Source organism: Capricornis sumatraensis, chromosome 9 (genome assembly GCF_032405125.1).
Source record: "Capricornis sumatraensis isolate serow.1 chromosome 9, serow.2, whole genome shotgun sequence".
Taxonomy (NCBI): domain Eukaryota; kingdom Metazoa; phylum Chordata; class Mammalia; order Artiodactyla; family Bovidae; genus Capricornis; species Capricornis sumatraensis.
The window spans coordinates 22,393,170-22,464,483 of record NC_091077.1 but is presented as its reverse complement, the minus strand read 5'-3'; the positions used below and the strand labels follow the sequence as shown (position 1 = coordinate 22,464,483).

Genomic DNA, 71,314 nt, shown 5'->3' with positions numbered 1-71,314 from the left:
GAACTTGTACTTTCTGTTATTTGCTAACTGAAGCAGCATGAACATATAAGAGAAAACAGAACTCTCATGTTCCTACCACTCTTCAACCCACTTTTTTGCCCATTTCAGTTCATGGCACCCCAAGCCATTCAATGGTTCAGTCAAAATCTTCCAGCTCACCCCTGACTCCTTTCATACTCCTCTCACACCCTTTGTCTGTCAGCAGCTCTTTCAGTTCTGTTTTCAAAATAATAGAGAGTTCATCCTCTCCTATTCTTGGCCCACTACTGTCTACTTTCTCTCAGCAGCCAGATGAATCTTTGATAAACCTAAATTAGATTACATCATGATCCTGCTTTAAAATCCTGCAACTTGGCCAGGCCGACGGGCTGTTTGGGCTCTAGCCCAGCCTACCTTTCTGACACATCCCCTTCCACTGCCCCCTCCCAGCTGCACTGGCTCCCCCTTCCTCACAGTCTCCCCGTGCTCCCATGGAAGGCCTTGGCACTGCCCTTCTGTACCCTCACTTCTTGGTATAGGGGCTTCTCTATTTGTCCCTCAGGTCTGAACTCAGATGTTCCCCGCCTCAGGAGGACTTATCTGAGGACCTCGTCTCATGGTGCTTACCCAGTCAAACCCTATCATAGTGCCTTATTTTATTAACAGCACTTATCCCTGTAGGAAATTGTCTTGTTTGTGCGTGTGTTCACTTCCTTATTGTCTGTCTCTCTCCCTCTCCTGGTTGCTCCTTGATGGCAGGCCCAGTCTTAGTAACTGTTACATCCCAAGAGCTAACCTTCACAGAGTGTGAATCTCTGCAGTGCTTCTGGCCATGATAGAAGCAGGAGATGGCTGAGGCCCACTGCAATGGAAGACCTGAGTCCTTGACGAGGCTTCTGGACAGAGTGCGGGTGTGGAGGCAGATGACGGGGAGCAGGGGAGAATCCGTGAGGCTTTCAGAGACCTGGGCTCCAGATAGCGGTTCACATTAGTTCCTAGCTGTTCTATGGAAAAAGCGTCAGAGGAAAAGGGCCTGAGAAACATCTGTGGCTACAGTCATGGGAAGCCCCAACTCGGAGAGGCCTTGGGGCGGGGTGTGTGTGGGGAGGTCTCCAGTCACCCTGAGGCCTTTGGTCACAGATTCCACTACTGCTGGGGCCCAGAGGCTTTGGCGTCACCAACCACCTTGACCACTGTCACCCGGAAAGCAGGCATTCTGTTGCGGAGGGAGGGAGTGAGTGGGCAGTACTGCCATCACAAGGCCTCTGGTCAGATCCAGGAACTGGCCAGACTGAGGCCACTCAGGCCCAGGCCAGGGAGGGGCTGCTGTACACATTTCCTGGCACACACTTCCTTTCTCCTTTTAGAGGAGCAAATGTCGCTGGGGCCTTGGCCACAGCTTCCTGTCTCCTTCTGAGATCAGAAGCCACAGCTACAGTCTCAGTGGCTACCGTGCCACACTAGCTTCAGAGACTGAGGGCCAGGCACCCTGTCCCCACCCCCACCTTTCCCAAGGTGTGTGCTCTATGAGCAGGGCATGACTAGTGACAGTTACCTTGGTATCTTGGGGAGGGGAAGCTCTGGCTCTGAGGGACCAGATAGCTCTGGCAGAACTGCACTCAACACAGGCCAGGCAGAGCTCTCCACTAATAACTCCTGGCTCTGGGAAAAAAAAAAAATCACTGATCTGCTAAGCAATGAGCACAGATGCAATTACTCTGATGAGGGCCCGTGTGTAGTCTGACATTCCTGGGCCGTGAGCTTCACTCAGGTTGTCTCTGGTTCCAGGAAGGACACTGCTCCCCCACCTGCCCCTGCCCTCCAGCCGTAGTGAGCCATCTGTGGTGCTCTATGGAGCCGCTCTCTGTCATGGTTGCTACGCTGCTTTCTCTGCCTAGAACAACCTTCCCTGTCGTCTTCTTTCCCGTCAGCTGACTTCCCATCATATCCTTCAGGAGTCGCTGGAACCCTCCATCACCCCTCACCAGCTGGGTGGGGACACTTCTCTTGGCTCCCACTGTCCTGGCACTACAGTGTGTTCTCAAGGTGGCTGCCACCAAGATCCTCAAGGGTCCACGTTGGCCACCATATTTTAATTCATTGTCCCTCCCTCCTCACCATTCCAAGATCCCTTATCTGCTCTACTTTTTCCAAAGCATTTATCACCTTCTAACATACCATATGTATACTTTTTATTAGGATCTCATCACTGTATTGTCTTTCTCCCTGCCAAGCTGCACAAGGGCAGGGATCTTTGGCTATTTTGTTCACTTATGCATCCTAAGCCCTCAGAAGAGCATTTGGCATTTAGTGAGTGGTCGAATATTAGGGCTTCCTAGGTGGTGGTAGTGGTAAAGAATCTGCCTGCCAATGCAAGAGATGCAAGAGACACAGGTTCTATCCCTGGGTCAGGAAGATCCCCTGGAGAAGGAAATGGCAACCCATTTTAGTATTCTTGTCTGGAAAATTCCACAGACAGAGGAGCCTGATAGGCTATACTCATGGGTATCAAAGAGTCAGACATGACTGAGCGTGCTTGTGCGCACACACACACTACATATAAATGGAATGAATGAATGAACCACAGTTGCCTATTTACTTGTTGGTGAGCTCCTTGAGTGCAGAGCTTAAAGATAAGGAATCTCTATATCCTCAGTACCCAGTGAAGGATTGTGCGCAGAGCAGGACATTCAGCCCGGCATGCAAGACTCTCATCATCTCTCACCAAGATTCTTGCCAGCCTCATCCTGCAAAGTAAAGCGAAAAGGAAGTGGTTATGGCTAAAACAGTGGCCTCATGAGTTGGCTTTGCCATCCTCACCATGGGTCACTCTTGTCTGCCCGCTCTGACAATGTCTGGATCACTTCACAAATGGGACAGATGCCCAAATCTCTTCCCAATTAGTGGAGAGTTGAACTTGGGCATGAATGACTCTAATATCTGAGCAAGTGTGTGAACTTTATCAGCATGAGTTGTGTGACCACAAGATATGCCATGGATACACTCAGAATTAATTGAGGGATATTGCAGGGGACTGGATGTGTGTGGGAAGGGAATTTCCTACAATTGTCCCAATTACTAGAACAACAGTAGGGAGGGGAACTACATATTATAAATCATGGAGGAAGAAAACAATTCTTTATTAAATGGTGATAGAGAAAATGGCTATTTTTTTGGGGGAAAGACTGTTAAAATCCCTACCTCACACTACCCAACAAAATTAACTCCAGCTGATCAAAATGAAATATATAAAAAAAAAAATAGAAGATAAAACATATCCTCTCATTTCGGGAGAGGATTTTCTAAGAATAAAAATCAGTGAAAGAATTTATCCAAGAGAAATCAAAGTATATATCCACATTTGGACTTGCACTTGAATTGTAGCAGTTTTATGTGTAGTAGCCCCCAAACTGGAAACAACCCACATTTTCACTACTAGATAAATGGTTAAACAAATTACACGAAGCGCTACTCAGCAATATAAGGGAAGGCTCAGTTGGTAAAGAATCTGCCTGCGACACAGGAGACCTGGGTTCGATTCCTGGGTCGGGAAGATCCCCTGGAGAAGGAAATGGCAACCCACTCTAGTATCCTTGCCTGGAAAATCCCATGGACAGAGGAGCCTGGCGGGCTACAGTCCACGGGGTTGCAAGAGTCGGACACGACTTAGCAACTAAACCACCATACAATTGTAGCAACATGGATGGATCTAGAGACTGTCATACTGAGGGAATTAAGTCATAATCGTATGATATCACTTACATGTAGAATCTTAAAAAATGATACAAATGAACTTCTTTACAAAGCAGAAATAGACTCACAGACATAGAAAACAAACATGGTTACCAAAGGAGAGACCGGGCTGGAGGGGCAGAGACAAATTAGGAGTTTGAGATTAAGATATACACACTACTATATATAAAATAGGTAAACAGCAAAGACCTGCTGTACAGCATAGGGAACTATAGTCAATATTTTGTAATAATCTATAATGGAAAAGAATCTGAAAAAGAAGAGGAACAAAAGAGCATCTTAAAGAAGGTGAAATAGAGAGAGAAAAAGTTGGCTTAAAACTCAACATTCAAAAAACTAAGATCATGGCATCTGGTCCCATTCAGTACAGTTCAGTTCAGTCGCTCAGTCGTGTCCTTCTCTTTGCGACCCCGTGAATCGCAGCATGCCAGGCCTCCCTGTCCATCACCAACTCCCGGAGTTCACTCAGACTCACGGCCATCAAGTCAGTGATGCCATCCAGCCATCTCATCCTCTGTCGTCCCCTTCTCCTCCTGTCCCCAATCCCTCCCAGCATCAGGGTCTTTTCCAATGAGTCAACTCTTCACATGAGGTGGCCAAAGTACTGGAGTTTCAGCTTTAGCATCATTCCTTCCAAAGAAATCCCAGGGCTGATCTCCTTCAGAATGGACTGGTTGGATCTCCTTGCAATCCAAGGGACTCTCACTTCATGGCAAATAGATGGGGGGAAAATGTAAACAATGACAGACTATTTTCTTGGGCTCCAAAATCACTACAGACAGTGACTACAGCCATGAAATTAAAAGACGCATGCTCCTTTGAAGAAAAGCTATGACAAACCTAGACAGTGTATTAAAAAGCAGAGACATCACTTTGCTGACAAAGGTCTGTCTAGTCAAAGCTATGGTTTTTCCAGTAGTCATATACAGATGTGAGAGTTGGACCATAAAGAAGGCTGAGCACTGAAGAATTGATGCTTTCAAACTGTAGTATTAGAGAAGACTTTTGAGAGTCCCTTGGACAGCAAGGAGATCAAATTAGTCAATCCTAAAGGAAATCAACCCTGAATATCCATTGGAAGGACTGATGCTGAAGCTGAAGCTCCAATACTTTCGCTACCTGATGTGAAGAGCCAAAACTCACTGAAAAAAACCCTGATGCTGGGAAAGATTGAAGGCAGGAGGAGAAGAGGGTGACAGAGAACAAGATGGTTGGATGGCATCACCGATTCAACGGACATGAGTTTGAGCAAACTCCAGGAGAATATGAAGGAGAGGGAAGCCTAGTGTGCCACAAAGAGGCAGACACGACTGAGTGACTGAACACAACAAAACATTGTGTGTGTGTGTGTGTGTGTGTGTGTGTGTGTATATATATACATATAAACAATCACTTTGCTGTGTACTTTTTTTTTTTACTTTATTTTAATTTACAATACTGTATTGGTTTTGCCATACATTGACATGAATCCACCACGGGTGTACATGTGTTCCCAAACATGAACCCCCCTCCCACCTCCCTCCCCATAATGTCTCTCTGGGTCATCACCGTGCACCAGCCCCAAGCATGCTGTATCCTGCGTCGGACATAGACTGGCGATTCGATTCTTACATGATAGTATACATGTTACAATGCCATTCTCCCAAATCATCCCACCCTCTCCCTCTCCCTCTGAGTCCAAAAGTCCGTTATACACATCTGTGTCTTTTTTGCTGTCTTGCATACAGGGTCGTCATTGCCATCTTTCTAAATTCCATATATATGTGTTAGTATACTGTATTGGTGTTTTTCTTTCTGGCTTACTTCACTCTGTATAATCGGCTCCAGTTTCATCCATCTCATCAGAACTGATTCAAATGTATTCTTTTTAATGGCTGAGTAATACTCCATTGTGTATATGTACCACAGCTTTCTTATCCATTCCTCTGCTGATGGACATCTAGGTTGTTTCCATGTCCTGGCTATTATAAACAGTGCTGCGATGAACATTGGGGTACATGTGTCTCTTTCAATTCTGGTTTCCTTGGTGTGTATGCCCAGCAGTGGGATTGCTGGGTCATAAGGTAGTTCTATTTGCAATTTTTTAAGGAATCTCCACACTGTTCTCCAAAGTGGCTGTACTAGATTGCATTCCCACCAACAGTGTAGGAGGGTTCCCTTTTCTCCACACCCTCTCCAGCATTTATTGCTTGTAGATTTTTGGATCGCAGACATTCTGACTGGTGTGAAGTGGTACCTCATTGTGGTTTTGATTTGCATTTCTCCAATAATGAGTGATGTTGAGCATCTTTTCATGTGTTTGTTAGCCATCTGTATGTCTTCTTTGAAGAAATGTCTATTTAGTTCTTTGGCCCATTTTTTGATTGGGTCGTTTATTTTTTTGGAATTGAGCTGCATAAGTTGCTGTGTACTTTAAAACAATCTTATAAATTAACTATACTTCAATTAAAAAAATCATTAAAAAAAGGACGGCACTATTGATATGTACAACAGCACAGCTAAATCTCAAAATACTTATGCTGACTAAAAGAAGCCAGACAAAGAAGACTACATACTGTTTGAGTCTATTTACGTAAAATTCTAGAAAACGTAAATAGTGATGAATGGGTAGGAGGAAGAGATTATAAATGAGTATGAGGAAACTTCTTGGGGTGATGCATATGTTCACAATCTTGATTATGGTTGTGTGCCGTGCTCAGTCGTTCAGTCATGTCTGACTCTTTGCAACCCCATGGACTGTAGCCCTAGAGCCCAAGAGACGCAACTGCTGATGCCCACACTCCCTGTAGCCAGTGCTCTTCAGTAAGAGGAGCCAACTCAATGAGAAGCCTGTGCGCCACAACTCGAGAGAAGCCCCCACTTACTGCAACTAGAAGAAGCTCACACACGGCAATGGAGATTCAGTGCAGACAAAAATAACAAACTTTTAAAAATTATTTTTTAAAAATGTGTGTCAGTAGTATCTAAATAAAACTGCTTTTAAAAAAATCAGTGAACAAAAATCACAAGTAAAAAGGGAAACGGATTTTTAAACTTCTTTTCAAGTTATACCTTATATATAATAATATGTACAGGTATTACGTGTGCAATTCAATGATGTTTTTATATATGTATACACTTCTGTAAGCGACACTCAGGTCAGCATCAGGATATTTCCAGTACTCCAGAAGGCTTCCTTATGGTCCCCCATTGCCTAATATCTCTCTGAAAGTAACCCAGAAAGGCCAGTATACATTCTAGCATACAAATTTAAAACATATGCATCACCCCAAGAAGTTTCCTCATACTCATGTATGAAATATCAATCACCATGAATTACATTAATAAGTAATTAACATGCTGTATAAAATGATTTGTACAAATATCACATACAAAGTCCTGCTAACCTTAATATATGGAAAGTTCTTACAAGGAAAACACTTGACCTGCCAGTGAAAAAATGGACAAAAGACACGAATGAACAAGACAGGAGGGAAGAAAGGAAGGAGAGAGAGGGGAGAAAAAGAACAGAGAGAAAGGAAAGAAGACATTCAACTACTCAATTAATCAACAAGAATTTATGATGTGACTGTTGTCACCTAGACATTGAGTTAAGATTATACAAGCAAAGAAGACACAACCCTAACAGTGTAGTGAGAAGGGTGGACAAATGACCATTAGAAGTGGCAGTCCAGTGGTTAGACTCCACGCTTTCACTACTGAAGGTGAAGGTTCAATCCCTGGTCGAGGAACTAAGATCCCACAAGCTGCGTGGAGTAGGGGAAAAAGGGAGAACAAAGTCTTCAATCTGCTGAGGAAAAGCACAGGGGCTTTTCTGAGCCCAGAACAGGGATCTGACCCAGCTGTCGAGGTTTCCTGGAGGAAGAAGTATCTCAGCTAAAGCCTGAGAGAGCAGGAGGAGGGAGATGTGGGACGGCGGGGGTGGGGGGAGAGGAGGACACCAGCATTCATCCTGGAGTGCAAGAACAAGAGAAGAAAGGCCCGGATAGGAGAGAAAGGAGCGTGAGCTGCAGGGGCCATGAGGTTGGAGGAATAAAGAACCGTGGCCTGGAGCACCAGTAACAGAGAAACCCTGGAGCATTTGAGGAGCAGGAGTGTGAAATCTCTAGACTTGAATGCCCACATGCTTCAGCTGGAGCAAAGCCTCCAGCAGTGCCCTCTTTGAGGGCAGCCTTCTTGGGTAGTGGGCTCACAGCACACACTGGCACAGAAAAAATGGGAGAGATGAGACTGGGCGGAAGAACGAAACTGCGACCCAGACCTCACTCCCCTCCTTTGTCACTCGAGGTCCCTGAGCTCCTGGCTTTCCTTATTAACTTCCTTTATTTCCCAAGAAACCAAAGAAAGAAGACCAGATGACAATTACATAAAAGGAGAAAGTTTGAAAATACTAAGCTAGCTGTGTTTGCCAGGTAAATTCTTCTGCCCCACAAGGCTTCCCCAATTCCAGCAGCTGGAATATGAAGTACATAGGACTTTCAAGGAGAGCTCAGAAACATAGAAAAAGCTTTAGACTTTCAAAAGCTCAGACTCTTAATGTATTCAGGACACAGGGAACAAATGCAAGAAGATTTAGGGCCAGGTCTCTTGCCCAAATTGATAAAGGTCTCCGGGGCTGGTGGGAAGGAGTGTTTGGGGTAGATGGAGCCAGAGTCCTGTGCCTTCCTTAAGTTTGGCCAGAGGGATTTAAGGGATCTCAGTGTATGAGGGTATTTCTCTTTGGTTTGGCTAGAGGTCTTCCAAACTAGTAGAGGAGAAAACTTGATTCTTTTTTTTAAAAAAGAACTAACCCAAAAGAACAAAAATAAATAAATAAGGCAGGACAAATGAAAGTCACTATGTAAAATGATAAAATTTATCCAGAATATGACAGCAATATTAGATTCGAATTAAAAGCAGCTAAACATTCCAGTATAAGATAGACTATCTGACTAGATTACAAAGCAAAAGGGGTGGGACTCCCCTGGCTGTCCAGGGGTTGAGACTCTTGAGTTCCCACTGCAGGGTGCACGGGTTTGACCACTGGTCAGGGAACTAGGATCCTTCATGCAGCTTGGTGCAGCCAAACAAAAAGGCAAAAAGGGAGATATATCTAAAGTGTAAAAGAAGTTGAAAGCAAAAGACTAAAGAAGGATATAACATACAAGCAATAAATAGCAAAGACAGTGAAGTAAGACAAAATTGACTTTAAGACAAATCTGTTTAGAAACAAGAGGATTTTAAAATCCATTGTCCCTCTATAACAATGAACAGTTCAAGAAGGTACAATCTAAATATTATATGTATAACTTCAAAACATATTAAAGGTAACTGACAGAACTATAAGGATAATTAGACAAGCTCACAATCATGGTAGAGACTTTTCACATACCACTCTGTGACTGACAGAATAATATACCCAAAATTAAGTAAGGATATAAAGATTTGAACATAGTCAGAAAATGTCCCAAGTTTCGATAAATGCATTTTTTATAAAAATGCTTTACTCAGTAACTAAAGAAAATAGAATCTTTTCAAGTATACATGGAATAGTTATAAAAATTGACTATATACTAAGCCATAAAGTAAGTCTTACTTTACCTGGTAGCTCAGCTGGTATAGGATTCACCTGTAATGCAGGAGACCCCAGTTTGATTCCTGGGTCAGGAAGATTCCCTGGAGAAGGGATAGGCCTCCCACTCCAGTATTCTTGGGCTTCCTTGGTGGCTCAGATTGTAAAGAATCCTCCTGCAATGCGACAGACCTGGGTGCCATCCCTGGGTTGGGAAGAACCCCTGGAGGAGGAAATGGCAACCCACTCCAATATTCTTGCCTGGAGATTCCCATGGACAGAGGAGCCTGGCGGGCTACAATCCATGAGGTCGCAAAGAGTTGGACACAACTGAGCGACTAAGCACAGAGGACAAAGTAAGTCTCAACAGATTTCCAAGGGTGGCATAATATGGAGCTACGCTAACCACTGGGAAAATGTTGAGGACTTGAAATGTGGTTAGTCCTAATTACGATGTGCTGTATGTGTGAAATATACATTGTATTTTGAAGACAGGACAAAAAAAGGAAAGGAATCTAAAATACAGTATGAATTATTTTTATACAGATTCCTTGTTGAAATGATACTATTTTGGATATATGAGGTTAGATGAAACACATTATTAAAACTAATTTCCACCTGCTTCTTTTTATTTTTTTAAATGTGGAAAATTTTTAATGACATATGTGGCTTTCCATTGTATTTCTATTGAGTAGCACTGATAAGGAACATATTTTCCTACCGAAAAACAATCAAGAAGGGACTTCCCTGGTGGTCCAGTGGTTAAGACTCCAAATTTCCAAAGCAGGAGGTTGGGTATGACCCCTGGTCAGGGACCTCCGTCTCATATGCTGTAACTACAAGCCCATGTGCTGTAACTAGTGGAGAAGGCGAGGGCCCCCACTCCAGCACTCTTGCCTGGAGAATCCCATGGATGGAGGAGCCTGGTGGGCTGCAGTCCATGGGGTCGAAAAGTCGGACACGACTGAGCGACTTCCCTCTCACTTTTCACTTTCCTGCATTGGAGAAGGAAATGGCAACCCATTCCAGTGTTCTTGCCTGAAGAGTCCCAGGGACGGGGGAGTCTGGTGGGCTGCCGTCTATGGGGTCGCACAGAGTCGGACACCACTGAAGCGACTTCGCAGCAGTAGCAGCAGCAGCTGTATCTAAGACCCAGCTCAGTAAAAAAAAAAAAAAAAAAAAAGGAAATAAATTAATTTTAAAAAATTAAGAAGAAATTAGTAGAAAAAAAAGAAAGAAAACTAGAAATCCCCCAATACATGGATATTAAGAAATACACTTCAAAAATAGCCCACATGTCAAAGAAGAATTCAAAATGGAAATTAGAGAACATTTGAACTGAATAACAAAATTCAAAATGCAATTTAACCCAAATTTGTTAGACATTACTAAAGCAGTACGAGCAAATTTTAGAGCAGGGCTTGGCAGAGCCTAACTGAAATCCAAAATCCAGCCCAGTCTTATTCTGTTTAAAAAAAAAAACTCACAGGAACGCAGGCTCTTCCATTTGTTTATTTATTGCCTGTTTCTGAGTTCATGCTGTTATGGCAGAATTGAGTCATTTTGGCAAAGATCTGCCAAATATATTTACTATCTGGCCTTTTATGGAAAAATTATTTGGTTCAGAGCCTCAAATACATATATTAGAAAAAAGTAAAGAGTGTAAAGTAACAGGTTAGGCATCCATGTCAAGACATTTGAGGAAGTACAGCAAAATAAACCCAAAGAAAGTGAATGAAAGGAAATAATAAAGAACAGACGGAAGAGATCAGGCGCGTTCAGGGTGGTATGGCCATAGACAGAGAGCAAACAATAATGAAACATAAACCGAGCATATGCTAGAAAGGATCAACAAAGCTCAAAAACTGGCTTTTTGAAAAGTTTTAAACAATTAACAAACCTCTAGTGAAATAATAAAAAAAAATAAGTAGAGAGAAGAATAAAGAACCAACATCAGGACCATCACTACTGACACTGCAGACATTAAAAAGACAGTAGCACAATTTGGAAAGTCATATGCAAATAAAATTTAGAAAAAAACCCAACAAATTAAGTTAAAATTATAACCTCAAAATTGACTCAAGGAGAAATAAAAAACATGAATAATCTTATAACCTACAAAATGATGGATTCAGTAAAGAAACTCTGAACCCAAATGGGTTCAAACAGTGACTTCTTCCAAAATATTCAAGGAAGACATAGTTCCAATCTTACACAACCTCTTCCAGAAAATGTAAAATGAAGAAACACTGCTATGATACCCAAACTGGACAGATGATTGAGTCTTTCTTTTTGAGAAGGCAATCTTACTAGAATAATGATATTCTTTATCATCCAAACACGGGGACATTTGAGAGTGAAAGAAAATGCTATTAATAATATCAAGATGACAAGTATTAACTGGGGTTGTCCCAAGCAAGTCAGGATGTAATGTTCCTCTCAATCTCACTCATAAACACAGATGCAAAAACCCTAATGAAAACTAGGATGCACAAACTGCTGCTGCTGCTGCTGCTAAGTCACTTCAGTCGTGTCCGACCCTGTGCGACCCCATAGACGGCCGTCCCTGGGATTCTCCAGGCAAGAACACTGGAGTAGGTTGCCATTTCCTTCTCCAATGCATGAAAGTAAAAAGTGAAAGTGAAGTCGCTCAGTCGTGCCTGACTCTTAGCGACCCCATGGACTGCAGCCTACCAGGCTCCTCCATCTGTGGGATTTTCCAGGCAAGAGTACTGGAATGGGTTGCCATTGCCTTCTCCAAAAATGATAATAATATATGATAACCATGTTGAGTTTATCTGGAATATAGATTATGTTAACTCTAAAATAAATTAATTTGATTCATTACATCAACAGATTAAAGAAAAACACATGATCATCTCAATATAGGTAGAAACATTTTTGATACAATCAATATCCATTCATGATTAACAAAAACTATCAGCAAACCTAGGAATGGAAGGGAACTTCCTTAATCTGATAAGGGATATGTGCAATATACTTAGAGGAAACATCATACTTAATGGTAAAATGATTGAATCTTTCTCTTTGAGATCTGTAACAAGACAAGGATGCATGATACCACTACTTCTATTTAACACTGTATAGTATGTCCTAGCCTGTATAGTAAGGAAAGAGGAAAAAAAAGATATGAAAATGAGAAAAGTAGAAGCAAAATGTCATTATTCACAGACGATTTATTTGTATATGTATAAAGTTTAGAAAGATCTATAGGTAAAGTTTAAAGATCTATAAGAGAGTTTATAAATTCATTGGATACAAAATCAATCTATAAAAATTATGCTTCTCTATACCAGATATATATTAATATGAATTCTAAAGAAGGTATCATTATTAATATTATACCAAAACACCAACTTCCTAAGAATAAATCTAACAAAAGATGTAAAAGTTCTCTACTGAGAAAATTTAAAACTTTATTGAGAGACATTAAAGAAATAAAAAAAGGACATACTAAACTCATGGGTTATCTCTTAAAAGGATATCATTATGCTTAAACTGATTTACAGGAAAAAATGCAATCTCAAACTCCCAAAATTTGAAGAGGTGAGATAGGGTTAGAGCAGAAATTGACAAGCTGATTTAAAACTGATGTGGATAAAGAATAGCCAAGACACTCTTGAGGAAAAAGGACAATGTGGGAGAATTTGCTCTACCAGAGTACTCTTGCCTAGAAAATCCCATGGACGGAGGAGCCTGGTAGGCTGCAGTCCATGGGGTCGCTAAGAGTCGGACACGACTGAGCGACTTCACTTTCACTTTTTACTTTCATGCATTGGAGAAGGAAATGGCAACCCACTCCAGTGTTCCTGCCTGGAGAATCCTAGGGACAGAGGAGCCTGGGTTCACAAAGAGTCGGACATGACTGAGCAACTTCACTTCACTTCATATATGAGAAAACCTATGGCCTTGAGGTAAGGAAGTAAGAAATTACTAAATAAGATATAAAAAGCACTACTAATAAAGGTAAGATTTGACTACATTAAAATGAAGAGCTTTTGTCCTTCAAAAGATATCATGGATTGACAAGATAAGAAACTGTGTGGAAGAAGATATATGCAATGTACACAATCTGCAGAACGTTTAAATAAATCCTACAAATAAGAAAGTTGCAGACAATCCCAGAGCAAAACGTTGGATGGGTACTTCACAGTAGAGGAAATCCAAATGGTTGATAAACACATAAAAAGTTCTTAACTTCATTAGTAACCAGCACACAAGGCAGATTTAAATCACAATGCTGCTGCTGCTGCTAAGTCGCTTCAGTCGTGTCCAACCCTGTGTGACCCCATAGACAGCAGCCCACCAGGCTCCTCTGTCCCTGGGATTCTCCAGGCAAAAATACTGGAGTGGGTTGCCATTTCCTTCTCCAGTGTATGAGAGTGAAAACAATGAGGTATTATTTATTTCTACCAGATCAGTAAAAAATTTTCAAGTCTAGAAAACCAAAGAGAATGAGAAAAACTTATAGAATGAAGAGAGTTCAGCAAGATGGTAGAACCATTCATTGCCTTTTCCACCAGCCTCTTTCCCTCCTACCCTGAGCAAACTCCATGCAAGATCTAAATCTACTTAGCTGATATTCCCAAATATCATGGCCAGAGCCCGCCATGAGCAGTAGGTTTCAAGCCATTAGAGCCGTCTTCACATGGTGCTTCCACCTGCTTGCACCTGACTGCCTGGGGTCTGGGCCCAGAATGTTTCTTCTCCCAGGACTCCCAGGCTAGTCCCCAAACCCCCATCCAGGACTTTAGCATGAGAGGAAGCCGACGTGGTTCACCGCAGAAACCTCTGTGCCTGGGATACATGTTCTCTTTAACAGAGAGAACTGCAGGTGTAACCAAGCCACACAGGAGGGCAGGCATTGCTCTCGGGGCGGGTGAGGAGGCTGGGAGGGCCACACAGAGGCGACCATGACTTGGGTCTCAGGATGAGGAGGCATTCACCAGGCAGTGAGGGGCCAGGGACCCCCGGCTGAAGGAGGACCAGGGATCGGGGTGGAGAGAATGCAGTGACTGGTACTCTGAGGGCCCTGTCACTACACTGAGTAAACCTCAAGAAGGGTCCCAGGTCAGTCAAGAAAACATCAGGCTAGATCTTTTTTTTTCATAATAAAATATATATATAACGTAAAATTTACCATTTAAATAATTTTTAAGTGTACAGTTCAGTGGCATTAAGTGCATTCATATTGTTGTGAAACCATCGCCACCATCCATCTCCTTTTCCATCTTCCCAAACAGAAACTCTGCACCTGATAAAGGATAACTTCTCATTCCCCACCCTCACAGCCCCGGCAACCTCCATTCTACATTCTGTCTCTGGGAATCTGATTCTTGAAGTACCTCAAGGACACGAACAGACTGCAGTATTTGTCCTTTTGTGTCCGGCTTATTCCACTCAGCACAGTGTCTTCAAGTTTCATCCATGCTGTAGCATGGGTCACAGTTCCCTCCCTTTTGAAGGCGGAATCACATTCCACTGTATGTATTTACCATATTATTGTTTGTCCATTCACCTACTGATGAGCACTTGGGTTGTTCCCATCTTTTGGCTATTGTGAATATTGTTGGCACTGTAGACTGAATGTTTTTGTCCTTCCAGAATTCATATGCAGAAATCTCATCCCCAAGGTAATGGTATCCAGAGGCGGGGCCTTTGAAGACGATTAAGTCATGAGGACAGAGACTAAATGAATAGGCTTTGTGCCCTTATACGAGACTGAAGAGGGCTCCCTTGCTTCTTCTTGCGTGTGTTACAGTGAAAGGACACCCATCTGTAAACCAAGACACAGCCCTTCATCAGACACCAAATCTGCTAGCATCTTGATCTTGGACTTTTTAGCCTCCAAAACTGTGAGAAATAAATTTCTGTTATTTTTTAGCTACCCTGTCTATGGTATTTAGTTAAAGCAGCCCACACAGACTAAGATAGCTGCTATGAACACTGGTGCATTAATAAAGACAAGACGTTTCAAAGCGAGGGACTAATGCAATTTCAGTTAAGAAAACAACCATTAGAGAATTTCAGACAGTCCAGTGGTTATGACCCGTGCACTCACTGCCAGGGGTCCAGATTCAATCCCTGATTGGGAACCTGAGATCCCACATGCCACGTGGTACAGCCAAAGAAAGAAAGGAAGAAAGAAAACCACCATCAGAGAGGCCAGTACAGTCACAACTCCCAAGTCCTGAGAGACCCAGAGGCTCCAATCCCACTTCCCGTCTTCGGTCCCTGACATCGTGGCCCTGTTGGCATGTTCATCTGGGCAGAAATAAAGTGTGGCTTTGCCAGTTACAGGCCTTCTAACTCACCCCAGCCTCATGGAGTACTGGGCACATTTGTCAGAAAGACAGGAATGTGACTCAGTAGTCAAGCCTGAAAAAGTTGATCAGCGTTGAAAAAGTCTTTCACACACCTGTGAAACTCTAGCACATGTGGAAGACACAAGAGTCAAGCCAATGTTTCACTCTACACTCCGGCAGATACACTATAAGATGAGTTGTGTTAGAAACCAAAGCGGGTCCTGTGCACAGAGCAGAGGAGGATGCGGAGGACCCAGGAGGCAGGCACAGCTCAGAGAGGGTAACTGTCCAGGATCTGAAGAGCTTAAGCTCCCAAAGAAGTGTCCTTGAAGAAGACACGTGTGAGTCAGGGACAGAAAATGTATGGTGAAAATGCACCCACACCCTCCTCTCTCAGTCTTGTGGAACTGTCCCCCACTTCTGCAGGAGTGGAATTTCATCCATAGCTCATAGGTCTCCTACAGGAGGAGTTAGTTAGCCAGGGTGTTTGAATTGTGAAGCAAACGTGTGAAAATTATTGGCCTCGAGTGAAAGGCATGGAGGGACCTCAGCAGAGACCACAGCAGCTGGGCTTAGGATGCTCAGGAACTGCAAGGGCTATGGAAAGACTTCCACGAGGCAGGGCACACAAGGAACATCACTTTTGTTTTTTCTAATCACTGCCTTTAAGTGAGCCCCTTCCTACCACTCTTTCCTGACTGGTCAACTTCTTGGGGAGACTCTCAACTCTTGAGCCACTTGGGATATAAAAGAGAATTCGTGCAGCTTAGAGACAATTTGACATGCATTTCTTCCCCTCCCCAGGGCTGGGTGTGTTGGGTGAGAAGGATGAATGGACTCACGGCTCCTGCATGACACGCACTGCTGCCATCCTCTTGTCTGCTGTTGCTTTTCAGCCTGGGCTTATCTGGCTGTGAGGTTCTCTGTGGTCACGCGTACGCATCCTTCAGGATTCCCTGCAGGATGGGGAGGAACTCCTTACTTCACAGCTCCCCATCAAGTGAAAGCCCTTAGCCTGACCTCTTCTGAGACCCCAGCTCCATCACTGTGGTCATCCTGTGATTCTTTCCTTATGAGTCCCCTTGCCTGGCAGGCAGCCTTCTTCACTTAGGGTTGCAGCCCTTTGAACTTCCACGTGTTCACTCCGGTCAGAAGAAACCATACATTCTTGCTCCCCCAAACTGCAGTAGCACAGAAGGTTCTAAACCCTCTGTTCCAACAGTTTTTTTGGCTCAGAGAGATACAGGGTTGGGTGCTGGTTCTCTTTTCCAGGGCAATACAGTAAAATCCTACCCTGTTAAACTGTCATTTAATCTTGAAGGCGTAGTTTAGAACAAGCCTGTGGTGTGGTGTTCAGTCCCTAAGTCATGTCCAAATATTTTGTGAACCCATGGACTATAGCCCGCCATGTTCCTCTGTCCATGGGATTGCCCAGGCAGGAATTCTGGGGTGGGTAGCCATTCCCTTCTCCAGAGGATCTTCCTGATCCATGAATCAAACCCATATCTTCCGCATTGGCAGGCAGATTCTTTACCAATGAGCCACTTGGGAAGCCCTCAGAATAAGCAAATGGCATCTAATTAACAACCAATTAGGTAGGAGGCAGCAAGCAGTACAGTTGCTAATTGTATGGCCATTAGAGCTATTTATACTGAATCTGATGGGAAGGTTTTAGAATAGAAAAATGAGTACATTTCATATTGTGTACTGTGGGCTATGCTTTTCTAATGCTGTAGACACTACCCCCCAACCCCCCTGAGTACAGCTACCAAGAGATGGAGGAGGGAAGGAAGTGTGAGAGAGAACTTAAGGTCTATTTAAACAGGAGCGAGGGGAATGCAGGGGACTAGGATCCCAAACTGACAAGGATCACTTGTTTCCTGGCCTGGAAGGAGCACTGTGGATCCTCAGTGGGAATTTCCTTAGGAGGGAAACTAGGCTATGTTCCTCCTGGAGTCTGGGCCAAGTAGGCTGACCACTGGAGGGACAAAGAAGGGGTGATATGAGTGGAAAGGTGTCCAGAAAGGCCTCTCTGAGAGTGGTGGGTAGGCTGGGAGGTTGGCCTGGGAGCTGTGGTGGGGACTCAGGCAGCCAGGCCTGGGTCAGGATGTGGGTGCCAGTGGGAAAGATGAGAGGCACTAAGAAGCAGATGCAGGTGGTGGGGAGAGAGCAATGAGCAGGGGGTGAGGCCCATGGGGGTGACAAGGCCAGAAGCAGGACCTGGGTGAGCCCAGTCAGGGCACAGGCCAGGGAAATACTAGGGAGGCTCTGGAAGCCAAAACCCCAAGAGGAACCAAACCCACAGCATTAAAGAAATTAACCGCAGAGTGTGGGAGTCACGACCCAGACCCCAGTCAGGTGGAGAAACCTCTAGAAATGCAACGCTGGGCACAGAGTGACCCTTTACAAAGTGATTGTTTATCCCAGAGAAGGAACCCCTTGAAATCTGAGACATAGATGAAAATGGCGTCATACTCCCTGTGAGCTCCGCTTAGCGGCTCCTTAGAGGCCTCCATTATTGAGACAGATAACTCCTACGACACACTTGTTAGTAACCCCTGCTCAAGACCAAACTTGAGCAGCCTGGCTCAGAATCCAGATGTTCAACAGCCAAGATCCATGATGGACAGAGCAGTAACTGGAACATAAGGAAGAGGACTAAGACCCAGGACTTGAGCCCAGTTCTGTGCCCTGGGAGGGCAAAGGCCTGGACTCAAGGACTCTACACCAAGTTGTGAGGGTTTGTGGGAAGCTCAGTAAGGACTTAAGGGCATCATCCTGAGTTTTCAGGAAGATACTCAGCTTCCTCAAAAACCTGTTTCCGTCTCTTGCTAGGATATGCTCTACTCCCTTTGAAGAAATCAGAAATTTGGGTCAGGTGTGGGGAAGGCAGAAGGTAAGGCAGGTGCCATGCTCAGTCTGGGCAGTGGGCACGCCAGCCCAGTTGGCACCTTACCTGGGATGTGGCCATGGGGCCCGCCAAGGCGGGAACAGAGACAAGAGAAGGCAGTCAGCCTTTGGGGGAAGCTGGGAAGGCAATGGGGCCTCTGTGACCAAGAGGGTATCAGGTGGCAGCTCTGCCCCCAGCCCAGGAGGGGTTGGTTGCCAAGGAGGGGCAGGAACTGGGAAACAGGGGCAGCAATGCTGCTTCTGATTTGGAAAAAAGAAAGACAAGTTCACTCATTCTGATCTGGAATGGGCTCTGCTGGGGACGTGGAGACCTCAGAGCTGGAGGGACCCTCCCCAGCCTCACATATTTCAAGCTTCTTCAGATTTTTACTGATACTTGGAAACAAATTAAAGATACCGACAGACTTCTTTCAGGTGTTCCAGAAGGCAGCCAGGTTAGACTTCAGATGGGCCTTTCTCTGCAGGGACCGAGAGTGCGTGTGGTAGGGCCAGGGAGGGGTGTCCTTCCTGTCGTCTGTCTGTCACCCCTCCTTCCTCCTTTCTGGCAAGGTCCCCAGCAGAGCCCTCTACCATCTCCCACAGCCCTCTGTCTTACCAGCTCTATCTTGACCCCAATCCCAGGAAGCACCCAGCTGCCCTAAGGGCATACACTTGAGGTGGTCAGAGCATGTTCTGGCAGAGCCCAGTCAAGGCAGGGCTCATCCCATCCTCTGGCTACAGGTGGGCTGGGGAGGGGGCTTGGGTGAATGGAGAACTCTTTTCTAACCAGCTGCCAGAGAAGAACCCAAAGGAAGAAAGCCAGCTTTGCTAAAACAAAATTTTAGAACTCCCACACTTGGGGAAAAACATCCACTACACAACTCTACATGAGGCAAAGAATAGACTGATGGACGTATCTGCCATTAGGATGCCAGGTAAAGTTAAGACTCGGGTGAGGAGAAGGGGACAACAGAGGATGAGATGGTTGGATGGCATCACTGAATTGATGGACATGAGTTTGAGTGAGTTGGGAGCTCAAGCTAACTTGAGTGGGAGTTGGTGATGGACAGGGAAGCCTGGCGTGCTGCAGTCCATGAGGTTGCAAAGAGTCGGACACGACTGAGCAAGTGAACTGAACTGAACTGAGATCCATTAACATGCCAGGTAAAGATAAGACCGTGCACGTGTGTCTGACCCCAACGCACCCAAGCCCAGAGCAGGGATCAGCAACATGATGGCAGTAACACCAGCAGGGAGACAGTGGGCCCTCAGATTCAGCACTCACCTTCAGCATGTGCCACTGATAAAGTGTTTAGATTCCTGCAGGGGAGAAGAGAGAGCCCATGAGCACCATTAACCTGAGGTTGAGCTGGGCTGTCCCTCCCCCATGCTCAGCGTGGCCCCAGCTACTCAAAGAGGTGATAGTAATGTTATTCTGGATTCCAGAGGGGACATATCAGGGGAATCATGCCTGAGGTTGGTTTCAGGAGTCTCTAAGGGCTGGGGGTTTGGGAAGCTGAACGGAAGGAAAATGAAGAAGCAGGAGGCAGAGGAACCGTCACACCTCTGAGCTGCTGGGAGCAACTGTGGTCCTCCCTGATCCTGCGGAAATCTGAAATGGCCTGGCCTCTCTTATAGGCCCTGTGGCGTGGCGGAAGGGAGAGATTGGGAAATGGGGTGATGGTGGGGTGATGGTGGGGTGTGTGAAGAAGCCCCAGATGGGCTGATACCCTTTTCTGATATAGAAACCTCCACAACAAACAAACCAATCTATTCATAATTTTCTGGAACTCAAGATCAGTAAAACTTGAAAAATTGTTCTCAAAGGGATATGATTTTTCTTTCTTCTCTTTTTGGCTACAAAGTTTGTAGGGTCTTTGCTTCCTGACCAGCAACCAAAACCTGTGCCTTTGGTAGTGAAAGCATGGAGTCCTAACCATTGGCCCACCAGGGAATTCCCTCAAAGGGTTTCACTTTAACCTTCCCAAGGAAGATAAGAGCCACTGTCCTCCCAGACAGAGTGGTTGCCCGTGAGAGGGCAGCCTGGCTCTGAGTCCCCTCAGGCTCGTCTGTGCCTCTGCCCAGCTGGGATCTGGTCCTTTTGTCCTCCGACAGCTCTGACTCTCTGCCAATCACCCTCACTGGTCTCCTGCTTGCTGCTTGACAGGAAGACAGGATTTTGCCTGGGAACATCATCTGTTCCTGTTCAGTCATGTCTGACTCTTTTGCAACCCCATGGACCGTAGCCCTCCAAGCTCCTCTGTCCATGGGATTTCCCAGGAAAGAATATTGGAGTGGATTGCCATTTCCTTCTCCAGGGGACCTTCCCAACCCAGGGATTAAAACTGCATCTCCTGAGTCTCCTGCATTAGCAGGTGGATTCTTTACTACTGAGCTACCTGAGAAGCCCAAGTATTATATACTGTATTCTTAAAATGAAATAACCCAGAAAAAAATGTCATTAAAAAAATCATGTGCGTGCATGTTCAGTTGGTTCCAACTCTTTGCAACCGCATGGACTGTGGCCCACCAGGCTCCTCTGTCCGTGGAATTTTCCAGCCAAGAATACTGGAGTGGGTTGCCATTTTCTATTCCAGAGCAATCATCCTGAGCCAGGGATCAAAACGTGAGTCTCCAGCATTGGCAGGCGGATTCATTACCACTGTGCCACCTGAGAAGAAAATTGCAGGAAAATAAAATACATTTCAGTTCAGTTCAGTTCAGTTGCTCATTCGTGTCCGACTCTTTGCGACCCCATGAATCGCAGCACACCAGGCCTCCCTGTCCATCATCAACTCCCGGAGTTCACCCAAACTCATGTGCATCGAGTGGGTGATGCCATCCAGCCATCTCAACCACTGTCGTCCCCTTCTCCTCCTGCCGCCAATCCCTCCCAGCATCAGGGTATTTTCCAATGAGTCAGCTCTTCGCATGAGGTGGCCAAAGTATTGGACTTTCAGCTTCAGCATCAGTCCTTCCAGTGAACACCCAGGACTGATCTCCTTTAGGATGGACTTGTTGGATCTCCTTGCAGTCCAAGGGACTCTCAAGAGTCTTCTCCAACACCACAGTTCAAAAGCATCAATTCTTCAGTGCTCAGCTTTCTTCACAGTCCAACTCTCATATCCATACATGACCAATGGAAAAACCATAGCCTTGACCAGACGGACCTTTGCTGGTAAAGTAATGTCTCTGCTTTTGAATATGCTATCTAGGTTGGTCATAACTTTCCTTCCAAGGAGTAAGCGTCTTTTAATTTCATGGCTGCAGCCACCATCTGCAGTGATTTTGGAGCCCACCCCCCAAATAAAGTCTGACACTTTTCCACTGTTTCCCCATCTATTTCCCATGAAGTGATGGGACCGGCTGCCATGATCTTCGTCTTCTGAATGCTGAGCTTTAAGCCAACTTTTTCACTCTCTTCTTTCGCTTTCATCAAGAGGCTTTTTAGTTCCTCTTCACTTTCTGCCATAAGGGTGGTGTCATCTGCATATCTGAGGTGATTGATATTTCTCCTGGCAATCTTGATTCCAGCTTGTGCTTCTTCCAGCCCAGGGTTTCTCATGATGTACTCTGCATATAAGTTAAATAAGCAAGGTGACAATATACAGCCTTGACGTACTCCTTTTCCTATTTGGAACCAGTCTATTGTTCCATGTCCAGTTCTAACTGTTGCTTCCTGAATGGGTGAATTTAACCCAGATGACCGTTATATCTACTACTGTGGGCAGGAATCCCTTAGAAGAAATGGATTAGCCATCATGGTCAACAAAAGAGTCCGAAATGCAGTATTTGGATGCAATCTCAAAAATGACAGAATGATCTCTGTGCATTTCCAAGGCAAACCATTCAATATCAAGGTGATCCAAGCCTATGCCCAAACCAGTAATGCTGAAGAAGCTCAAGTTGAACGGTTCTATGAAGACCTACAAGACCTTTTAGAACTAACACCCAAAAAAGATGTCCTTTTCATTATAGGGGACTGGAATGCAAAAATAAGAAGTCAAGAAACACCTGGAATAACAGGCAAATTTGGCCTGAAGCAGGGCAAAGACTAATAAGAGTTTTGCCAAGAGAACGCACTGGTCATAGCAAACACCCTCTTCCAACAACACAAGAGAAGACTCTACACATGGACATCACCAGATGGTCAACACCAAAATCAGATTGATTATATTCTTTGCAGCCAAAGATGGAGAAGCTCTATACAGTCAGCAAAAACAAGATTGGGAGCTGACTGTGGCTCAGATCATGAACTCCTTATTGCCAAATTCAGACTGAAATTGAAGAAAGTAGGGAAAACCACTAGACCATTCAGGTGTGACCTAAATCAAATCCCTTATAATTATACAGTGGAAGTGAGAAATAGATTTAAGGGACTAGATGGGATAGACAGAGTGCCTGATGAACTATGGACGGAGGTTCGTGACATTGTACAGGAGACAGGGATCAAGACCATTCCTATGAAAAAGAAATGCAAAAAAAAATACATTTACAGTATAGTAATGTATTTATTCGGAGAAGGCGATGGCACCCCACTTCAGTACTCTTGCCTGGAAAATCCCATGGATGGAGGAGCCTGGTAGGCTGCAGTCCATGGGGTCGCTAAGAGTCGGACACAACTGAGCGACTTCACTTTCAGTTTTCACTTTCATGCATTGGAGAAAGAAATGGCAACCCACTCCAGTATTTTTGCCTGGAGAATCCCAGGGATGGGGGAGCCTGGTGGGCTGCCATCTATGGGGTCGCACAGAGTCAGACACGACTGAAGTGACTTAGCAGCAGCAGCAGCAGTAATGTATTTATTGGGGCTTCCCAGGTGGCGCTAGGGGTAAAGAACTGGTCTACCCATGGAGGAGATGTAAGAGATATGAGTTTGATCCCTGGGTGGGGGAGATCCCCTAGAGGAGGGCATGGCAACCCATTCCAGTATGGTAGGAGACAGTCCATGGGATTGCAAACAGTCGGGCCTTGACTGAAGTGACTTAGCATGCATGCACTGTATTTATTGGTTCCTTAAGTGTATACTGTCTGTTTCTAAGATGACTTGTCTGTCAGCACCTACAACAATGCTATCTTATACAATACCAAACACTACAGATGATATATGTATTACTAACAGTAGACTTCAAAAATGAGAAGATAATGTGAAAAAGAAATTTATATTTTTTTACAGGTATAATTCAGGCACTGATAATGAAGAAGCTGCAAAATGATTGCTTTACTGTAGCCCAGTGTAATAAACAGTATTGCAGTCATCTTCATAATACAGTACTGAAAATACTGTTACATTAAAAAAAAACAAACACCTAACTGTGATGATAGGCTGATGTGAAATTTCTCCAAGTACAAGAGAAAAAGGCATATTGTACCATAATGTAATCCTTTGAAAGCAAAGATATGAAATAGTAAGACAACTAACACATTATTAATTTTGTGTTAAATATTTCACTCAGTTTACACCTACATAAGGACAGACCAGTATCCACATATATTTTAAGCGTTCATGATATAACTTTTTCTTAAATTTTTTTACTATTTCTAGGCTCCACATCTTGTCTGTCAGTTTTTTCAAACTGTTGCCAATCTCCAATATATATTTATTGGGGAAAAAAAATCTATGTATAAGTGGAACCTCTCAGTTCAAACCCATGTTGTTCAAAGGTCAGCTATATTTTTAAGAGCCTGAAACATTGATACTAGCATTTAAGTCCCAACACTGTCACCTCACAGTTTGGGGGCAGCTTCTTTGAGAAGGAGGACTATGGGGCTGAGGGCCTTATATGCCTGTCCCTCCGTCTCAAATCTTTGTGTTCCAGGTGAGAAGCAAGAGAGTGACGGGCACCGAATGCTTACACATTTATGAATAACAAGAATGATATGGCCACCCCCAGTCCCCCAGATATTGAAGCAGCACCTAGTAGGCTTGAGGTCAACAGACAGCTCTACTTGGGAACGCTTCCTCTGTGACTTGCCTGGCTCCAGACCATCCTTGAGATCTTAGCTGCCCCACAATCCAGCAAGGAGAGGCTGCCCCATTTCTGGGTTCCCTCTTGCCACCCCACTCCCCACCCCACCAGGCTTATCATCCTAAACTGTGCTTCCCCGTCTATCTTCTCTATTGGACTGGGCTTGGGGAGGAGGTCCACTTGGCACAGATGTGCCCCCAAGAAAGCCATGTCCCTGCAGATTGGAATAAAAAGCTGAGGGTGCACAGGCTGAGGCTGTACAGGCCCCAGGGAAGGAGTACAGAGCTGAGTGGCACAGGAAAGCTAGGCCTCTCCATCTGGGCCCACCCAGGTGGCTCTTTCCTGTGCTCTTGCTCAGGTGGGCATGTGAAACCTGATGGTACTGCATGGCCAGCCTGAGCCTTGAGCTGCCTTTTGTATTGATAAAACCAGACGATGTGGTCAGGGCCACCAGTGGAAGCACAGCTGAGGTCACAGAGATACCAAATCTGACACAAGATGCCGTGGACAAGGTGGCAGAAGAGCCTGTCATGATGACGCAGGCCTGGGTCCCTGACAGTGGTGGGCAGCCAGAAAAGTCCAGCAGGCCTGTGGGGGCAAGGGACAGGAAGGAGCGGGAGTGGACCTCTGGATGGATGGGTCCCAGGGGCCACGACCTCAGACACTGTACCCTACTCTGAATGTATCTAGGCCACAGGCAGGACCAAGCCAGGCTGGCAGGGATCCACAGGCCAAGGCCCAAGGCCCCATACTGAGACTCACAGGGTCTCTCTCCTACAGACCCCATCCTGCCCCAGCCCTAGCAGGGCCTCCCCGTCCGTGCATCCGCCCAGGGCTGGGAGCCATCAGCTCACTTCCCTTCATGATTGCAATCAGCCAGCCGGCAGAGGAGGTTTTCCCTTTGCTGGGCTGATGCAAACGCCTGGGCTGGAATCACTTTCTAACAGGGGGTGGCTGGCAGGACTGCGGCCTGCAGGGGAAGAGAGAGGGGTTCCTGTAATTTCACCTGAAGCAGTTTCTTTAGAGTCAAGGCGAACCTCAAAGGAGACTCCTGGAGGAGCCCCAGGCTCTGCCTGGTTCCCCTGAGAGGCTGCAGGAGCTCTGTGGAGAACACCCACTTCTCTGTCCTCCACAGGGGCACCCCTCCCGCTGCCCGCCCTCCCAGTCACATTTGCTTAGAGGAATGTGACTCTGTTCCTCACACACTCGATGGGACATCCTTGCTCCCTTCCCTTCCCTTCATGGCCTCCTCCCGTTGTCCCGCCTCAGGAGCCTGCCTTTCTACACTCTGGCTCAGAGAAGCCCTGATTTCTTCTAACCTCCTCTCCCTCTGACCCCCAGATGCCAGCCCCTCAAGGTTATCCCTAGCAGTCAGCTCACACTCTCCGATCATGCCACCCTCCATGCCTCTAACCCCACCTCCCCACACCCTCAAGGGCTGACTTCGCGTTCTATTTCCCAGGAAAAACAGAAGCTATTGTCCCCTCCTGCCACCAAACCCACTGCAACTTCCCAGCTGGACAGAGGGCGCCCACCCAGGCGGCCCTTCCCTGAGCTCTCTGCTCAGGTTGTTGTGTGATACCTGATGCTGTGATTCCTCCCCGTGACCATCCCCTTCAGGCACCCTCTGCATGGCCCGCTGTCCAGCTCTCCCACCCATTTCCAGCTCATCTCCAGCAGAGAGATATTCAAGTTTCCCTGCCTGAAAAGATCCCTCTCTGACTGCTTGACCCCTCTAACTGCTTCTGTGTCTCTCTCTCTTCTTCCCTTCAGAATAAACCTTTGAAGAGCCATCTATCTGTCTTACCCTCCCTCATTCCTCAGCCCGCTGCCACTGGCTTCTGCCCGCACCATACATTAAAATATTCCCCTCTCCGCCCCCCGCAGAGGCTCCAGCGGCCTCCTTGTCCTTAACCCAGGATAATAATCCCAGGGGCCACATCTTATCCTCACCCTACTTCTCCCCCCGCCCACCTGGCATTACCTTCTAATTCCCCAATTTCCAGTGCTGTTGCGGTGCGTCCTCAGCCTCTGGGGTCAGACAGACTTGCTTGCATTCAGTCCTGGTGATGTTGCTTCTTAGCTGCAGGAACTCCACCTCTCTGAGACTCAGTTTCCTTTTCTGTAAAATGGGGTAATAAAAGTCTCTGCCTCGGGGCTCATTGTGAGGATGAAATGAATTAACCATTAAAAAAGAACTTAGCGCCCAGCATTTTAGTAAGTGCTGCTCAGTGAAAGTTAGCTGTTAAAAGTCTCTAACTGCATCTGGTTCTTTTGCTCCCCACCGGAATCAACCCACTCCAGCCTTCCTACGATCTGCGTTTTAGAGAACGCCCCCGACTCCTCACCAGCCAACCTGCTGTCCTGATTCTTCCCAACCATTCTCCCCACAGTAGCTAGACTGGGATTCCTGGGACTCAAATCTTCTAGGGACCCCACACACCTATCCCTGGCTGAAAACCCCACAATGCTTCCAATGCTCCTAGCATGAAGCCTAAACCTGCTCCTCCTTTAATAGATTTTATAACTATTTTTAAAACAAGAGGCAAATTACAATGGTCAAGAATTATAATAACAAATTTTCTACACAAAATTTTTCTTTGCTTAGAATACAATCTGAAGTCAGGACTTTCAGAGAAGCCTTGTGGGAATATTCAGCCTCCATAGTTTTCAGTTTCCCTCAGAAAGCCTATTTACATAAAAAGGGAAGTTTTTCTCTATAAGAAATCCCATTTTTTGTGTGTGTATGCACAGGTCCCAAAACTCTTACATAGAATGTAACACCAAACCACAGTTGAGTATTTAAGACGTCCTGGGTCTCTGGGACACGAACCTCCACCCCTGCTTGAGCTGAATACTTTAAACCACAACTTTTTAAAAATTCTTATTTTTCTTCCCCATTTTTAAGTTGAAATATAGTTAATGTACAATGTTATGTATCACAGGTGTACAGTAATTCACAAATTTTAAGTTATACTCATTTATAGTTATTATAAAATATTGGCTATCCAAATTCCATGTTATGAAATATACCCTTGTAGCTCATTTTATACCTAATAGCTTGCATTTCTTAATCCCCTACTTCTATGTTGCCCCTCCCCACTTTTCTCTCTTCGTCAGTAGCCACTAGGATGTTCTCTGTATTTGTGAGTCTGCTTCTTTTTCTCTTATGCTCACTAGTTTGTTGTATTTTTTAGATTCCACATGAGTAATATTATACAGGATTTCTCTTTCTCTGTCTGGCTTATTTCATTTAACATAATGCCCTCCAAGTCCATTCATGCTGTTGCAAATGGCAAAATGTCATTCTTTTTTATGGCTGAGTAATATTGCATCACACACACACACACACACACGCTAAGTCACTTCAGTCACGTCCAACTCTTTGTGACCCGATGGACTGTAGCCTACCAGGCTCCTTTGTCCATGAGATTCTCTAGGCAAGATTAGTGGGGTGGGTTGCCATGCCCTCCTTCAGGGGATCTTCCCGACCCAGGGGTCAACCCGCGTCTGCTGTGGCTCCCGCACTGCAGGCAGGTTCTTTACCCCCGAGCCACCAGGGAAGCCTATATGTGTGTGTATCTATATCAATACACACATGTATCACATTTTCTTTATCCATTCATCTGCTGGGGGACACTTAGGTTGCTTCCATATCCTGGCAATTAAATCAGAACTTACTAAATGTCATGTGAATTACCTGAGGACCTGGTCAAAAGGCAATTCTGAGTCAGAAAGTCTGGGGTGAAAGTCTGGGGTGAGACTTGAGGGTCTGCACTTCACACAAGCCCCCAGCCAATGCTGAAGCTCCAGTCTCGAGGTCCAAGCTGAATAGGAAGGCTTTACGTCTATCTCTACCCACGAGACTGTGCATCTCTCAAGGAGAGGGACCATGTGTGCTTTATTCACGATGCCTGCTCATAGCAAGTGCTTCATATCAGTTTGTCGAATGAATTGTTCTTAATGCATACCCAGTTCCCAGCCTCCTTACGTCCTTCTGTTGTCTAATTTCACTCATGCCTTTTGGACTCTCCACTTGCTTTTTGAGAATGCTCTGGGCCCAGATCCGAGAGCTGAGCCGGGGGCCTGCGGCCACAGGCGTATTGTCATGACATGGCCTTACATCACAGGCTCCTCACCTGCCTCTGCTGCAGCCACATCCTGGTCCTTGTCTTCAACAGATCTGCTCCTGCTCAGAAGCCTGTCACACCCAAATTCCCCTGCCTCAGCATAACCTCCTATCCTTCATCTCCCCACACTGATCACATCACATTGCACCCCAGCCCCTGGCTTTTCCATCCTGACTCTCTTCTTCCTCCCACCGCAGTCCAGTGATCTCAAAGAACTCTTCCCCATGTCCCTGTGACACCCCTTTACCAAAACCCCCTGCCCCGGGCCTATGTTAGGGCCTGACATGCCCCACAGGGCAGGGGTTCGCCTCTTCTTCAGGGCCTGCCCTCTGGGCACCCCCTCCTAGTCTGCCTTCTTCCTATCTGGGTGCTGCTTCTCTGGTCTTTCGAGGACCCCTCATCTGCCCTGTTCAGTAAACCCTTCCTGCCAACCTGCATCAGCCGAATCGCCTTCAGAACAGACTGGGATCCAGACCCCTGCAACACAACCCTCTCCTTTATTCACTGGCTGCCAGATAAATTCCTGCCTGCTCCACTGGGCCTTCAGCTGGCCACCCACTCAGAACCAGGCAGTGCCAGGTGGGGTGGGAAGCAGAAGGTAAGGGCTGTACAGGGTATGGCAGGACCGCATCCCACTGGGCAGGAGCTCCGAGTCAGTGGACCCTCACCTGTCAGACAGGATCTCTTACCTATCCCCACTCTGCCCAGTGACCGCCTGTCTCAGCCTCCCTGGCAAGATAAGGAGATACCCTTTGAGTAATTTTTTCTTCCAAGTTTCACTGATCTCAAATACTAGAAAGTGATGAATAAGTCTGTGGTTTGCTATGGAGGTTCCATGTCAGATAAAGATTCTTCCGAAGCCCGTCCTCCCTTTGCTTCCCTGGGGCATGGGCACACTGAATAAAAGTCGGGGGCTGTCTCAGACACTTCAGAGCACCACGAAGGACCTGGACAAGACAGAATCCATCCTGCCAGCCCAAACATGAGCAGCCTCTCTATCTTGCATCTGCTCCTGCTTCTGCTTGCACTCCATGCCCCTCAGGCAAAGGGGTTGCCTTTGAGGACATCGAGGACTCCGTATTCTAGCTTGATGGAGGAAATTATGGATGACCTAAAGAAAATAACTCCGAGTCCAGAAGTGAGTAGCTGGGATAAAGTTGGCAAGGGGCAGGGAAGGGCTGGCAGGTGCCTTGGGCCAATAGCACTCAGGGGCTCTCTCTCTCTCTCTGCCTCACCAGGGCTCCTTGAACTCGGATGAGAAGAATATCCTGGCGGTAAGAGTTCAGCCCCACACATGGGTGCACTTGGGTGGGTTCCCATCTCCTTCCTGCCTGGTGACCTCAGGCATGTCACACCACCTTGGCTAGCCACTAGGGTTAGCAGCACCTATCTCAGTGGTGGTGTTGTGAAAATTAAATGCACACTGTGCATCAAGTTCCCAGACCAGTGTCTTGTGCTTAACGAGTGCTCGGGACATTTCCCCAGTTATGGCTGTAATAATGAAAATGATTTTTCTTAATTACAAAAGGAAAAGGCAGCTCTAGATGAACAATACCAGAGGCCTTAAGCTCAGTTTTCAGTGGGGCAGTTTCTGGGCTGGCAGACTAAAATTTCCCACAGGATCATGCCTGCCACCTTCTTTTTCCTTAAATAATTGAGTCATGTTTTCCAATGCCGACCAGCACTAGTCATCATCACTTTTAGCTATTTTTCCTAAAGTGGTTATTTCACCTTTGCTTGCATGGCAATTCTTGGGTCAAACAAGAGGTAGAATCTCTCGAGTTCACTGGCCATTTGCATTTCCCCTCTCTTAGGCACTAGCAGTTCACACGCTGCACCCCTTTCCACACTGGGGTCTCTGTGATTGTCTTCCTGATTTCAAGGAGCCGTTAATTCATTAAATTCAGTTAATTCATGGCCTTTTAGCTGCAAATATTTCCCTTAGGCAGGCTTTTGCCTTTTTAGAGTCTGGGGAAATATTTTTTTCCCCCAAGTGCAAAAAGATCCACCCAAGACCTTCATGCAACTCACAAGAGCCACAGGCTTGGGACGTGGGTGATGTAAAGCTTGTCTGGGGGTGTGCATTCACCTCTTGGATGGCGACCTTTGGAGCAGTTCAGAGACACATCTGGGGCAAGAAGGGGACTAGGAAGAGGCTGTCCAGGGATGTCCCTAAAAGCAGTCTTGGAAAACTGCGAGGGTGACTTCAGCCCAGTCGTAAGAAGGACACTCCAACTTTCCCCCTCACATGTATTCTTTGTCCCCTTAGAATAAGAGCCTCCTGCAGGCAAACCTGAAAGCGTTCATGACATTTGCCACAGATACTTTTGGAAATGATTCAAAAATCATGAAAAATCTTAAGGTATGTGAAGCTGTCAAGGGCCTGGGGATCCCTACCTTGACCCTGCCCTTCCTCTGGCAGGAGGGTGGCGGCTCTTGCTTGTTATCGAGGACAGTCTCTGACTGTTTGCTTTGGTCTCTCCCCACAGGAATTCCAGCCAGTGCTGCCCACAGCCACACCCACGGTAAGCTGCCCCCCAAATGCCCCTGAGGTGATGCCCTGAGCCACAACTTGACCCCAGCCTGACATCCACCTTCCAACCCGGCTCCATCTGATGATGGCTCCTTCTTTGTTTCTACACAGGAAGATTCAATTCTTATTGAGGACAGCAACTTGGGGGATTTTCGGATGAAATTGGAAGAATATTTGGCTACCGTTAGAAGCTATCTCAGACATGACTGAAGTGACTTAGCAGCAGCAGAGACTATCTGAAGTCCAAGAACATACGGTTTTTCTAACATCTGAAGTCTGAAGCCTAGTTCCCTCTCTGAAGCCTCAGATCATCAGTGACAACAGACTGTCCTAAATTTCTTCGATGTTTCTCACATGGTCCAGGCCTGGAAGAATTAATTTTCTCCTGTGGAGTCAGATGAATCGTTAATTATTTAATTCCTGATATGTGTGGCCCCCTTTTGTCCTTTTGGGATTATTTTCTCATTTTTAATCTATTGAGACTTATTTATTTATGTATGTATTTATTTATTACCTTGTGCAAATGTGAAGGGTATTTATTTTAGCAGAGGAGTCATGTTCTGCTCCTTCTGGACAAATCTTAAGATGGGGACTTGGGAGTATGTTCATTTGTACCTCAGATTTGAAACTGAGGTACACATCTTGAAAATAAACTACACTCTCTTAACAAATGCTTTGTTGCTAGTGTTTCACTTTGACTCAGTAACTCTCTCGCCTGATGATTTAACATGCCTCCCTGCACCGGATGGGCCCTTGTACCCACACCCTGGCAATCTGTAGTCCATTGGGAAGCTAGATTGAATTTTAGAAAAGGCAAATGTGGTCAGGTTGGTTTATACTTAATTTTCCAGTCCTGGAGGGTCTTCTGGACCTTGTCCAGATACAGACAAGGTCTGTGTTTAGTCACTAAATCATGTCCAACTCTTTTGTGATCTCATGAACCATAGCTCACTAGGTTCCTCTGTCCATGGGATTTCCCAGGCAAAAATACTAGAGTGGATTGCCATTTCCTTCTCCAGGGACTCTTACTGACCCAAGGATCAAACCTGCATCTCCTGCATTGACAGGTAGATTCTTGACCACTGAATCACCAGGAAAGACCCATACAGAGTCCTGCTGCTGCTGCTGCCAAGTCACTTCAGTCGTGTCTGACTCTGTGTAACCGACCCCATAGACGGCAGCCCACCAGGTTCCCCTGTCCTTGGGATTCTCCAGGCAAGAATACTGGAGTGGGTTGCCATTTCTTCTCCAATACATGAAAGTGAAAAGTGGAAGTGAAGTCGCTCAGTCGTGTCCAACTCCTAGAGACCCCATGGATGGCAGCCCACCAGGCTCCTCCATCCATGGGGTTTTCCAGGCAAGAGGACTGGAGTGGGTGCCCGTCGTCTTCTCCAATACAGAGTCCTAGGGTCGCATAAAAGGCCTGAGTCCACCTAGTGCTTCTATTTTCCTACTCTCACAGCTACCTATCTTCTCAACGCTGCAGGTAACAGAAGTGCTGTGGCTTCCTAGGTGAACCACACACCTTTTTCACACCTTAGACCTTTACCCACACTGTTACTGCAGCCTCGCATGCCCTAATCCTGATTCAACATGCCCAAGTTGATTTTAAAAAGCTGTTTACTTGAAGTAACAAGTAAGACTCTGAGTATTTAAAAAGCCCTTTTCCAGCATATTTTCTAATGTTTAATGAAGCATTAGGATGCTTCAAACGGATGAGTGAAGGTACTAAAAGAGAAGATGCAATCTAGCTTTTGAATCACTAATAGCGCAGACTGAAATCTTTCTTATTAAAGTAGACCAGGAATAACATAACAAAAACAAGTCACTGAGCCAGTACCATACTATCTTGATGATACCATCTAATGTTTCAAAAGCATTAGGATCCTTCAAACGGATGAGTGAAGGTACTAAAAAGAGAAGATGAAATTTAGCTTTTGAATCACTAATAGAGCAGACTGAAATCTTACTAAACTAGACCAGGAATAACATAATAAAAACAAGTCATTGAGCCAGTATCATACTATCTTGATGGCTGTAGCTTTGTAGTATGGTTTGAAAAAATCAGGTAAGTTGATTCTTCCAGCTCCATTTTTCTTTCTCAAGATTGCTTTGGCTATTTAAGATAGCTAGGACATGGAAGCAACCTAGACATCCATCAACAGATGAATGGATAAAGAAGCTATGGTACATAGATGCAATGGAATATTACTCAGCCATAAAAAGGGATGCATTTCAGTCAGTTCTAATAAAGTGGATGAACCTAGAGCCTATTATGCAGAGTGCAGGAAGTCAGAAAAAGAAAAACGAATGTCATATACTAAAGCATATGTAGGGAGTCTAGAAGGATGGCACTGATAAACCTGTTCACAGAGCAGCAATGGAGACACAGAGAGAGAGAACAGGCTTATGACAAGGGTGGGGGAGAAGAGGGAGAGGGTGAAATGAATGAGGAGAGCAGCGTGGAAGCATATATGCTAACACATGTAAATAGACAGCCAATGGGGATTTGCTGTATGACTCAGGGAACTCATATTGGGGCTGTGTAATAACCTAGATGGGTAGGAATGGGTTGGGAGGTGGGAGGGACATTCAAGAGTGAGGGGGACATATGTACACCTATTACTAACTCATGCTGATGTATGATAGAAACCAACCCAATATTGTAAAGCAACCATCAATTAAAAATAAATAAATATATTTTTAAAAAACTCAGAAACAGTCTCCTGTATCTTATGAAGGATCTGAAAATGTGTGCAATAATTCTTTTTAAAAAACTTAGTATAAAGTGTCAGTGTTTAGGGGATTTGGAATCGTATTGAAAAAGAAAAAAATGAATACATGGAAGAACAAAAGACTAGCTCAAATGCTGCCTACCTCTGGGTTATTCACACTACTCAAGGACAGAGCCCTGAGAGAGAGGGGTGGGCAGGGACCCACTGGGAGGACTGCCCCTGTAGCCCTGGGGTGGCACAGACTGATCTGAATGACAGAGGCTGGGGCATCACTGAATGTGGCTTCAGTCTGCCCCCTGACCCTTGGGGCCCCACTGACCCTTTAGCTCTGAGTGCCTCCCTCTCTGGCTCCCCTGCATCCTGCCCAGTGTACCTTCTCCAGTCTGAGGGTTCAGGGGAGGCGGGGCAGAGCAACCTTTCTCCTGTCGCTGTGCTAAGGGGCAATGTCATCCTCTCTGACTCCTCACAAGTCCCATAAAGGCTTTAGGTGCTGAATACCTAGGAGTCTGGCCCTCTGCTGGACGCGGGGGATATGGCAGTTAACAGAGAGAGGGAAGGTGTTCAGGGAGCTTGCTTCAGATTGAATGGCCTTGGAAGGTCTTTCCAAGGAGGTGACATATGAGTGACAAGAAACTGCCAGCCACACAGCAACCAGGGAGGAAAGAGCTCTGGACCAAAAGGACAGCAGCTGTTGCCCAGAGACTGAAATGAGCTGAGAGCACCACAGAAGGGAGAGCCCGCTTCTCCCTCAGTCCCTCCCTGCCCTCCTCAAGCCCAAGCCCTGTGTCAGTAGCCAGTCACTGCAGGAAGTGGGCAGACAACACAGACTCCGTGCAGAGAGATCAGAGGATGTGGAGTGTGAGGTCAGCATAGGCAGGACCTGTAGGTCCTGGGCGGAGGAGACATGCTTGAGAAGTTGTTGTTCAGTCCCTAAGTCATGTCCAACTCTTTGCAGCACTATGGAGTGCAGCATGCCAGGATTCCCTGTCCTTTACTATTTCCCAGAATTTGCTCAAACTCATGTCCATTGGGCCTGTGAAACTTGAGAAGGGGGCGGGCCTTGTTGGATTCTGGGAGGTTCTTCATTGCCCTTCTTGTAGAACAGTCCATGCTGCTCCAGGCTGAACTGGGATAAACATGAGCCCAGCACACTCAGTTTCATCCTTGACCCCCAAATTGCAGACCCTGCCTGGGTCTAGCACAGTCCTGGTCTGTGGCCCAGAACCAACAGGTGGTCAGTTCCCAGTTGAGTTGGGGTATTTTCACGTCATGTCCATCTGCCTGCAGGGAGATGGCTGATGACCAAATGGTAGGTCCTAGGTCAGTCTCCCCCACAGGTCTTAGCCAGAGAATCCCAGAGAGGGGGGAGCCTGGTGGGCTGCCATCTATGGGGTCGCACGGAGTCGGACACGACTGAAGCGACTAGCCGCAGCAGCAGCAGACTGTCCTTAGCGCCAGCTCTATAAGCTCAGTTGCCACTAGGGGGCATCCAAGCCCCATCATAAATCGCACAAAGGCCAAGTGAAGGCCAAGGTTCCCACCCTTCCAAATCCTAGGTGCCTTTTCAGCAGGAAAGTAGATAACAGGAATTCTATTTAATTAAAAAATGTTATGGAAAAGAATCTTAGCTATGTGTGTATACATGTACTATAACTATAGTATATAACTATAGTATAAATAGTGTGCGTATGTATATATATGGTATGTAACTAAATCTTTTTGCTGTATACCTGAAACACTGTAAATTAACTATTCTTCAATTTTCAAAGATAGTATTTTTTTATTGCAAGGGTAATATGAGAGAAAATAAATGATCTTTACTGATAAACTTTGGGGGTTTGTTTGTTTGTTGAAATAAACTTGGAAATACAGAAAAATAGAGCAAAAAGAAATTGCCAGGAAGGCAAGTTCCTGAGGAGAGAACTCAGAGAGGCATTGCCCACCTCCCTCCATGGTGTGAATCTTGTTCCAGAAACGGGTTCTGCCCCTCCCACCCTGGCACTTCACTTAGTTCAGCAAGCACCCTGAAGACCCTCCACAGCTTACCCAGGCTGGAGCAGAGAGTTGGGGGAGACACTAAGTCAGGCCTGGGGGCCTCTTGGCTATGCCCAGGATGGTGTGGGGCGGGTTATTACATACAGAGCGATGGACAGATGGGTGCGGATCTCGGCCGAGGTGCTTCTCTCAGGAGGTAATGTGGAGGGAGCTTGAGAAAGGAGTAGGAGCTCATCAGGCAGCCAGAGGTGCAGACAGGGATGTCAGGCAGATGGTGCCAGGGCGCAGGGTGTGGAGTCTGAGAGTATAGGCTGAGCTGGGGGTCACAGGGGGTTAGGTAGCTTATAGGACCACAGTGTGGGTGTCCAATGGCCAGGTGGAGACAGGTCCCCCAGAACTCCTTTGGCCACTGCCTTTGTTTCCAGAGCCTGACAACGCTGGGCCCTCGGCACCTCTGGGTCTCAGCCTGGTAGCTCCTCAGTTCCTCCCTCTCTTTGCTCAGCCCAGCCCAGCCACTGTGGAGGCAGCAAGACTAGACAACTATGCCTGAGGAGTGGGGCTTGTACGGACATGCAGGGAGAGGAGGGGGCCACATCACTGTGTTTAGGGCCAACAGGAAGAGCCAAGGCAGAGGAGAGATGCTGGAGGAAAGAGGGGGATCTCTGGAGCCACGGTGGGAGGAAGGGAGGGAGAGGCAGAGGTTGTGTGGGCCAGAGTCGGGGGTTGAGTTCTCACCATGGGCTGGGCCTCAGTTTTTCTCCTTGAAAACCTCAGGTCAGGCTCATGCCCACTGAGGCACAGGAGCCCTTTAAGTCTGGTCCAGAGACCACCTGGAATCTCTCCTTGACTGAACCCAGGCCTCTAGGGGTACCTACTGCCTACGGGCTCCAGCTTTAGGGGTGCACAGCACAGCTACAGTGCTTCAGGTCCATCCTGCGCTCACAGAGCCACCACATGCTTATCACCAAAATCCCCTACATGAATATCTGTCCCTTCTCCTACCCAGCACACCCCCACTCTCCACGTCTGCACACAGCGGGCTTAGATCCATGCTTGCTCCCATCCCCACGCCTCCTGGAGCTTCTGAGAGAGACCACTGGCTCACAGCCATACCCTGCCTTGGCTGGTAGTCAAGGCCTCCTCCGTTCCACCAGCTCCTCAGAGATCCCAGACTCAGCTTCCATCTCCAGCCTCGGCTCAGGCTGTGGTCTTCCACAGGCCTTCCTGCTCCCCAGGGTCCACAGAATCCCAGCCTGAGGTCTTCTCGCCCCCTCCTCGGACAGGTGCCCTTGAACTGGCTGCCCCTGGGACTTCTTTCAGCCAACAACAGGCGAGTGTCTCCACTCGGCCTGCCCTGGAGGGCTCCACATGGGCCGTGCCAGAGATGAAGTAGGAGAGCCAGGGACAGCAGACTGTACAGTGAAGACGTGCAGCTCTGAAGGGAGCTGTGTTGGGAAAGGGGCATGGCTGGGCCTGTGCCTGTGGCCAGGATGAAGCACGGGGTTATAAGAGCGCCTGGGAGCAGGGCGCTGTGGCAGAGTGCTGCGAGTGAGGGTCCACATCCGGGGGTGATGGTGGCAGGGTGTTCCCTCTCCTTCCACTGTTTATGTCCTGTCCCCTGTGGGGAGAAGGACCAGGGTCCCCTTGAGTGTGGTAATAAAAACAATGAACCCCTCAGAGGGGGTCTGAGCCTCGAATGAGAGCGGGGAAAACATTTTGGACAAGCTCACCCTATGCCAGTGAGCATCCAACAAACGTGACTCTGTTTTCCTCAGGCCGAGGGCTAGACTTGGTGGCTGCTTTTTCCTACAAGGCTAAGCCTTAGGCTCCTGGCAGTCTGGGACCACCTCCTCCCACCCCAGACAGGGGGCAGGACTAGGGAGGACAGTGCCCTACACCCGTGTTGTCAGTTGACTCTCTCCAGGAAAATCCATGGACTGAGTCATTTCCTAGTCAGCTGACCTTGAATCCCCAGGCTGCCTGGCAGGGTTTGCTCCTGGGGGTTGCTTGTGGGGTGGTGCTGGGGTACTGAGGAAAGGTCTGAATAGGAAAACCCCCTACTACCCCCACCAAAAGCCTCTGGAGACTGGCCCAGACTTCAGCAATCACTCCCCTCTCTTCCTCTCTTTCCAACAGGGTAATAGAGGCTGGAAGGGGGAGGCACCCAGTCAGTCAAAACAGAAAACATCCCCCAATGCAGCCCCAAACTTCTTTGTTAGGGGGTTTTTACCTGCAAAGCGGACCTTCACCTCCTTGTGGAGATAAGCCAACTGGGGTCCAGAGGTGGAAATCACAGTTTGAGGTCATGCAGTGAAAAGCGGCCAAGATTGAAGGCAGGCCCGTTGGCCTCCAACCCTTCATTCAACACGAAGGCAGCTGCTGTGCCCCCACAACCCTATACAGGGGACTTGGCACAACACTTGCTAGGATGTGGCCTGAGGGAGTGGGGAATGAAGGTATGTTTCAGGGAGTGAGATCCCCAAGGAATCTCTCCTAGAATCTGGTCATCCTAGAGACGTTGTGTGGGCCGTCTCCCTCCCCTGCCCCGCAGTTCACTGAGCCCTTTGTCACTACTCCTGCTGGGAGGGGCTCGGGGGCCTCTGGGAAAGGTGCTGGGAGGAGGTAGGGGCTTCTGCCCAGAGGCAGAGGTATATAACAGGGAGCTCGCGGCTCAAGGCCAGAGCCCTCTGGGACCTGAAGAACAGAACTGGAAGCAAGAGACACACCTGCCCAGATAGGACCTCAGGGTGAGTCCGAGGGAGCCCTAACACTTCAGAAAAGTCCCAGGAAGCTCGTTCCAGAACCACCCATCTTGCCCAGAAGAGAAAGCTTGCACCTGCAACTGTGACTGGCCAATCAGCTCCAGGAGGACTGGTGAGACAGCCAAGCTAGGGTCCCCAGGCTCTCGCCCAGTGCCTTTGCCTGAACTCCAGACCCAGAGAGAAGTGAGGGGCACCCTAAGGACTTTGGGAAGTTATAAAGGCTTCTGGTAATGATTTCTCCTTTTAATTTTTAATGAAGCCTCCAATGTCTCCCCACCCCACCCACCTCCACCCCCCGCACCAAGGAGGCAGGTAAAGGCAGAGGCCCCTTCTAGGTATCTGATGACACTCCTAGCTGGGGAAGAGCTTAAGGGACAGAGATTCACAGGTTTCGGGGGGATGCATTTCCAGCCCTGGAGGGGGTACTCTGGGAGGGTGAGAGGCATAGGTTGGGGGAGGGAAGGCCTGGTGCACCTACCCTTGGTATGTCATTACCTGAGTGTATAGTTGTTCGGTGCTGGGAAATAGCAAAGCAGCCCACGGACCAAGGAGTGAAGTGAAAAGGACCTCTCATCCTTGCGTGCTCAGTTGCTTCAGTCATGTCTGACTCTATGGGACCCCACGGACTGCAGCCCACCAGGCTCTTCTGTCCATGGGATTCTTCAAGCAAGAATACTATAGTGGGTTGCCATTTCCTCCTCCACGGGATCTTCCTGACCAAGGAATTGAGCCCACGTCTCTTATGTCTCCTGTGTTGGCAGGTGGGTTCTTTACCACTACCACCTGGGAAGCCCCAGAAAACACATCGTCCCTCACCCGGAACCCGGGTCTGTGGCAGTGAAAGTGCCAAATCCTGGCCACTAGACCACTATCATCCTTGGCCCTGCCTTAAAGTTGGCACCCCTGGGTACTGCCCAAGGCCTGGCTGACTCTGTGCAGCGCTCAGGAACTTCCTCTTCACCAGTGACTTCCACGTGTCTTATGCCCTGACTTCTCTCTGACCTCTGGGCCCATGTGGCCACAAGTGAGTCTTCTGAAGTTCCCCTGGCCTCTCAAACTTGCCACATCCAGTCCGGTCTGGACTGACTCCCCAAACTTCTCTGATACTTTGGGTCTCTCCCATTGCAGCAAATGGCCCTATTGTCCACCCAGCTGCCTGAACTAGAACGCCAAGTGTCACAGGTTCCTCACTCACCTCCTAACCCCAACACACACATACAGTGAGTCCCCTCAAGGCTTTCTCTTAGCTTGCTTCACTCATTTCATGACTGACCCCTCCGGGCTGTTCACTTTCTGTTCATGTCTTGATTGATACCTTGAACACTGTGCCTATGAGTCTGGTCCTTGCCCTCCCTGCCCCCTACCCAACATGAGCATCAGAAGTGAGCTCTGAGAGCAGAGGGCTGTGAGGTCAGCCACACACCCACCTCCCTGGGAGGTGGGCTATATGGATGCAGAGTTTACACACACATGGTTGGGGGTTAACCACCCTCAGATTCCCCTAGACCAATCGAAACTCGCCAGCGCCAGGGGTCTTGGGATGCCCAGAGAGCAGGACCACAACAGCGCTCCAGGGCAGCCTGGCCTTTCGCAGCGACATCTCTTTCAGGAAGGGCAAGCCACTCACGGTGCTGTCCCCACACTGGGTTCTCCTGAGGGTTCCCCCATGAGCCCCGAGTCTGGGTGGTGGTTGGGCTCGCCACCTTGCCACATCTGTTGAGAAAGATGCTGTCTGGGCAGCAGCTGGGGAAGGAGTAGCTATCCCTGCAAATTCCAGTAAGGCTGAGACCTCTGCCTTGTTTGGACTTTAGAAAACTCCCAAAGCGATGCCTCCTATCTGGGAGGATTCTCCCATGAAGTTTCCTGGGACAAGCAACAATTTCCCATGTGAGGTAGCAATAATTAAATGCATTGTACAGATGAGGGAGCTGAGGCTCAGGGAGGAGGGACGTTCTTGGGCTACCCAGGGATCAATGGTGGAGAGTTAATCCTGAGACAGAGATGCCTGGATGTCAGGCTCTGCTGGGGAAATTCTGCCTTTGGCCCCCAGGGCTTCCTGGGGATGGTGACAGGCCACCCTAGCTTCCCCGCCAACACCTGGAGGACTCTCTCCTTATAGATGCCCTGAGGGAGACATCCCTCTGCTGGTCTAGCCAGGTGGCTAGCATTTCCTGAGGAGGCACAGGTTCGATCCCTGGGTTGGGAAGATCCCTTGGAGAAGGAAATGGCAACACACTCCAGTTTTCTTGCCTAGGGAGTCCCATGGGAACAGTCCCCGGGGTTTCAAAGAGGTGACACGAGGTAGTGACCAAACAACAGCAACAACACGGTGAAGAGGAGGCGGCTTACACAGTGTGCTGTGGAGTGTACGCGAGGAGGGTTAGAGCTTCTGCCCATGTGCCCGAGGCGAGAGCCCAGGGGCTGCAAAAGCAGGTCTGTAGGACCTGAGGGCCCTGTTATCTGAAAAGAAGGGCTGAAGGCCAGGGCAGTAGTGTCTAGGGGCCAGAGGCATGATAGTTGGGCAAGAGACTGGCCAGTGGTCCTGGGAGAGAAGGAAAGGAGGAGCAGGAGCCACAAGGAGAGGTCCACACCAGCAGGCTTTCTGATCCCTGAGAGAAGAGATCAGAGGAGCAGGAACAGATATGGGCCCAAATCCCATCTCTGCCATCAGTGATTGAACTGGGTGGGCCACAGCTCTCCTGGCTCTCAAGTCCCCAGGGAGGAAAAGGACCAACACCCCCATCAAGGGGTGGCAGGCCCAGGGAGGGCAAGATCAGCTGAGATGCTCATGCAAAGGTCCCATAGGATGCAAGGCACCCCGAGGCCCATTTCCTTCCCTTGTGATAACTTCCTCTGTGAAAAAGATGCCAGAGAAACCACAAGCCCCTAATTTCCCTCAGAGTCTGTGGGAGGGACACTCACAGGAAACCCCTTCCAGAGGGTTTTCTCCTGACCAGGGGGGGAACGGGCCAAAGAGGAGTCACACTGCCCATCCTGGTCCTCACCCCACCCTCCCACAGTCCCACTGGGGGCCCTGAGTCACTGTACCCGCTCGATGTTATCACTGCCACTTTCCATGCAGTGCAATCTAGGAATGCCTGCCCATGTCACAGCCTCAGCCCTGATGTCATCTTTCCAGAAGAAAGATGCATGGCTGCCCATGAACCTCATTGTCAAACCCCTGGACTTCGGTCCTCTGTGTGCCGACTTCAATGCCCACAGGCCACCCTGCTGGTGTGGACCTCTCCTTGTGGCTCCTGCTCCTCCTTTCCTTCTCTCCCAGGACCACTGGCCAGTCTCTTGCCCAACTATCATGCCTCTGGCCCCTAGACACTACTGCCCTGGCCTTCAGCCCTTCTTTTCAGATAACAGGGCCCTCAGGTCCTACAGACCTGCTTTTGCAGCCCCTGGGCTCTCACCTCGGGCACATGGGCAGAAGCTCTAACCCTCCTCGCGTACACTCCACAGCACACTGTGTAAGCTGCCTCCTCTTCACCGTGTTTTTGCTGTTGTTTGGTCACTACCTCGTGTCACCTCTTTGAAACCCCAGGGACTGTTCCCATGGGACTCCCTAGGCAAGAAAACTGGAGTGTGTTGCCATTTCCTTCTCCAAGGGATCTTCCCAACCCAGGGATCGAACCTGTGCCTCCCGCATTGGCAGGCAGATTCTTTACTTCTGAGCCACCAGGGAAGCCCCTCTTCACCATACCTATTCCTAAACCTGTTGGTGCCCAAGACACTCTCCCCCTAAACTGTCCTCCTCCTCCTTCCGGCAACCTGACTTGCCACCTGACTCTACTTGCTCTTTCAGCATGCACTGGGAGGCAGCATCTCCCAGAAAAAGTCGCTGGTGCCCTGTGACCACTGAGCTGGAAGAAGTGGTTCCTTGAGATTCCTTAGCTCTGAATTTCCTCCATCCCAGCCTGGATCATACAATGGGAGGGTCCACTGCTCCCCTACCGGACTGAAAGCCTCCAGGGCTAGATGAAAGGACCAGTGGGAGGGTCTCAACTTCCTCTTCCCCAGCACAGGGCTTGGTGCAGACTGGAAGAGTTTGTTGACTAATTGTCTGAGCTGTGACAAGTCATTTCGAGGAGGAAAGTGACCTTCCATCTCAGAAAGGCCACCCCAGCTCTTTGCCTCCCTGGCCACAAGCTTAGCGATCGCCCACCTCACAGCCTCCAGGGCTCTGAATGACACAGACTTTCACTCTGTGTGGCCCCTTCACCTATGTTCCCCCTCGAGCGCTCCCTGTTAGGGCCTGAGCAGAGGTTTCGTGGAAAAGGTAGAGGAAGGATCAGGGTTTGAACACGCCACACTCTCATCCCCAGTTTGGCCACCTAGAAATGTTCTAGCAGGCGCAAATGAGTAAGGCTGGCCTCACGGTGTGCCCCAGATCCTGGCAGGGACCTCGCGGGGGCAAGGGTGGGGCGTCTGGATGACCAAGGCCTGGCTTCCCTGTACAAGGACAGCAACTCTCCTGCTATGCCATGAAACTTGCTAGGGCTGCAGGTTCGGGCCACAGTGCTCAGACAGTGAGTTCTACCTGCTCCCCAGGGCTGTCCACTGGGGCTCAGGCAGCATGTCCTCACTTATGTCTGACACCATCAATCCAGGTTAAATCATCTGGGGCCCTGAGACATCATTACCCAGTGTGGGGAGTTCCTCCCCTATCAGAGAGGCACCTGCAGAGGCATGGGGGCTCACACAGATGCACCGCATAAAATACCCTCCCCTCCTGACACATCTGTAAGTATAGACAGCAACCACACAGGCACACGGACACTCAGATACGGAAACGTGTGGACCCATACCCCTTCAGTCATGAAACTTAGAGCATCGGGAAGTAAATACCAACTCATGCCGTCCTCTTCAAAGTTCATTGTGAAAATCAAACACTTGTTAGCCCCTCAAGAGCTTGTGACCTTTCCAGAAGCAGTTCCTGTTCCACAGGGAGGCTGCTGAGCTGGAGGTGGGCTGGCACTGGGGCCATGTAGGAAGTTAAGCCTGGAAGAACCTTGGTTAAGAAGCTGTTGTCCCCTGTACCCCCTGTGGATGCAGCCACGGCCCTGCTGGTGCCTGCAAGAGGCTGTAGATAGGAGCACAGTGCCCACCTCAAAGGGGACAGCCTGCCCTGCAGAGGCAAGTGAGGTTCACACAACTCAGAAGAGTCACTTGGCAAGGTGGTGTTGAGGCAAGCTTTGAACTCAGAACCCTGACCCGCCCCAGCTGAGAGCCCCAACCCACCTGTGCAGCTTTGGAGCTGAATATGACTGTGTACCCCAGGACTGTTGCTTTCAGATGAGATTTCACCGTGGAGGATACATTCTGGAATCTTTCTGGCTGGACATGCATACGGTTGTTATTCCCTCAGCTCACAGGAGCTGTGAGGCAGAGGACCCTGGATGGGCACAGCTTGCTGACCGCTCCAGACCCTTGATAGGAGCTGAGGTGAGCTGTCACAGGACCATGTCATTGGGCTGGAATCTGCCTAGGCGGACAGCGAGGCAGGCCTGTGAGAGTCTTCCTCACACTCCAATGTCTCACTGTGGCCAGAACTGCGGGCTCTAGGAGGAGAAGGGGACACTGCGTCGGAATGGGCCCCAGTGTAGCTCAGCCAGCCCAAAGGCTTCTTGGGACACAGGCAGGATGGGGAGCCAAGGGTGGGGGCGGGGGTAGAAGCCCAATCCAGTGTCTTCCAGGCCCCGCCCTGGCCACTTCAGGCCAGGAAGTCCAAGCTGTACCCAGAGGCCCCTCAGAGGGAGGGGGAAGCCTTGGCAGGTCAGACTGCTGGGGAGGGCTGGAGAACGCTCAGGAAAGCAGGCAGGTGGGCTGCCAATTCTTGGAAGGGCTCATTAGTGAAAAGCCCCAAGCCTGACCACCTGGGGGAAAGGCTCACCGTTCCATGGTAGCTGATAAGGGCCAGGAGATTCCACAGTTCAGGTAGTTCCCCCGCCTCCCTGGCGTTTTGTGGTCACCATTAATCATTTCCTCTAACTGTGTATATAAGAGCTCTTTTGCCAGTGAGCCCAGTGCTCAGAGAGAAAGGCTAAAGTCCTCAAGAGGATGTGGCTGCAGAACCTGCTTCTCCTGGGCACTGTGGTCTGCAGCTTCTCCGCACCCACTCGCCCACCCAGCCCTGTCACCCGGCCCTGGCAGCATGTGGATGCCATCAAGGAGGCCCTGAGCCTTCTGAACGACAGCAGTGACACTGCTGCTGTGATGGTGAGTGAGGGAGGGAGCACAGGCCACGCCTGGGCCACCCTGCTGGCCTGGACTCATCCTGCCTGTCAGCTCGATAACAGAACATTTTCCTTTTCTACAGAATGAAACAGTAGAAGTCGTCTCTGAAATGTTTGACTCCCAGGTAAGATGCTTCTCTCTGATACACCTTTTCCCAAAGGCCTCTGCCCTGGGGACTGACTCCATTTTAGATGGACCCTTACAGGGTTGTCCACTTTCTCTCCAGCCAGCTGGCTGCCAGAAGGAGGGTTGCTTAGGAGGCCTTGCCCCTGTGGCAGTCATGTGGATTCCTTTATTAGCTGAGCAGCCATGGACAGACCTAGTGTTCAAGGGTATCGGGGTCACCCGGGGACAGGTCGGGGTTATGTCATGAGACAGGGGGTGTGGGCTTGGGACACTCACTGTGCCCTGAGACCAAGCCCTGTGGACACCGTGCTGGCCACTGAAGGTCACAGAAGGTTTGCACGGCAGGTTTGGGCAAGCCCCCCACCCCCTTCCCCCTGAAGGGTGGAAGGACCATCGATCTCCTTTTCTGGGGGCTGGGACCCTCTTGAGATACCAGACCAAGGGAATGTGGCTATGCTGGCTAGAGGTGGCCTGAGCTGAGTGGTGAGGGCGAGTCAGACTCGTCTGCAGTGGATGGGGGGACAAGGCCGTGTGTATGACAGGGCCTGGCCTGAGCTTAGTCAGGAATAATCCTGTGCCCCTCCCAGGCCCTGCTCTTGGGCGAGTGGGATGAGAAGAGGAAGCAGTGATGGCGAGGATGTCCTGGGCCCACCAGAGCACACTGGGCCACTGCTCACCAAGGGATGGATATTTCTCACAGGAGCCGACATGCCTGCAGACTCGCCTGGAGCTGTACAAGCAGGGCCTGCGGGGCAGCCTCACCAGTCTCACGGGCTCCTTGACCATGATGGCCAGCCACTACAAGAAACACTGCCCCCCTACCCAGGTGAGTGCCCCCATTAGGTGCCCAAGCAGGAAGGTCTCATTCGAGGAGGGTGGAGAAATAGTGGGGCGAGACTTCTGGCTGCGGGCGTTTGGGGCTCCAAATGGTTTGAATCGATAGATTTGCAATGATCAGCCCTTCCTGAGAGGCAACCACTCTAGGTGTTAAAGCCCTGGAGCTCGAGAGACTGTGCCATGTCCTAGCGGGAGCTGCTACCTTGCTTGTCACTACTATTAATGATGTCAGAGGTGAGGCAAATACAAGGAAACTCAAGACCTGCCTAAGGCCCAGAGGAAGTTCCACAGCCCAAGTGCCTCCTCCTTAAAGGACTTTCCCCTGGTCCTTCCTGGGATGCCTGGATTGCACTGGAGCAAGGAGGAAAGCTTACTTGGAATGGAAAAAAGCCCCAAACATTCCTTCCCTGTGGGAAAAGTGAGGTCTGTGGCCTTGAAATGTGCTCATTCTGGGCTCCTAGAGACAGCCGGGGCTCAGCTTTGTGCCCTGGCCTGGGACCAAAGACGCAGGGGCCCAGCTGCCCAGCAGACCAATGTCTGTCTTGCACTTTTATTGGGCCCCTGGTCCGGCTGCCACTGACAGCGCTGTGCACCCTTTGGGTGGCAAGATGTCACCTGACCCATGTCAGCAGGCGGGCCCCAGACAGGCCTTCTGACCTCTGAGTTCTCGGAGGCAGCACAGAAGCATGCTGATCCCTCCCCCATGTTACCCCTCATGCCTGGACTCAGGGTTTTTTTTCCTTTTCTCTCTTAAGGAAACTTCCTGTGAAACCCAGATTATCACCTTCAAAAGTTTCAAAGAGAACCTGAAGGATTTCCTTTTTATCATTCCCTTTGACTGCTGGGAACCAGTCCAGAAGTGAAGCAGGCCAGACCAGCCAGAAGCCAGCCCAGGAGCCTACCTCACAGATCGCTGCCCTCCTACCCACAAAGAGCCAAACAAAACTCAGGATCTTCACACTGGAGGGGCCACAGGGAGGGCCAGAGCTGTAGGGGGCCACTGACTTGTTCAGGGCCATGTTGACCCTGATACACGTGTGGCAGGGGAAACAGGACATGTTTTACACTGGCAGGGATCAGTAATATTTATTTATATATTTATGTATTTTAATATTTATTTATTTATTTATTTAAGCTCATACCCCATATTTATTCAAGATGGTTTTCTATAATAATAAATTATTAAAAGTCTGTTCTTATTTGTGCAGTTTTCGTTTGTTTTTAATCATGAGCAGATGCTCAAGGTGCTCTCCTCTCTGGCCCAGGGCAGGGTGGGGAGGAAGCTGGGAGTTGGGGGAGGGGGCTGGGGCCTGCAGATCAGGCACAATTGGACAGACAGCACTGTCAGAGCACAGGGGAGGCGGGAGCCCACCTGGGTATGACATTCTGCACACGTGGACATGCTTCCCTGGATGCTCAAAGGTTCCCACTCCAGAGAGAAGTTTTCAGGTTCACTTGGAAGTCCAAGTAACCCAGACAGTGGGAATCTTGCTCCAGAGAAGGGTCATCATCCTTCTTGGGCAGGTGGGGGATTCCTGAGGCTTGGCTGGTCACTGGCCATGCCCTGCCCCTCACACTCAGGGTTTCAACCACTCCCAAGGTGAACCAGCAGATAGACTAGCTGTTCAGGGAAAAAAAAAAAAAAAACCACAGGGGTCAGAGCTCAGCATATTTACCAAATTTTTCCCCAAATGGGTGATCTTAATCTTTGAGTGTCAGAATGTAAGCGCATAATTTGTTAGTACATGGCTCTCTTCTGGCATTTTTCTGAGTTGGTTTCTGTTTTTACATTAAGTTCTGCATGCAATCCGGCACCTTCCCCCCAAATCCATGGCCTTCAGACTGGGAAAACAGTATTTCTCCTTCCTGCCCGTGCTTTGTCAATGGGGCTGGAAGCCTTGTTCCCAAACCTGTCCTCCAGTGTCCCTTCTGGGATCTGTGAGGAACTGGGTCTCTCCCTAAGTGTCAAGTGGGCAGCATGGCCAGCCTTTACCTTGACAAGTGGGCCTGGGGAAGCTTATTTGGTGAGTTTTAGCTCCTGTCTGGTTTTTTTTCTCCACCCTACTTGCTTGCTCTGCTCAGGCCACCAACTGTAGACAGCACCAGTCCTGGTCAAAGACCTACCCCACACACAGGCAGAAAGGTCATGACTTTAGATGCAATTATAAATAAAAATTCTTAGACCAAATCTGAATTTTAGCAAAGACAAGAATCCACAGAGTATGATGTAGTCATAGAAAATGCATAAAAAACACATCTTGCCCAGAGATAACACAGATCCTCGGTGTCTTCTACGTAAACCAATGATAACTGATAAGAGACGTAGCATTTCCTCAGACTCTCATATATAGGTACATCTCCTCACAGAAATGCTGTCAAGCCTAGGGTTCGGATCAGCTTGGGGCCACCCTCCATCATACCATGTACCTGTACGTGCTCCTGGCTTGTGTGTCATGGGTCTTGGAGAGCCATTCCACCCCAGTGAAGATAGTCAGTGGGTCTACCCAGGACAATCACACGGCAGTCTGTGCTGAGATTGAGAAAGAACTCATGGCTGACAACGTTACATACAAGGTAAGTCTGGGTCTTCATCAAACATCACTTAACTCTCACTGGCCCTCTGTGTTTCTAACCAACTTTTCCTGCCTCCAGGGCTCCTTCGAAAGGCCTCAGAACACCAGTGAGGTAAGGAGCAGTCACCCACGGTCATTTCTGACTCTACTCTAAAGGGAAATCTCAGGGCAGAGACAAGAACGAAAGTTGTTGAGTCAAGAAATCTGGGGAGAAAGTTGGGAGTTTGAAGATGAAGTCTCTGGCTCAGGAAGCAGATGAACCAGCAGCCAGGTTTTTCCAGGCTCTTTGATCACTATCCCAGAGCAGCCCCATGCCAAGGGAGAGACCAGAAACCCACTGCAAACCTCAACCATCCCTGTTTACCCTGGCCTGAGTTTGAGTCCAGGGTTCCATCTGGCCAGGGTAACTAGGGATGGACGAGGCTGAGGGTCAGCGGACCCTCAACTCAATGCCCCCCAACCCTGTTTCAGGAACTCTGCTATGGGAAGTTTATAGAGGGCTTCATCTCCACCCTGAATAACATCTCTACGAAACACAAGAATGACTGGCACATAGAAAAAGTCTGTAAGAACATGAGGCAACTCACCGAAATCTGCCCAAAGCTGAAAGTAAGTTGTTCTTAGGGGAACCTGAGACATTTCTCTGGCCACCACAGCCGGAGGCCCAGTGGCTTCTTAGGGCCCCCATTTGCCACATGTGAGGCTTCAGATACTAATTTGTCATCCAAAAGAAGTCCACTCACTGACAGGGACTGAGGCTTAGGGGAGTGGGGATTCAGGGGTTATTCTAGACATTTCCGTTTACCCTCTGCCAAGCCCGTACACACAGGAATCAGTGTGGGACAGGTCAGGGCGTGGACTCAGCCTGGGAGAGGGAAGGGCACTCAGGGCCAACCCCAGTCAGGTGGTGAGTCTTAACTGGCTCTGGTTTGCCCTGCTCTTGGTACCCTTTCTTAGGCTAAGGAGCTCCACTGGGAGCCCACGGTGTGGGGATGGGTAGTGGCTTAGGGGAGGATGTTGTGGAGAAACGACTGAGGTTCCCTGCTCTTTGCCTACCTTACTGTTTGTCTCCTGTGTCCTCCCACCCTGCATGTCCCTGTCCTGGGAAGCCAGGAGACCTGCCCACACTCTGCTGGGTCTCTCCCTAAAGCTATGGATGATCCTCAGTCCTGGGGCTGTACTATCACCAGATGGTGCCCAGTGAAGACAGACGGGGAGGGTTTGCCCGAGTTACCTCCTAGGTAGACAGGTGGGTCTTACAGGGCCCTGATGGCTGGGAGAACAGAGTTTGCTTTTACTTTTTTTTTTTTTTCTGCTAAGAAGAGAACTTAATTATGTGTTTCTTATTTAGCTAACAGGACACAACTGTATTACTGAGAAAAGTAACTTCTCAAAATTCAAAGAAGCTTTACAGAGTGTTGTCATATCTATAGAAGGATGGAAATCTTGTAAAAGGATCAAGGGCATCCTCTGAGACCACGTCCCCTCATGTCCTGATGCCCTGAGAGCTTCAGGAGATGGGGCTGGAGGAGCCTCAGGAAGAATTTACAGCTGGGGTGGGGTAAGAGTTTGCTGGCCCTGGGTCAGCAGATGGGGCTGAGGGTGGGTCATGGTAGGGGTGTGCTTGAGGAAATATTTCTGTAACTGATGCATCAGCAGCTGTTGCCTTAATAAAGCTGGGTTGAGGAAATGCTGGTAAGAGTTGTGATAGTGTTCATTCTCTCTGAGGCCTCGATAGACTGAGAAAGGTAAGGGGCTGGGATTGATGGCCCCATAACCAAGGCTCCTGACCTGGAGGGCCAGGGGTCTCTCAGGAAGAGAGGCCCAGGAAGGTGAGTGGGAACCCCACCTTATCTGCCCCTTCGATGTGCTTCTAGAGCCAGTGGACACGTGGCAGGACCCCCATCAATGCTAGCGCAGTTTGTTACTGCTCCTCTTCTCCCTGTGTCCTTTAAAACTCAAATCAGATCTATTCCCAGACACCCCTCCCCAGGCTCACTCAGCACCCATCCGCACCTGATCCAAAGGTCCATGGCCCTCCCTAGTTGGGTTTCTACTGTAGCTCTAAGTTCACTTGATCCTGATCCTCCCCCTATCACCCAACCTGAGGACTCAGTGCGGCCACAGAAGAGTCAACCCTAGTAAATGGCTCAGGAGCAAGGGGGATTTCAGGCTACTCACAGAGGACTCAGCACAGTGGGGGACTTGGACCAGGCTAGGGGGCCCATGGGGGCTCAGAACATTTCCAAACCCTCAGCTTCATCTCACCCAGCAAACAACTGACTTCAAAGCCCCTCTCCTGGCTTACTGAGCCCCTCACAAACCCTCCAAGGACACTCTCCAAGCATCTCTTTGACCTAACAGCCCACTCCCCAACTATTAACACCCTCCCATCCCCAAAGCATGGGGCCTTGCCTGTGGGGGATCCACCAATCACTCAGGTCTTGAAATGCTGCCACATTGGGCAACCAAGCTCTGACCCCTACCCACGTTCAATTCTAACCCTAACCCTAATTATTCAAACCATTTATTAGAGGTGACTGGGATTACCCCACAATCCAAATAGCTTCCTACAATCCAGACCTTCAGACCATGAACTTGTTCAACAAACCGGGAAAGATAAAGATCTACTGTTCTGGAATATAAACAGGCATCAAGCTGTAACCAAAACTAAGCCCAGGCGGGACTTGTACAGAGTCTGCAGTACCTTACTCTGCCGTAAAGCTTCAGGCTACGCCGGCAGCCAGCACACAGACCCTCTACAGCTCTCCCCACCCTCCTCCCTTGCCCCATGATTTTCAGACCACTTCCAGCTCATCTCCACTGTGAGGACCACTTTAGGCTGGAGGTCAGCCTCAAGTGTGACTGAGGGAAGTGGCCAAATTATCTCAGGACATTGAGTGTGGCTCTGTGATTCTGGTTAAGCTGCTATGGGGCCAGGGGCCAAGGTTGGTTTCGGCCCAGAGAAAGCCCACGGTCCAGTCCAGAGGCTAAGAGTTCCTGTCACCTGGGCAAACCACACAGGTGCTCAGAGTTTCCCAGACCATTCCTCTGTGGCTGGCAGCAGGGTCTGTGGGGCGCACAGCGGCACGAAGTTGCTGAGATATGCTGGCAGGAAGAACTGCTACTTCAATGCCCGGCCTCCTCTCAGCCTGAGACACCCGACAGTAGAAGGTCGGGGGCTTGCACGAACACCCTCGTCATCTCAGGGCTGTGTTCAGGACAGCAGGGTACACGTGAGCCTGGCTTGCCACTAGCTTGCTGTGTGACCTTGGACAGATGCCCCAGTCTCTCAGTCAAAATCCACAAAGACAAAGGCAGGGGTGACTCTAGCCCAGAGGCTGGACTACAGCCTAGGTTCAGACTATTCATCAAGTTAGAGAACCTCAGACCACCTGGTACAGTTCAGATCAGTTCAGTTCAGTTCAGTCGTTCAGTCATGTCCGACTCTTTGTGACCCCATTAATCGCAGCACGCCAGGCCTCCCTGTCCATCACCAACTCCTGGAGTTCACTCAAACTCATGTCCATCAAGTTGGTGATGCCATCCAGCCATCTCATCCTCCGTCGTCCCCTTCTCCTCCTGCCCCCAATCCCTCCCTGCATCAGAGTCTTTTCCAGTGAGTCAACTCTTCGCATGAGGTGGCCAAAGTATTGGAGTTTCAGCTTCAGCATCAGTCCTTCCAAAGAACACCCAGGACTAATCTCCTTTAGGATGGACTGGTTGGATCTCCTTGCAGTCCAAGGGACTCTCAAGAGTCTTCTCCAACACCACAGTTCAAAAGCATCAATTCTTCGGCACTCAGCTTTCTTCACAGTCCAACTCACATCCATACATGACCACTGGAAAAACCATAGCCTTGACTAGATGGACCTTAGTCAGCAAAGTAATGTCTCTGCTTTTCAATATGCTGTCTAGGTTGGTCATAACTTTCCTTTCAAGGAGTAAGCGTCTTTTAATTTCATGGCTGCAATCACCATCTGCAGTGATTTTGGAGCCTCCCAAAATAAAGTCTGACACTGTTTCCACTGTTTCCCCATCTATTTCCCATGAAGTGATAGGACCAGATGCCATGATCTTAGTTTTCTGAATGTTGAGCTTTAAGCCAACTTTTTCACTCTCTTCTTTCACTTTCATCAAGAGGCTTTTTAGTTCCTCTTCACTTTCTGCCATAAGGGTGGTGTCATCTGCATATCTGAGGTTATTGATATTTCTCCTGGCAATCTTGATTCCAGCTTGTGCTTCTTCCAGCCCAGCGTTTCTCATGATGTACTCTCAGAGCACCTGGCTCAACTCTAGGTAAACAGGTTGACAGAGAGGCTCTGGTGCCTCTCCTGAGAGAGAGGAAGGTCAGGAATGAACACAGTAGGGAGGCAGCCATACTACCTGGACTATCTTCAACCCCCTGAAAGCCTTAAGCCCCAGCCAAGGCCACCAAACACATGGAGAGACCCTGCAGTGAGGGCCATCTGTATCCACGTGCCACAGTTTTCCCTCCAATTAGTCTCAGATCTGGACAGTGGTCCTGGGGAGCCTTCTGGGGCTGGAACCAGGTAGGAGGGCCATGTGGGCACTGCTCTGGAGACCTAGGCAGGTCCAAGCCCACAGCTCTCTGGGAGCCTACTGGCCCTTCTGCCCCAGGACCTAAGGACAGGCTGGCACACGGTAAAGCCGGAGCTCTAGGCCAGACACCTAGGCACAAGAAGCATGGCTCTGACTGTCCTGGGTGCTCTCTTCCCCTAAGAGGCTGGGAACAAGTTCAAATTATATTATTTTATGGGAGATAACCATGGGCAGGCCTATGGCAGGCCCACTTTAACCCCAAGGAAACACTCTTGGCTTTGCCAGGCCCACCTCTAGACCAGAAGAAGGAACAGGGCTATGTGGTCTGAGGAGATGGGCTCATCCATACATCAAGACTTCCCAGGACACAAACAGTCCCTTCACTTCACAGGGATCTCCCCAGGGACCACCCAAACGTGCTACAGCCTTCTGCTTCCTAGGGGCCCCATCCTGCCTCAGAAATCAGTGGTACTGAAGACGGAACCAGGAATCGAAGGCTTTCACTAAAGCAGCAGGGCAGCCCTCTCTCATAGGCTAGGCCTTCAGGCCTAGAATAGCCCCATTGGCAGCCATGTGGCAGTTTCTGTCAGGTCCACAGTGTGTTCACATCCTTTGACTCTGCATTCACATTCGGGGAGATCACTTGAAAGACGGAGGAGAGAAGCTCCACAGAAACTATCTGCCTGTCCGTGAAATGGAACAAAGGACACGAAGCTAACATGACAACATGTCAAAGCATTTGCGAAAGGCCCAGAATGCTATTATTGCCAGGATGACCCCGCTGTGGGGCAAGAGCTGGAAGGGAACTAAGATTATGATTTAGATGGTGGGATGGCAGGCTGAGTTTTCTCCTTGGTTTTCTTTTTGAGTGTGGCCTTGGAGGAGAAAGGCTGAAGGCCAAGTCAGTGGGCACCATATGGTGCTTTTGCTTATAGAAAATCTGCATCCTCAGTGTCCCCAGATAAATGGGGTGCTCCATGGTGGCTTGCGTTGCATCGACTGATTCCCCAAATCGGTTGTTCAGCCAAGATGCTGGCATTAGCTTACAATGCAGACGGTATCCTTCACAGCCCATGCTTGTGCATGCTCAGTCATCTCCGACTCTTTGCAGCTCCATGCACTGTAGCCCACCTGGCTCCTCTGTCCATGGAGTCAGGCAAGAATATTGGAGTGGGGTGCCATTCCCCTCTCCAGGGGATCTTACCGACCCAGGGATTGAACCCATGTCTGAAGGTACAGATCACCAATACTTTCTTTCTGAGATAGCATGGATAGCAAAAGACACCTGTCTGCTCCTCCTTGGCAGGCAGGGCAGCTCTCGGTTTGGGCCTGGAGATCACAAGGTGCTGTTCAGGCATTCTCGATTACCTTTACAACTGTCCTGTGTGTGGATTCTCACTTTGGGGCTATACAGCTGGCCTGCCAGCCAGCCCCAAGTGAGCAGGACTGGCCCTGGAAATCAGGGTCTGAGTCCTTACACCTGTGGCTTCTTGCATATGTGTGTTCTTGGGAATTCAAATCCATATGACTGGAAGTGGAAGGCAGGGGCTGCATGGACCAGGTACATACTGTGCCCTGGGCTTCTGAGCAAAGCTGCTTTTTGTGTTGAATGCACAAGGCTGGCTGTTGTAGCTCCAGAAGCAGCTCCTCAGGACCCTTCCACCTTGTTACATGGGCTTCACAAATAAGGAATCTGGCATGTAGGTTGTCTTGGGCCTCCATTTTCTTATCTATGAGGTGGGGTTGTGGCGGGGACAGAGAAGCCCCAGCCTGACACAAGGAGGCCCAGCTAGATGCAGGGCCCTGACACCTAAGGTCTAGGTCAGAACACTGCTGAGAGCACCGATACTGGCCCTATTCCTCTGAAGAGATGGGAGGCTGGAATGCTCATGGCATCCAGGTCTGCAGAGCAAATCCGAGCAGAGCCAACCCCCAAGAGGGGAGCTGGGGATGAGGAAGAGCCATCTTACCCACTGTTGGTGCTGGCAGCTCTCTGCCCCAAGACCAAAAAAAGACCTGGGACTTCCTCATGACCACACAGGAGGTGAGCCAGACAGAGAATCCTAGACTGGTTCCACAGAAGCCTTCTTTCTGGGCTCTCAAAAGGGCTACTGGGCACAGACTTTGCCCTCGGAGAAGACTGACTGATTTCCCTCCTTTTAGGAGACCCCTGAGTTATGGCTGCCAATAAGGATGCAGCTTCACACGTTATTTTTCACTGTGGTTTGAGATAACAGTTAAACAGTTTCATGATGCTGCCACTGATGTTATCTCTGGCCCAGACCTGTTCTTTCAACCTAGAAATGATTAATCAAAATTTTTTCTCCCTTTTCTTTTTCTTGACTTCAAAGGAAGATGAGCATAAACTCCCTAGGTTCTAACCCTCGAACACGGCTCCTGAGCCCTCACCTAATGTGAAGGTTGGCATTTCCTTCAAGATCCTAGGGTTCTTCAAGAGGCTGAAAAAAATCCTTTAAAAATTATTTTACTTAAAAAAAAACAACAGTTATTGAACAATAAAGTACACAAATCTGAAGTGTACAGTTCAGTGAATTTTCATATATGTTTACACTGATAAAACCAGCACTCAGAGCAAGACGGAGAACATTTTCCAGCACCCTAGAGGCTTCCTGTGGTCTCTCCCTCCTAGTCAGTACCCACTCACCTAAGCGTAGCCACCTTTCAAGTTCTATCACCGTATAGTCGTTCTGCCTATTCTTGAACTTGGATGAAGTGGACTCACAGTTTGCACTCTCTTTTATGTTTGACTTCTTTTGTTAAATATTTTCTCTCTCTGGTTGTTGCGTGTAATTGTAGTCTGTTCCTTTCCGTTTCTGTGTAGTATTCCATTGCATCCCAAATACATTTTCTTATTTTTCTGCTGATGAATATTTTGGCCATTTGTGCTTTCTGGTCAATATTAATAAAGCAACTACAAACACTCTTGTGCTCATATTTTGGTGAGTGTGTGTATGCATTTCTGTTGGAAATGTTGAGTATGGTGTGGGATTACTGGGTCATAGGATTTACATATTTTAGCTTAGCTGGTACTGTCACACTTTTTTCCAAGGAAGTCCTTTATAAACAACATTGTTGCTGGTCTTCCTGCCTTTTGTAGTTACTGCAGATCCATCAGACACTGGATCTCTCCTTTCCCTTCACATGATCCAAAGCTATTTCCTGAACATTCTCCTCATTATTGGAATTCTCTACATGGTTCAGTCTTGCCCAACCATCAACATCCTGACAAGCCAACTGTTGGGAAACAAAACCCAAATCCGACTAAGTCTGGTCCAAGCTTGGCCCTTGCTCACAGGGCCGTGGGGACTGTCCTTGGGAGGCTCAGCTTGGGCGGGCTGCATTTAAGCACGTGCACTGAGAAGGGCAGAAATTAGCTAGCTTATTGCTCACCAGCTCCACATGCTGTCCTGGCTGTGGGTAGGCTGCCTCGACTTTGAGTGTCTCCAGTGTCTCACTGGGGGAGTCAGCTCAAGAAGGGCCTAAACTGTGACGTGCCACTGTCCTAGAGGAGAGACCAGGTCAAACCAGGTCTCAGCTCCCTGGTCAGCCCCTTGCCCTGTCCTGGTGCTTTCACCTTCCGGCCCCCTGTCAAATCTTTCCACTTCTCTCTATCACACAGCCTCACCCTGGTCCACCCAACCTGCACTGCCACAGATGACTACCACGACTGTCCCAAGGACACTCATCTCTAGATGGATCCCTCCTGCTGTGCCTCCAGGCAGTCAGATGGATTCATGTACCTATTAATTCACTCAACAAATATTTACCAAACCCTACAAAGCGGCAGGAGTTATGCCAGGCTCTGCACAGAGCCCAACGCATGAGGCGCTCACCTTCTAGTGCATTGGTCTGGCTACGGAAAACAAACCCCAAGTCCCACCAAGTCTGGTTCACGGTTGGCCAGGGGCTCCCTGCTGGCTCAGGGTGAGCGCCTTTGGTCTGGTCTAAGACCTGCCACTCTAGGCACACAGTCCTGCAGACCCTTCCAGCCTCACTGCTTATAGCCTTTTGTCTCCCTCCAGCAGCCCTGGGTCCCAGGAACAGGAATCAGCTGCAGTTCTCCTACCATCCCCAGACCCCTGTGCCTGGAATGCATCCTGGTCAAACAGCTAATGTTTTTCTCCCAGTGGGATAGAACAGTGTCTAGTGGGAGATGGACACGTCCTTTAGTGGGGCATCCTCCTCCTCAACATTCACTCTGGGGCTTGCCTGGCTACCTTCTAGGCCTTGCATGCCTGTGCGTTCAGTTGCTTCAGTCGTGTCTGACTCTTTGCAACCCTGTGGACTGTAGCCCCCAGGCTTCTCTGTCCATGGGATTCTCCAGGCAAGAATACCGGAGTGGGCTGCCATGTCCTTCTTCAGGGGATCTTCCCGGCCCAGGGATCGAATCCACGTCTCCTGATTCTTCTGCACTGCAGGCGGGTTCTTTACCCTTGAACCGCCAGGGAAGCCTTAGGGGAGCATTATCATCTGTTGGGGGCTATGAGGTCTCTGCTCTGAACTATAACTCTATCCCCTAAGTCTGGGGAGGATCCCTCACTGTGTAGGTGCCAGCAGTGACTATGTTCCAGGGTTTGAGAAAAGTGAGCCCCTTCTCATCTCTGATTAATAGAAATACCGGCTTTAATGGACATCAGAATGGAAAGGCAGCATGAATTTCCCGAAGTTTAGAAAAGGCTCTGTGGGGCAAATACCAGCACCAGGCTAAAAGGTGCTCCACGCACAACCAGAGATCTGTTATCATTATCCTTTCCACATCAGCATCTGAAAGATGAGCCAAGAGGATGACCTTGGGTCACCCAAGAGCCAGGGGAGCTGAGAAACTAACACCAGCATAGCTGGCCTGCTCCCTCTCCCACTTAACGGATTTAGAAACTGTCTCAAAGGAAGCAGAAGAAGGGAGGGAAGCCTAGCTCCCTGGCTATGTGTCATACTTCCTCCTGCCCAGAGCCTGGGGCAGCCCCGAGTTGTCCTGGCGGAGGCCCTGGCTCCTGCCCAGGCCTCTTGCGCCAGCAGGGCTGGATAAGGGTGGTGCCATTTCATGTGCTGGGAGTGGAGGCCAAGGAAACAGCAACTGTTGCTAGAGCCACAGCTTCGAGTCAGAAACTACATGATAACTCACAGTCCCATCCATCCCCCTCACACCCAGGAAGGTCTCCCTGACTGACCCCCATGACTTTTAGGTCCCTTTTCCTACCACGATCTCTCCAGGGCAGTTGCTATCAGCCCTCCCAGGTCTTCAGAAGCTCTAGCCAGAGGCAGGGCTGTGCCCAGCCTCGATTCACAGAAGATCTGTGACTCAGACCCTAACATCTCTCACAGGTACAATCCCTGGAAATGCACACCAACCAGTTTTGGGACCCAGAAGAAATCACGGGAAGCTGGAAGAGTCTCAGGCCATTCCCTGGGCCACATTCGCACCAAAGGCTCCTGCGCCTTTTATGCTTTGGTCTGCTTAGGGACAGTGATGAATCCCTAAGCAGACCAAACTGTCCTTTGGGCTCCAGACCAAACAAAAACCCTAGGCATGGCTGTGGACCTGGGTCCTGTAGTTATCATGAACCCCCATAGAGCTTAGGGGGTAGGAACCCCCATAGGAAGGAGCTTCTTTCCTTAATGTCATCCAGTCCAGAGGTCTAGGTGTCACAAGCAAACAGACAGAACAGACCCATGATGGTGAGAAAGACACAGTCTGAAGATCCTGATGGTAAGAGATGGACAGACACTGACCAAGTTCCTGGTACTGACAGATTCAGCCAAAGCTATGGAAAGACCAGCTGGAGACAGTGGCAGTGACAGACATGGAGACAGATGAACAGACAGACTTAGGGTCCCAGCAGAGACAAAGACACACAGCTGCCGCTGTGGTCAAGGTGAGAGGGGACAGTTTTGTCCTGCACTCAGCCCTAGAGGCTCTTGGAGTTTCTTTCCCAGCACTGCAATCAGAGACTTCGAGGGACTCTTTCCAGGGCCACAACTCCCCCTTCCGCATGATCCTCAGGAAGGGAGCAGGTTGTGGCTCTCACTGTCCCTGGAGCTGTGACTGAGCAGGACCCTATGAGGCCTTCACAGAATAACCTCCCACCCATATCCTCTGCCTGCTTTTTGTCCATAGAAAAACTTCCGTCAAAGAATAAGTTTAACCAGAGAAGTGAGAAAATACAGAAAGAAAGGAAAATAGGAAAATAGTCAAGCAAGAGAAAATAATACTTTAGCTGTTAAATAAGGGCTTCCCTGGTGGCTCAGCGGTAAAGAATCCGCCTGCAATGCAGGAGCTGAAGGAGACGCGAGTTCGATCCCTAGGTCAGGAAGATCCCCTGGAGAAGGACATGGCAGCCCACTCCAGTATTTTTGCCTGGAGAATTCCATGGACAGAGGAGACTGGCAGGCTACAGTCCACAGGGTCACAAAGAGTTGGGCAAAACTGAAGTCACTTAGCATGCACCAACACAGTCATTAAACAAAGTCAAGTCAAGGACCTTTTAGTTCTTCCCTAAGAATTAGAGATAATATTCTGAGCCATGTCCTTTGAGCTGTTTTGTAGATACTTCCACCATCTGGAAGAAGTTAACTGATGCTGCCCACAAGCACATAGACCGCAGACCATTTGGAACCAGAAGGTTGATGATCCTGACTCCCAATTATCTCATTACCAACCAATCAGTGTCCACAAGCTGGACACTCTAAGATTAGTCGCTACCCACTCCAGGGCAGGGCACATAGTTTTGAGGGCATTAACTCGCTGTGGCCCCCTCTGCCTGGCAAAGCAAGAAAATTATTCTTTTCTACTTCACCCAAAACTCTGTCTCCACATTTCTATTCAGCACTGGTGAACAGAGGCCAAGTTTTCAGCAACAGAGCCAGACTCAAGAATCAATTCATATCCCTGACACCACTGCTGCTTCCAAACCTTATGGGGTGGGGACAGCTCCCCCACATCCCTCCTGAGGTCTTCGGAGCCACTGAGAGTCTAGACTCTGTGGCCATAATGGACAGTACCAGCCAGGGGCTGTAGTCTCGTGCTCCCGTGGTTATCAGATAATACTTTGCTCCAACTGGCCAACTTCTTTCTTCACCTCCATGACTTCCAGGGCCCAGAGACCTGAGGAGCTAAAAGGTCCTGGCCAAAGAGAGAGACCCCAGGCCAGACAAAGATGGGGAGACTAGCTGCTTTCACAGGTAGAGACACTGAGACTGACTTGGACACACGCAGCTCTGGGTCTGTAGAGTCCAAGAACCCCTGAGAAGGGGTAAGACTTTCCTACTTCAAAGGGACTTTTGTGTTGAAACCATGACCGGATTGCCTGCCTCAGGCTGGGTCCCTGGGATGGAGGCTGTGAGACAGAGATTAGCATGAAGGACTGTTTGTGCAAGAGAAGAAAATGGAAGGGAAGGGAGCAGGATTGAACTGAGGGAGAAGCTGGATTCAATGCAGTCACAACAAAACCCTCAGTTGACCCAAAGGAGACGATCCTTCAAAGTTTTCTTAACTTAGGGGGTGGAAGTCAAGCTTTATTCCTTGATGTAGGCCGTCCCTTGGAGGACACACAACTCCAAGCATAGCAATGCTTTTCAGCCAAGGAAATCCCCAAAGAGGGCAGATGCCTGCAAAGAGTTGCCTTCCAGCAGCATTCCTAAGCTGGGGGAATAAGCCCTTGACCCTTGAAGGGTGTTTTGGGCAGCACACCATTGTGTCCACCACAATCCACCCCTTGAGCTGTTTAGATCCTCTTCTTCATATAACCACTTCCCACATGTTCTGGGAGCAGTTCCTCCAGGATTCTAATCTGTATGTGCAGTTACATGTTTAACAATTGGCTCTTAAAACTTAGCAATGGGCTATCTCAAGCCAGGCTGAGTGACCTCCGGCACATCGATGATTCTGATGTGCTTCTCTTCTTGGAGGAAGGTTAGTGAGAGGAACTATAGCCCCTGCTGTTGTAGCCAATCTCAGGACCACCTCAGGACTCATCTTTTCTTCTATTTCAGATCCCCTTAGTTAGCACTGGGCTTCCTTGGTGGCTCAGTGGTAAAGAATCCGCCTGCAGTGCAGGAGACCCAGGTTTGATCCCTGGGTCAGGAAAATCCTCCAGAGAAGGGTATGGCAACCCACTCCAGTATTCTTGCCTGGAGAATCCCATGGACAGAGCAGCCTGGCAGGCAACAGTCCGCAGGGTCCCAAAGAGCCAGACACAGCTGAGCATGCATGCATGCACAGTTAGCATTGAGAACACTGAATATATACTCATCTTGGTGGCTTCCCCAGTGGCATCACCCAGTCCCTTGTCACGGAGGGATCTAATTCCTGACCTGATTTGATTTTAGCCTGGGGATGCTGCCCTTGTCTCTTCTACTGTCAAAACTGGGGGTAGGAATACCAGAGAGGCACTCAAGTGGATCCCACTGTGTAGTACTATGGATCAGTACTATTTCCTCCACCTGATGATCAGGCTTTGGTACTCTTGACCAGAGTAGTTCTTTTCTGCTGGTCCCTGGACACAAGGAGGTCAAAATTCCCTTGCAACAGCTTTGGCTTACAGTTTAATGGGACTCTTGCTTGTGGTCTCAGGTGGAAGTGTCCCTTCCTAAGGACCAAGATCTCTAAACCCACAGAGTCAAGAGTCACAGGGATGGGAAGCATACATTTCCCAAGTGGGTCACTCAGTTCAGTCACTCAGTCATGTCTAACTCTTTGCAACCCCATGGACTGAAGCACATCAGGCTTCCCTGTGCATCACCAACTCCAGGACCTTGCTCAAACTCATGTCCATCGAGTTGGTGATACCATCCAACCATCTCATCCTCTGTCATCCCCTTCTCCTCCTGCCTTCAATCTTTCCCAGTATCAGGGTCTTTTCCAATAAGTCAGCTCTTTGCATCAGGTGGCCAAAGTATTGGAGCTTCAGCTTCAGCATCAGTCCCTCCAATGAATATTGAGGACCGATTTCCTTTAAGATTTACTGGTATGATCTCCTAGGAGTCCAAGGGACTCTCGGTAGTCTTCTCCAACACCACAGTTCAAAAGCATCAATTCTTTAGATGATGATGGTAAAGGGGGCTATTTCTTCTTCTGTCTCTTGGTTCTCAGACCTTTGTATTACACCTACTGAAACATGGCTCCATATAGGGGTCTTTGACTTAGTGAGAACTGTGTTCTGGAGGATGGCTCTTTATCCTTGTAAAGTACCACTCCCAAGCTGGTGCTTCAATTATGCCTCCAACAAGCTGCTGCACAACATTTTATTGGGTCAGCAGCTCCTACATGATATAGTATGATCAGTGAACCTTATAGTCATGAGCCTTCTCCTTTGCCATAAAGTATATCTCTTGGTTTGAAATACTATATGAGATACCATGCTAGTGGGTCAAAAACTGAAAGCCCTTGGATAGTGATTTGACAGGCCCTATAGATATGAAAGGCAAACCCATTCCTGGTATGTATATTTATTTTCGTCAAAAAGAATCACTTGCCCTTCCAGGGTTTTAGAGAGCTATGTAGTCAATTGGCAATCAAGTGGCCTGTTGATCTCCTTGACTCAGTATTGTCTCTGGGCTTCCCTGATGGCTCACTGGTAAAGAATCCACCTGTAATGCAGGAGATTCGAGTTGGATCCCTGGGTCGGGAAGATTCCTTGGAGAAGGAAACAGCAACCCACTCCAGTATTCTTGCCTGGGAAATCCCATGGACAAAAGAACCTGGTGGACTACAGTCCATGGTCACAGAAAAGTCGGACATGACTTAGTGAATGACTGACGACAACAAAAACAACAAATTGGATCTGGAGCTCGAAGTTGCCATGTGTTGCTGACAAGCTAGACATTTTACAGTGGCAATAGCTAGATCAACCGTGGTTAAGTAAGAGCTCATGGTATTGGGTTTATGCATAACTGGCATCCCTGCCCCCATGGGGGCTCCATTCATGTATCCACTGAGCTAGCACTGGGGTGCAATAATGGAAGTGGGTTGATATTACCTGTGAATATCCATGTGAATATCAGTGTGCATATCCGATCACTGTAGATCTTCCACTGCGGTATGCTTCCTAGCTGGCACTAACATGCAAAATGAAGCTCTCCATAGTTCACACCACTAACAGCTCTCCTTGCATGCCTCTGTACTAGATTTCCTTGTCCCAGGTGTTCTAGTCTTTCTCATTCCAGGTTCCTGAGCAGCCAGTCAAGCCATTGACACTGCCTTTGTGTCCATATATATTTTAAGTTCAGATAACTTTTCCACACAAAGCCAATGGCCAGTTTTACCACCTGAAGTTCTAGTCTCGATTTTTCATTATCTTTCAAGGTCAGTCCTTAGTGCAGCTGTAGTACAGTAACAAGCATTTTTGGCTTGACCCACATACTGATCTGACCTACTCGTAAACCAGATTTGGGCTTTTACCTCCTCCATCAGTTGGCCCTGGGGGATCACCCATGTATCTCTAGGTGTAAGCTGGGGGGAGAGAGTCTGGTGCCACAGAGGCAGATACATTAAGCCCTGGGTTACCTGTTTGGGCAGCTTACTTGTACCCTCCAATCCTGTTTATACTTGATACTAGTTCAGTTGATTCCCAGTGTGACTTCCATCTCATGATGGGTTGTTGCTAAGCCTGCCTGGCTTTCTAAGTTAGGCCCTCTAAATCCATCAGGGCTCAGCAGAATAACAGGAGTTGCTTTTCAAACGGTGTATAATTCTCCAAGGCAAATGATATGGCCTGTTTCAGAGCCATAGGGACACAATGTATTTTTTTCCCCACTACTGATACCTTTAAGAAACACAGGATCTGATGATTCATGTGTTCCAAATGGCAGGGCTACCTGTACTACAGCCTGGAAATGCTGTAGAGTCTTGGGACCCCACTCAAAAGTGGCAGGCTTCTATGTTACTGCCAGGTATATGGGTCAGAGCAATAGTTCCAGGTATGCAATAGGTTGCACCCATAACCCTAAGAGGCCTACCAAACATGGTGCTTCCTTCCTCATGTGAGAAGTACAACATGTAGTCATTTGTCCTATACATTGGAGGAAATTTCCTGACATACTCTAGACCACTGAAAGAAAGTGAAAGTGAAAGTCACTCGCTCAATCATGTCCGACCCTTTGTGACCCCATGGACTATACAGTCCATGGAATTCTCCTGGCCAGAACACTGGAGCGGATAGCCTTTCCCTTCTCCAGGGGATCATCCCAACCTAGGGACTGAACCCAGGTCTCCTGCATTGCAGGTGGATTCTTCACCAGCTTAGCCACAAGGGAAGCCCAGGAATCTGGGACTGGGTAGCCTATCCCTTCTCCAGCAGATCTTCCAGACCACTGGATCCCTAAACACTTTACTAATGTGGCAGGTCCTGAATCTTCACAGGGGTTCTCTTCTGGAGTGTATGTCTTTGTCATGGCCATCAGTATGTTAGTCACTGCTTGACTACCTTGTCTGGTTGGCATACAGTTAATGATAGAGTAGACCAGGGTGATGTTCTGCAGGATGCTCAGATCACTCAGACCTCTTAGGACTACAGTGTGACAGAGGGAAGGAGCGATAACCTAACCCTGGAAACTTAGAACGTTGTTTGTTCCAAGTAAATCCTAACTATTTCTGATAGGAGTAGAAAAGAATGGAGTCACCATATCAGTGTCCACATACTATATGCCTGAAGTCATGTTAACCTACTGTAGCAAAGATGAAACATCTGGCAGCCACAGTGGCTGCCACTGTGGCTACTATTTGTTGAGCTGGTAGCAGCCCACTGATATCTTCTAGGGTCTGAGTTTTACTGGTAAATTAAAGAAGATACATGGAATTCCTTTAGATCTTTAATGGTGGCACTAATTTCTGCCTTCACCTCTGGGATGTAATACTGGATTTTTGTGATATTGTTTTTGATTTATTTTGATTTATTTTTAATACTGTTTTGGCTGGAACATAAGTTTTTAAGGCTTCCACTTGGCTTTCCTCACTATGACAGCTCTTACCATATTGGCCGGGGACCCAATATAGAAGATTATACTAGCCATGAAATATGTTTATCTGATTATATCATTGAGTGGGTCTGTGGACCTAGAGGGATTTCTATGAGCAGGATTCAGACCAAGAATCTATTTATTATCTGAACTACATATGTCCCCAACTCTAACAAGAGGATCTTGGTGCTATTTCAAGTCTCCAGAGAATAATTTCAACTCAAATTCTGTGTTTAACAGTCCTTGAAATGCTGGTCTCTTCTCTTTCCCAGTATCTAGTTATCCAAATAAATGGCCTTCCCAAAGGTTCCCTTGGGGAAGAGCTGGGGAAATCACTGTCGTGTACACTTGCCATGGTACTAGGAGATCCATCCTTCTAGAGATCTGGCTTTTTCTTCAATCAATGCATTCTGAATCTGAAAACTAGTTCTGATCTGGAAATCTGGCAAGGGGCTTGTGATTGGGAGGACTAGGCTCATTATCCTTGATTGATTTCTTTTGATTGTCCAGAATAAGCAGCACTGTTCTCGGTGAGTTCAGTTCTGTGACAATATCTCCTACCATCAGTCTCGACCTACAAATGACAAACACTGTTTTACTTCTTAGTCATGCTGGTGCCCCTCTTTCCAGCATACTCCTTATTGTTTTGGTGTCTTGGAGCCCTTCCAACCTTAGTATATTGACTCTGGCACACCCACTTCCTTTGCACACTCTGTCACAGCAATTCTGGCATAAGCTATCTTATTTTTCCATGCTTCTAGGAACCATTCTAATGGTTTATTTGCATAATCTCCTGGGGTTCATGCCACAGTTTTTTTAAATATTGCATTCCTTGGACAGTTCAGTTCAGTCGCTCAATGGTGTCTGACTCCTTGCAACCTCATGGACTGCAGCACGCCAGGCTTCCCTGTCCATCACCAACTCCTGGAGCTTGCTCACACTCATGTCCATTGAGCTGGTGATGCCAAATTCAACCATCTCCACTCTGTCATCCCCTTCTCCTCCCGCCTTATTGGCCCGAGTACTGGAGCTTCAGCATTGACTGGTTGGATCTCCTTTCAGTCCAAGGGACTGTCAAGAGTCTTCTCCAACACCACAGATCAAAAGCACCAATTCTTCAGTGCTCAGCTTTCTTTATAGTCCAACTCTCACATCCATACATGACTACTAGAAAAACCATAGCTTTGACTAGATGGACCTTTGTTAGCAAACTAATGTCTCTGCTTTTTAATATACTGTCTAGGTTGGTCATAGCTTTTCTTCCAAGGAGCAAGCGTTTTTTAATTGCATGGCTGCAGTCACCCTTGGATAAGTCATTCCTTGGACAGTGATCTCAAATCCATAAACTCTTTTATCCAAAATTCTGTTTCACCCTCTTCATTCAGAATTCAGTTTCATATATATTCTTCCAACTCCTGCTTGTTCTTACTGGTTAGCTCCTGTGTTTTATTTGAGTGTAGATCCTTTCCTACCAGAGATCCAGCATATCTCTGGCCAGGTTACACTGTGATTTAACCCAAGTTACTGACCTAGTGGGTCAAGAGTGGGAGTGGGAATAGGTCCTGGGAGGATGAAAGAACAAGAACTGAAGGATAAAGGCCTCTGCACCATCTTTAGTTAGGCAAGAGTTAGGGTCCCTAATTCTTAATAGGGATGAATGTGCCACTTGTATAAGCTCAGAGGGTTCTAAGGAATCTGAGGAGTCAAGATTTTCAGATGCAATAGATGTCCTCAATCCACATATCAGGGTCCCCTTCTTTCCTACTCAGGGCTCTAACTTGGGCATGGGAGACCTGTCTTAGTTGGGAATTTAACCTTCTTTGGAGCTTAGCTACTGACATTTTCCTTCTCTTTCACTAAAAGACATGAGAGCTCGTTATATGTACCAAGGAAGTCTAGGGCTTCCATACTTAGTTTTTTAAATCACCAATTAATTGCTCTAAGCTTTTCATTACCTTTTTGTGAGACTCAGTCAAGCTTAGCAATAGTTACCCAAACATTGTTATTGGAGTAACTGATTCCCTCATATTTCTCAAATACCTGATAAATTGCACCAGCTAATGCAATCTCTTCCAATAGGAGCAGAAGTATTAACAACTGCACTACTACCTACTGCCTCATGCTAGAGGCTGTCTGCCAACTGTGAAGGGGTGGGTCCTCACTAGCAGCCAGATGGTGAGTGGTCCAGCTCCACAATTCCATCTAAGCATCTCCTTCATTCCTTTGACCACTCCTGTGGGAAGCAGACTCTGAGTCAGAGATTAGCATGTAGGACCTTTACTTGGGATCAACATTTGCAGAAAAGAGAGGTCAGGAGGATTAGACAGAGGGAGGATGAAATGCTATATAGTTTTAACAAAGGTTCCAGCTGAGCTCAGGGGCTCTCCAATGGTTATCATTCAGAGTTTTTCCAAGATAGGGAAGGGAGCCATGCCTTTACGCACTCACATATATTAGTCACTAGATCTGAGGTATGACCTTATGCAAGGTAATTTTCTTTAGCAGAGGCAAGACCCAAAGAGGGCCGAGAGCTGAGGCAGTCATCTGGTAGCTCTTTTAGCAGCTGATAGAATAAATCCTCCATTCATAAATGAGTGTCTGGGTTGTACATCACAACATCTACCACACCACTTTCAAAATGCCATGCACAAAACCAGCTCCTGGCAAATGGGTCAGAAGCCTGATGCCTACAAGTCACCCACTAAGATTCTCTTGCTTTAGTTTAAGTCTTTTTCCTACTGGGACATGTAAGCCCAGGAAATGGCCCCATGCTGTTCTCTTGTACCCAGCTCCTCAGGAGAAATGGCTTCAGGGTTAGGAGTGGTGGCATCATGAAGGCAGGGAAGACCAAGAGGTCAGAAAATTTCCCTGTGGCTTCCCTGGTGGCTCAGTGGTAAAGAATCCACCTACCAATGCAGGAGACACGGGTTTGATCCCTGATCCAAGAAGGTCCCACATGCTGTGAAGCAACTAATTCTGGGTGCCACAACTACTGAGCCTGTGCTCTAGAGCTGAGGAGACACAACTACTCAGCCCACACGCCATGACTACGGAAGCCCATGAACCTAGAGCCCATGCTCCACAGCAAGAGAAGTCACAGCAATGAAAAGCCCGTGCACGGCAACTAGAGAATAGCCCCCACTCGCCACAACTAGAGAGAAAGCCCACACAGCAGTGAAGATCCAGATGGCCCAAAAGTAATTAAAATAAAACCTTCCCTGATCCTGGAGGGCAGGTCAGTGCAGGGTGAAGCAGCATCTACTGGCAGCTCTTGGGGCAGCTGGGGTGGGGGACGATGGGGAATGAGGAGGGGATGTGAGTGGAAGCGGCTTCTGTAGTTCAGGCATTTGGGGCTGGAACCTTTGGACCAGCAGGATGTTGAGCAAGGTTCAGGTAAGAGCAGCCCTCTGCTTGTGGGTAATCCCAGCCTCCTTTCCCAAGCTTTCCCCAGAGCTTTGCTGGAGCAGGATGAACCGGAACTGTCCTCTGGTCTAGGTGCCAGCTCATGCCTGGGTTTCCCCAGGAGGCAGGTCCAACTGGTCCACCCGTCCATTCTGGCAGTTCTGAGCTCTTCTCAGGCAGAGCTATATCCAGCTGTTTTGAGGGCTTTCCAGTGAGCTACGGTGCTTCTGTCCCATGGAACCTACAGGGAAACCCCCAGCTCTGGCCCCCACCCCTTGACTAAGGCCTCCAGAATCTGGGCCAGAGGCCAGGGTGGGGCAAGCCACTGAGTCAGGACAGCAGTTTTCTCTCCACAGATTCCCCTACCATCTGCACCCCAGAAGATGACCCTGTAGGAATGGGGAGCTGAAGTCCATACAGTCACTGGAATGAGTTACATCATTTCTTTAATGCTCACCACAATCATGTGAGACCATGACCCCCCTCTTTCACAGATGGCGTAACTGAAGCTGCTAGCAGAGAAATAATTTGTTCAGAGCTATAAAGCCACAGAGTGGCAAAGATGAGACTTGGACCCTAGTCTCTGAGACCCCTTGTAAGGTGCTCTTCCACTGCCCTCTCTGCCACTCGGCATAATCCAGCCAGGATAAGATACTGAGAAGGGATGGCAGGTTTTGACTATTTGGCATCAGGATGCCAGCTGGACCTGGGCCCTCTAAGTGTCTCCCCCTTGCCTGCCTCAGGATCCTCTGTGTGAGCCTTATGGCCCATCTAGCATCCCAGGCTCCCACTAATACCTCATATCTCAGCCTTCCCCAGTGCCTACTGAGCCCTTCCTCCCAGATGTCCCAAATTCTTTACAACCATCAGTGTGGTGGAACTATTTTACTAACAGAGAGACTAAAACACAGAGGGACCCAGGGAGCCAGGATAGTTGAAAGCACGTGGATCCAGCACAGACGCTAGTGCAGGTCACCGAGTGTCCGTGAATGGCAGATATGAGGGACCAGCAGTCCTATGTCTCAGTCCCCTCAGTGAGGACAAGGGTGAGACACCTGGGGCAGCCCCAGCTCCAGGGCCTTCAGCGGGGATCTCCTCCCCTTGTTCTCCACAGGAAGTGTGTGATGCTGGCCGGCCAGCCACAGAGGCCTGGGCATCCCCACAGAGCAGCCTCATTTCTCCGCTCCCTGGCTCTCTCCCCACCTTTATCACACTGGCAGTCACACTTCTTATCTAAGAGCCTGGCTTCCTGCTGCTTTTAAAGAGACACATGGCCTACCACTGGCTGACTGCCACCTTGCTAAGAGGTCCTAGCTTCATCTCCCAGGGTCATAGCAGGTTTGTGCCTTGCTCATCACCAAGGAAAGGCTCTCTCCCCTCCACTCAGTACCCAGGTCACTCTAAGGACCACCAAACAGCCTAGGGACTGGAATGTAAGTTCTTCTGAAGGACAGATAAGTGGATGAACAGATTGACTCATTCATTCAACAAATAAATACTGACTGAGCACCTATGTGCTGCATATTCACTGTCCTGGACACTGGGGGCAAGTGGGAAATAAGAAGACAGACTGCCTGTCCTCTCAGTGCCTACATTCTAGTGGGGGAGGCGCTACAGCAGTAGACAAAACGCATTCCCCAGACAATGTCAGAAGAGACGAGCAACGAAGATTAATAAAAGAGATGATGGTATGGAGTCTCTGGAGTGACTAATGGCAGCCTTTCTGAGGAGACGTCTGGCTGAGACCTGACAAGAAGGAGCTAGATTTATACTTTTAAAGGGTCACAGGCTACTGTGCTGGCCAAAAGCATCGGGAAGGGGATCAGTGAGGAGATTGCCAGAGATGATGACCTGATCTGGACAGCAGGGGTATCAAGGGGGAAAAGGGGTCAGGAAAGGGGTCACAGGGAATAGGGAGCAGAAGATGGAGCATAGGAGGGAGACAGGGTGTGGTGCTTAACGGCCTGGCAGGTGGATACCACTTGCCTCAACTTTCCCACCCTCTGTTCCTCAACTGACCTGGCCTCTTGGAGGCCTCTGCTGAATGCCCTTGGACAGAGCTAGAGTATTCAGAAGACGGTGGGGACAGACTGGGAGTGCACATGGGACTGACCCAGTAGGCTCTGTCCTCACTCTCAGGGCATCCTAATTCTGGTCATATGAGAAACTGGGCTTGAAATGTAGTGAATACTCTTCTTCCTGTTGTTCCTGAACCTCAAACTCCTGGAACTTTGAAGCATGGATGCCACAGCTGCTGCCCATCAGTTGCCTGCCACTCAGCACTTGGGCCATGACCCAGGCTGACACCCAGAGAGTGATGCCCACTGAAGCTCTAGCAAGTTGGTCATCAGGCACCTAAGCTGGTATCCTTCCCACCTGGAGCAGCTTCTGATCTCCTGGCCATGGGGGAGCAGAGCAAAGTGTCAGACATAGGTGAGCAGCACAGGGCCAGGGGAGGATGGCTGCCAGAGGAGGAGCAGTGAGCAGTCAGCAGTCAGCAGAGGCCTGCTGCTTGTACTGTTGCTCATCGCCAAGGGAAGGGTATTTACTCAGCATCCAAGCCCCAAAGATCTCAAAGCAGGAGGGCTGAGGTGCTGAGACGAAAGGGGCAGAAACAAAGACAACTGCAGCATAAACAGCAACTTCAGTCAGGTTTGAGGCAGAAGCCCCTTGAGGGCATTCAGTGTTGGGGTAAAAATGGTCATTGAAGTCACTCCCATCAGCATACCGCACTTCAGGGGGCAGTAGCGGCAGTGGCTGGGGACAGATGGGGCATCTGTGACCTATTCAGTGATATTCCCCCTCACCAGTTTGGCACCCACCAGTTTAGTGGGATGCCAAAGGTCAGAGAGTATGAGAATTGAGTCATCTTCAAGAAATGGACCACCCTGGACTCTAAAAATGAGCCTTAGGGAAACTGTTAGATACGGGCTTCCAATCTAGAGCGCCCCAAGGCTTCAAAGGCAGGTGCTCAA

The 71,314-nt window shown here is 48.5% G+C and overlaps 2 protein-coding genes across 2 annotated transcripts; both read left to right on the top strand.

Annotated features, from left to right (window-relative positions):
- Nucleotides 1-29,579: 29,579 nt before the first annotated feature.
- IL3 (interleukin 3) lies at nt 29,580-31,340 on the top strand. The gene is made up of 5 exons (XM_068979270.1): nt 29,580-29,735; nt 29,836-29,871; nt 30,867-30,959; nt 31,087-31,122; nt 31,242-31,340. The coding sequence occupies exons 1-5, from the start codon at nt 29,580-29,582 to the stop codon at nt 31,338-31,340; spliced, it is 420 nt and encodes a 139-aa protein (XP_068835371.1).
- Nucleotides 31,341-44,688: 13,348 nt separating this feature from the next.
- Nucleotides 44,689-46,691, top strand: CSF2 (colony stimulating factor 2). The gene is made up of 4 exons (XM_068981348.1): nt 44,689-44,847; nt 44,948-44,989; nt 45,692-45,817; nt 46,584-46,691. The coding sequence occupies exons 1-4, from the start codon at nt 44,689-44,691 to the stop codon at nt 46,689-46,691; spliced, it is 435 nt and encodes a 144-aa protein (XP_068837449.1).
- Nucleotides 46,692-71,314: the final 24,623 nt, after the last annotated feature.

Coding starts and splice junctions, on each gene's coding strand:
- CSF2 (XM_068981348.1), top strand. CDS start 44,689: ATGTGGCTGCAGAACCTGCTTCTCCTGGGCACTGTGGTCTGCAGCTTC. Junction 44,990..45,691: donor CTGAAATGTTTGACTCCCAG/GTAAGATGCTTC, acceptor TATTTCTCACAG/GAGCCGACATGCCTGCAGAC. Junction 45,818..46,583: donor AACACTGCCCCCCTACCCAG/GTGAGTGCCCCC, acceptor TTCTCTCTTAAG/GAAACTTCCTGTGAAACCCA.
- IL3 (XM_068979270.1), top strand. CDS start 29,580: ATGAGCAGCCTCTCTATCTTGCATCTGCTCCTGCTTCTGCTTGCACTC. Junction 29,736..29,835: donor AAATAACTCCGAGTCCAGAA/GTGAGTAGCTGG, acceptor CTGCCTCACCAG/GGCTCCTTGAACTCGGATGA. Junction 30,960..31,086: donor AAATCATGAAAAATCTTAAG/GTATGTGAAGCT, acceptor CTCTCCCCACAG/GAATTCCAGCCAGTGCTGCC.